The following is a 72089-nucleotide window of genomic DNA, read 5'->3' on the forward strand; positions in this document are numbered from 1 at the left end:
ATCTCGAAGTGTTGCTATCAAAGTGAGGGATCTTCGGTGACCCTGGTATCAAGGGTAACCCGAGTTTGACAGGCTTTACGGCGTATGCCATTTCAATCCACACTGGCTCTATTGAGGACCGTGTGAATGGGCCAGCGACTCGAAAAGCCGTATGGGAAAATGCGGGCTGTGCTGTATGAATGAGGCTCGTATAGTATGTTATTACTGTTCTTTTATGTTATTACAAGTTGGGTTCATATAGTATGTTAAACGTATTTCCTCAGCAGCAAATCATATATATAGTACAAAAAAAACCCTGTTCTTTTTTCTTTTTTTTTTTTTTTTTGCTAGAAACGATACTACTATATGAATGAAGAGAGGCAGAGAGAGTTGTCTAGTTAATAAAAGAAAAAATATTTTTAAATATTTTATTTTATTTTTTGATTGATTTTCTGTTGTTAATTATGTTGTTTATTGCAAGGTTACAAAATTGTCCTTCATTACCTTCTCACGTGAGAAAAAGCATGCTTATTTAACTGACAGATACTAAATTGGTTAAGAAAAAACATAATTAAAACATGAAGAGAAATAATTAGTGAGTTTCGTAGTCGTTAAACCGGCAAAATATATGAGTAAGTATGTCATTTATTCTATTTCTTGTTGATGTATCCCTAAATACAATAAGTTTTTACATGGTACATAAAAAAAAGGTCAATGCTTTAATGATCGTACAGACTACACAAATGAAATCACTAAAGTACTAACACAAATTTAGGAATATTTGACCACGTTTTAATAAACTAAACAAATAAATATATTCTGAATCAGTCTAGATTATAATAGCTCACTAATTAATAATAAAAACGCCCTTGACCAAGTCAAGGTTATATCTAACATCATATGCTCTTTCTCTCGAAGGCGTTTCGCAAAGAAGAATCTCCGGCCGAGGGATACTCAGAGTTGGCGAAGACAATTGTGAAGAAATATGCCATAGGCAATCCATTGGCTCTCACGGTTTTGGAATTACTTGCTTGTTTCAAACGAGCATCGAAGAGTGGAAAAGTCAAATGGAATTGCTTGGGTCAAGACTGCACAAATAAGTCCAAGACGTACTGAGAGTGAGCTACGACGGTCTGAGTAAGGATGAGAGGAACATATTTCTCGATATCGCGTGCTTCTTCAAAGGCGGACATAAAAATTCTGCGCAGAATACACTTGGGTAAAAATATAACGGAGTGATTATTGGGTATAAATACAACCGAGCGCGGAAAAATTTTCGCCAAGTCACATCGGCCTCTAAGCATGAAAATCTGGACGAACAACGATGATCACGTTGTTCTGATGCAACACAAGTGCCTAAACTCTGGAACTCATGATTGTGGCTCTGAACCAACTGACCTTTCGGTGATTTTACTTGTTCTTCTTATGTTATGACATGTTGGGTTCATATTATATATCATGTATGATGTATATATACTACGAGAACGGACTTGCATCCTTTGACAGATTCACGTCTCTTTATTATATTTTATTATGCCAATCCTAAAGTGGACAAAAACAAACTATGTTCTGAGCAAACCTATATATAAAAAAAAAACAGACAGATCCTCTTCTAAAAAATTGACAATATCTACAGTCTACTGATTGGATTTTTGTTTGTCCAATAGGACCTGAATATGCGAAACATCTGAAACTCCGTTGCTTAGCCACTGGGATATAATTTTACTTCAACCATAATTTTTTTTTTTTTTTTTTTTTTTTTTAACAATGACATGCACAAATGATATTCCCCGAACATACAAGTACAACATGTAATGCATTGCTGTTACACACACACACACACACACACACAAACTTAGTATATGTCCACTAGAGATATGTATACATTTATATTTTGAAAAAGAACAGTCCAAGTCCACTTCCGGTGAGAATGTTTAATTACATAGCATGGATTCCTAGAACTCTCATTAGTAATAAATGAAGTGCCAAAAATACGAAATGAGTGCGCAGATGTCTCTGGTCGACTTGACTCAGAGCGGGACCGGCCGCGTCAAGTCCATGGCCGCCACAATTCTCGCCCAACTCAACGTGCTCCACGACCAGTCTTCCTTCTTCGAGTCATGAAACCGGGCACCATTATTTTATTTTTTTATTTTTTTGGGAATAGCGTAGTTGAATTCTTTTCCATTACTGTAGATCAAGGTTAAATAAATAAAAAAATATTGACAAGGTAGTGTCTATCCGTACTAAGTTTGTTGTGTCTTAGTGTTTCTCGTGGTGACATATTCGGAGTTCGATTTTTTTTTTTTTAATGTATTACTTGGCCTTCGTGATAGTGATATGTTCTTTGTTGATTATCAAGAAGAGTTTTGAACGTTAAGTTCTAAGTAAAAGGGTAATTCACGTAAATGTTTCGCACAAGTAACCAGGAAAGGAGAAAATTTTGAATATTCACAGAAAGCAAGTCTTTTTTTCTCTCACCCGCGCAAGAGCGTGGATCTCACTAGTAGTAGCTAAGAAGAGAAAAAAAAAACATAAAATCATATCAGAGCATCCCTATATCTTTCAATAAATCGTGTACTAATGTGCTGATCATTTCAGTATTAATTCAACTATATATATATATATATATATATATATATATATATATAAAATCCTAAGCAAGCATATATCTTAATGAAAAATAAACTAATAAAGAGAAGCAAATATGTCATGGTAATCTCTGATGCGTCATCTCCTTCCGACAAACTTGAGCATCTCATCGATGAGTATCACAGGCGCAGAGACCATCAGAACTTTTATTTTATTCGTTTTCTACTTTTGTCATTTTAACAATTTTCGTCGTTTTCTCATTTCTCATCGTTTTCTCTTATTGTCGTTTTTATGAATTTCATTGTTTCTCTCTTTTGTCGTTTTTATGAATTCTGTCATTTTTTTCCCTTTCATCATTTTTCACGAATTTCATCATTGTTTTTCGTCGTTTTCCACTTTTCTCGTTTTTACAAATGTCGCCGTTTTTCGTCGTATTCTCCTTTTTGTCGTTTTTACGAATTTCGTTGTCGTTTTCCCTTTTTGTTTATTTTTTTTACGAATTCTGTTGTTTAACCATTATTGTCGTTTTTACGAATTCCGTCATTTTTTTTTATTTTTTTCGTTTTTACGAAGTTCGATATTTTTTTGTCGTTTTCTTCTTTTGTCGCGTTTTTGACGAACTTCTTTTCCAAACACCAGAGCGAGGAATAGAGCGCTTCAGTTGAAAATCACATGCTTCCCGGTCTGTGCTCTCACCTTATTCAACAAAAATTCTAATGACGCGCGAGATAGCCCCGTGTGGTCAACTCACATCGGCCTTTTTAACATTAACTCAGTCAACAGCTTTGGTCATGAGGGTCGGGGTAAGGCGAGAGAAAAAGAAAGAGAATCTTTGACTTGAATCGGTGAGACTGAATGAATTGAATTAATTTCAAATGAGAGCCAAAACTCTATTTCGATACAAAAGAGAGTCAACTCAGCTTACAGTGTCAACGACATAAACGTAGTGTCGTACAAGCTAATAGACTTGATAAAGAAAAACGACATCGATCTAGTGCTGGTAATAGCTAAGATACCGTACACGCTAAGTAACCAACCAAACTCTATCAAACTACAATACACATATACTCCAAAAGCTGTGGACGAGCTGGGGTGGATCACGGCGGGAGGGTGGGTTGGCCGATGTTTAACGGTGGACGGCTGACAGCAGGAGAGAGCTTTTTTTTTTTTTTTTTTTTAAATCGTGAAGTAGGTCTATTGCTCGCAAAGAGGAAAGAATAAGAAGACGATTTAAATTCGATATGACTTGAAAGACTTCAAATGGTTAGGTCAACATTAAACGGGGTAAATTTGATCTGCTCAAAATTTTGCATAGTTTTTGAGCAATTTGGACCGAGGAAAAATATTTGAAGCAACAAATTGCTTCAAAAAAAAAAAAAAAAATCACCTTACACCCTTTTTACTGAATCTTAGTGATGTTTGTTGCTTTTTAAAGGTCCATTTGTAGTAGTAACCGAACCCTACTATGTGAAGTTGGTGAATGATAGGTCACTACTATGTGAAGTATCTCATTCTACACAAGATTGCCGTGGCTAACTAGACACTCTAAAATAATAATAATAATAATAATAAGCATGTTGTTAACGTTGTGCTAGCTACATGCTTATGTTCCTGGCGTGGATGCTGATTCAGATGCTTCTGGTAAGATGTTGAATCCAGCTCCTATCATCGTTCAACTTGTTGACGAAGTAATTTCACTTTTAATCGAAGCTATTTAATATAAATATTGTTTTGCGTGCGTCTGGGTCAAGGCCGGCCCTGACCTAAGGCACGTAAGGCTTCTTGAGCCCCCAATTGGGTTGGGCAAAAAAAAAAAATTATTTTACAATTTTTGCCTATTTTTAAGAAAATTTACATTTTTTACCCTAAAAATTTACACTTTTGACCCATTTTCTAAAAAATTTACATTTTTTACCCTGAAAATTTAAATTTTTATTAGTATTATAGGGCCCCAAAATATTGAATCGCCTAGAACCCCCGGTGAGTTTGGGCCAGCCCTGTTCTGGGTCATACAAGATAAAAAAAGATACAGCAACGGCTTAAAGAATATCCCTTCGTCCTTCTTTTTCATCCCTTTTTTTCATGTATGTACTTCATGTTTGTAGTACTTGAATTGTGGTTGACGAAATATATTGAACTCGGTTTATGAAACAAAATTGTAAAAGTCCCGACACTTGAAATCGCGCGCCCACCTGCTCCAGGACGATCTCGTCAGCTCCGACCTGCCTTCATCTTCCTCCGAAACCGATGTTTTCCTTTCTCCACCTGGCCAGCCAACGAAAAAACTCCTCCTTTTGACATTCTCTGTGAAATTCCATCACTTCTTGGCGGTAAAGCAAGCGGACCCCACATTTTCTGACTTGCGTTTGGGCGCCTTTCCTGACAATGAACGACACCTCCGTTGCACCAGAAATATCGCTGCAGTCCACGTGAAAGGATTGCATCAAAATATAATCATCTTTGCCCGTCAACTTGTCAAAAGGCCGGTGTGACTTTGTGATGATTTCTCCCCGTTCGGTTGAGAAACGCGATTCCAACACGAGGCTGACTTGGTCCTCAATAGAATCTGTGTGGCATATAATGAGACACGATGCAAACCCAACGAAATTGGAATAATCCCACCCTGGATTCACGGTCACCGAAGATCCATCACTTTGATAGCAAAACCACTTCGACATTTCGTCCCCTGGAAACCAAATGTGAACTTCCCGAACATGGCGGGGCAACTGAGATAAATCAATGTTAGAGCATCTAAATTAATCTAGGTAATAATTACAATTTCTAGGTAATAATTTACTTACAATTAATCTAAATTAATTAAAAGCAAAAAATTTAAAAATGTCACAAACTATATATCAAAACATGTCAAAAAACAATTAAAACTTAATTTTAACCTAATATAAACTAATCACATTATTAAACATGTGAAATTATCATATTAATACTAACTAATTTACAATCAATTTAAACTTTTAACCTAAACTAATAGAATTATTATACTTAACCAAATTACTAAACATGTTAAATTAATTATCAAATTAATACTAATTAAGTTACACATTAAATTAAACTAATCCAATTAAAATTACTTAACACAATATACAATAATATAATTAGTAACACATATAAACTAAACATATATGCAATAACCAAACACATATATATATACATATATTATTACACATATATACATATATTAGTAACATATATACATATATATACTGAAACAGGAAAAAAAAACACTAACCTTGCGTCGGAGATTCAGCAGGGACGGCGGAGATGGTGAGGTCCGGTGGCTGAGGCGCTGTCGGAGATGGAGCAGGGACGGCGGAGATGGTGAGGTCCGGTGAAGGAGCTAGACGAAACAGAGAAAAATAGCAGTGAGAGAAAGAGAGAGCCAGAGATAGAGTGAGAGAGAGAGATAGAGAGATAACCTGGTGGCCGGAGCAGGGACGGTAGCAGTGGTGACTGAGGATGTCGGACCTGAGGCGAGGTCCGGTGGCCAGATGAGGCGGAGGTCCGGTGGCCGGGTACGAGGCGGAGGACCTGAGACGCGCGGTAGCTTGTGGTGGTCGGCGAAGGAAGAGGCCGAGAAGAGAGGGACGGAGGAGAGGGTGGTCGGAGTCGGCTTTAAGACCGGAGAAGGGAAGTTAGCAGAGAGGGAGAGAGATAAAAACTGGGTTTGAGCGGCTGGAGAAAAAAGGGTCGACCTGCGTTTTTAAACAAACCCTAATAATCAGGTGCGACTTAGTCGCACCTGATAACTCTTCAGGAGCGACTAGTCGCACCTGATACCTCTACCGATGCGACTAGTCGCACCGGATTATAATTAAAAAAAAAAAAAAAAATTCATTCGCCACGTTAGATTAATGAAATAAAAGAGGGGGAGATGAGGCCCGCCTAAAAATTTAAAACTATCTGATGCGACACAGTCGCACCTGAAAGTTTCAACATATTTTCAGGTGCGACTAGTCGCATCGGATTGTCAAAATCAAAAGACAATTTGAGCGAATTTTTTCGGCTTCTGATGGACTATCCGATGCGACTAGTCGTATCTAAAAGTTATTTAGATGCGACTAGTCGCATCTGATAGTCTTGCGCATCAGAAAACCAATTTTGTAGTAGTGTTAGAGCATCTAACGGAGTTAAAATAAGGGAGCCCGAGCAAAATAGCAAAGTCAAACGTTGTAATTGTCAAAATAGCCAACTTTTGGTTTATTTTTAATGTGTAGCCAATATACCACATTAACAGTAAAAAAATACAAATTTGCCCTTTATTTAAATAATATCAAATCAAAATATTTGGAAGATTCCCGCGTCCAGAAAAGAAAGAAATGAAATTGGAATCGCATGAATAAATGCCAACTAAAACAGATTCACCGTGATAAATGCATATCTAACAAATCCACCGTGATAAATGCTTATCTAACAAATCCACCGTGATAAATGCTTATCTTTCAAACACTCAACCAAATCTACACCGCACGATAAAAAATTCAAAAACAAAGTCAATTAACAGCAATTAACAGATATTAACGTTAATTAATATCATAATTGAAATCGTTCAAAAACCTACATAACAACAATTAACAGATATTAACGTTAATTAACAGGATTGAAAATCGTTCCATACATGAATCAGCTGGGAAGAACAAGTCCACATCGTACATTAGACATCAGCTGGGAAGGAGGATTTTCCTCTGCCGCCCTTTGATCCCCTTTGTCGCATTCACGAGGCACTGTCGGCAGTCATTCTTCGACAGGTCCGGCGTGCACTGCGCCAACTCGTACACCACCTCCGACCCCGGATCCAACTTCTTCCCCGCCGCGAACTTCCTGCCCTCGGAGTTCGCCGCCTTCACTGCAATCTCCGACAACAGGGCCTTCACTGCGATCTCCGACAACAGGCTATACGCCGTCAGCACGATCTGGTTGTCACCGCCGCTCGAGGCCCGCGAGAGGTTCGTCGGGGCGATCTGGTTGTCGCCGCCGCTCGAGGCCTGCGAGAGGTTCGTGGGGCGAGGCTCAGGACTGCATACACGGGGCTCTTTTCTTTTTGTAGTAATAATAATATTGGGCAATTAAACGTGAAAATTCTGTTAAACAAGCATTAAAAGTGGATCATTGGTTGACTTTTTCATTTTGATTCTTTCAGTTTATATAAAACCAACGTTAAAAAAAAATAAGGGCAATTTAGGTAGAAAAAACACATCTGATTTGCCAGCTCACCCATATTGGCTATTCTGCAAAAGTTTCTCAAAGGTTGGCTATTTTGCAATCTAAACGTTTGGACATGGCTAGTTCGTCTAATTTTTCTTAAAAAAAAGGTAGTTTAGATCAACATAGTTAAAAACCACATTCCAATTGTGTCATCTGCTATGCATAACATCAAATTAAAAATTCAGATATACTATTTACACTAAATTTAACATGGATAATATTATCAGCACTCGCTGTAATAAAGATGGGTCCCACTTTTTAAAGGATAATAGCACAAAAATAGAATTTAAAATTACACCATCTCGAATGGACAATATTTCTATAAATGATAAATGGCACAAATAATCTCTGACATTCTATGACTATGTCATTTTTGTCTTCAGTATTTTTTTTAAGGATAATTTTAGTCCCTAATTTATTGCTTTTGTAGCGTTTTGGTCTGTTTCGAATAAGCAAATTTTGATAACAAAATTTAACATCTAAACAAATATATTCACAAACATAAATAGTTTGTTTATTATAATTAACTTCGTTTCATTCACCGCATTTTAAGTTGATAAGGTAGTTGAATTTTCTAATTTAAAAAAAATTAAGGATTAAAATGTGGCAATCATAAAATTAGAGACCATTTACGCCAAAAAAAAAAAAAAAGCTTTATAAATTAATAAGATCGTATATTATACTTTTTATGCTTTGGAGCATTCTAATAAAGATTTGCAAAACAGTGTTTTCTCGGATCTGTTGAAAGTGAAGGACTTGCAGAGTGTCACCTGTTTCGAAATGAATGTCCTCCGCAGAAAGGATGTTCTTTTAGTCCTTGACAATGTTAATGACGCGACGCACCTGGACTATCTGGCCAAAGACCGTGATTGGTTCGGTCCAGGTAGTAGAGTTGTTGTGACGACCAGAGATTTGCAAGTGCTCAAGAATATCCCAGCTGACGAAATACACGAAATTGAGGAATTGAGTTCCAAGGACGCGCTTCGGCTCTTTCTCTCGAAAGCATTTAATACTGGAGGAGAATCTCCGGCCGAGGAATACGTGAAGCTGGCGATCGAAATTGTCGAGAGATATGCCAAAGGCAATCCGTTGGCTCTCACGGTTTTGGGTCGGCACTTGTGTTCAAGGAGCATCGAAGAATGGAAAAGTGAAATGGATTTACTTGAAAAATCTCCACACGAAAAAGTCCAAGCCATATTGATAGCAAGCTACGACGGGCTGGACCAGGGTAAGAAAGACATATTCCTTGATTTCGCCTGCTTCTTCAAAGGCACAAAAAGAAAATATGTGGAAAAGAAACTCAATTACCAATATGATGGGGTAGCCATTAGAATTCGTGTACTCATTGATAGGGCTCTCGTAACTATGAATGATAGCGGTGAGATCTCGATGCATGACTTGATCCAAGAAATGGGCCGAGCAATTGTTCGCCAAGAATCAAATGATCCGGGAGAGCGCAGTAGATTGTGGTCTGCATCGGATTTTCGCGATGTATTGGAAGATGATTGTGTAAGTTATGCTTATAATCAAGATGCTTTCGAGCTTATTTGTAGCAGCAATTACGTTTATTGTTGTATGACTAGTAATAATATGTGCTCATTTATTTTCCATGATTTGTGAACAGGGGACTAACAAAATTCAAGGAATTTACTTGAATGACAATGAAATATCTGATTCATTGACCACAAACCCTCTGGTCTTTAAGAAAGTGTGTAATCTATGGTATCTCGATATTTTATATATGGATCGTAGAATCAACGTCCTGTTCCCTGAAGGTCTTGATTATCTTCCCCATAAACTGAAATATTTACGCTGGCAACATTGCCCATTGAAATCCTTGCCACATAGTTTTAATCCGAAGAATCTATATCTCAGAAATTATAGTAATTATTTGTACCTTTTTTTTTTTTTTTTTTTTCCTTTTAAATTGCTTGTAATAGTGGTTTTTTAAAACCTTTGTAGAAATAACATGTCTAAATATTTTTATCGCGAAAATGGTTTTTTCAGTTTGTGAATAATCATTTTTCTTTATGCTTACACATATATTTATTTTAAAAATTGAATTCATTTAATTTGTTTTATTTTTACATTTTTTTAAATAATTGTTTACTGTTTGAAAAATACTATTTTAGTAATAAAATCAATTTTGGAGCTATTTCGTAAATAATCATTAAAAATATGTGAGGAAAAAAAAGAATGTTAAAGAGCTAATACTTCAACTACCTCACATTTGTAGCTGCCATGGATACCAGGCAGGAAGCCTGAGCTTTTTTTTTTTGGGATATCCATTTTCCTGTAAAGATGGATACGATATTCCGACATAGTGGCGTCTTGGTACCACATGTATAGCCCCTCAAAAAAAAAATGTTGCACTTTTTGCTAGTTTATTTATTTATTTATTTTTCCTTCAAATTTACAAATCAGCTCGCCTTGAATTATTTTCGCATGTTAACCCCTTTAATTTAGATTCTTGGCATCGTGCTAATTGGTGCTAAGAAGCATGTCTTCTATTTCCGATCACTTATTCGGTTCGACTAATCACGTAAAATACATTTTACTTTTCATATAGGATTTGAAACACTTGAAAGTCTTGTGTCTCGTTTATTGTTACAAGTTGACTCAACTTCCTGATCTCTCGAGTGCCTCAAAACTTGAGCGCTTGGATCTCAATGGTTGTTTGGGACTGAAGCAGCTACCGGACCTCTCTAGCGCCTCAAATCTCAAATACTTGGTTCTCAAACTTTGTAATCAATTGAATCAACTCCCAGATCTCTCTTGCTTCCCAAATCTCGAAGAGTTGACCATCAGTAAATGCCCGAACCTAAATCAAATACCGGATCTCTCTCACAACTCAAAGCTCGAGTCCTTGGATCTCAGTCATAGCTCAGGCCTCAATCAACCAGATCTCTCTCGCACCTTAAATCTCAAGTACTTGAATCTCAGCTTCATCTCGAGCATCAACGAATTTCCATTTCTTCCGAATCCAAGCAGCATAAATTACTTATGCATGTCTAGCACAGGAATAATGGAGGTTCCAGTATCCATCGAGAGTTACACTCACCTTATGATGTTGTATTTTGATGGTTGTCATGGCCTTACAACACTTCCAACTTCCATATGCAAATTAAAGTCCCTAAAGCTTCTTTCAATGAAAAACAGCTCACGGTTGGAACACTTCCCTGAAATTTTGGAGCCTATGAAGTGTTTGCAAGAGCTCTGGCTGGACGGGACTGGGATAAAAGAGTTACATCCATCGATCGAGAGGCTGACCGGGCTCCAAAGGCTAGGCCTCGAGCATTGTGGAAATCTCGAGAAACTTCCAGATACGATCTTCAAGATGTGGTGTCTCGGAAAAAAGTGAACATCAGTGGTCGTCAAAAACTCAAATACTCTCTGAAGATTCCACTCTCAATAAAGCATGTTAATGCAGGTCAACCAATATTGCAGTTAACAGACGATCGTCCTCAAATTTTCCATGTCGAACAACATATAAAAAAGCATCACGCTGCATCAGATTGTCAGTCAGTGGAGAGCGTTTCGGAGCCATTTGTTTCATTCTTCGAACGTTATGAACTCGATTCTTCCAATGTACTTGCGGAATTTCAGAGAATAGTTTTTGGTGGCAACATTCTACCATTACAACATCTTATGCATAGTAGAGATCAGTGGCTACAAGGAATAAAGGTACCTGTTTTTATGTTTTCTTGCCCGGAAATGGCGGCAAAAATACTCAAAGTTTGCTTTAACTGATATTTATATACTCATTCTTTTTTTTTTCCTGGGCAAAAATACCTCATGTTACAAATTTAGTTACGCGTAAATACTTCCATCGTTAAAATTTATGTTTGAACTTAACGGTGCAAGTAATTACGTGCTAATTCCTGGCCCCCCAAAATAAATTACACTTTCAATTTTAAACAAAGAGCTTTTCTGTCTTGTTAGACATGATAAATCACTTTTAGTTTATAGTAAGAGCTTTTCTATGTTTTTAGACATGATATAAATCAGTTTTTAGTTTTATACTAAGACCATATACAACTCACTCTATAATAGGAAACCCACTTCTAATAAAGTAAGTATAATATGATGGGTCTCGGGCAAAATATTTTCTTTCTTTCTGTCATTTGATCTTTTAAAAAGAAAATGACACAAAATTGAAATTCGATTTTTAACAACATGCGCTAAAACTTCCTGTTAACTCTATTTGAGATGCTCTAACATTTTTTTTTCTCATCTGCGGCAGTTTGACCGATTTCGCGAGGTTGACATGTGTTTTCCGGGGAGCGACACCCCGAACTCGTTTTTCCATCAAATAAAGGGACACTGTTTGGACGTGATACTGCTTCCAGGGTGGTATAACTCCGATTTCGTAGGCTTCGCCATGTGTGCTCTCATTTCGTTCGGTGACCGGGACTCCCGTTATACAGCACTCAACCTCGTGGCGTCATCGCAATTTTTTACAGGGGAATCGCCCGATATTAGTATCACAAAGGTACACCGGGGTGTTCACTTTCACTCGATCAATAATGGCGGGGATTATGTTGTGATGAAATCCTTTCACGAGGACTGCAGCGATGTTTCTGATGCAAGGATCGCCCAATTCAACATTTACGGGGGAGCTATGAACTCTTCTAACTAAAGGAGGACGTTCGAATAAAAAAAATTCGGGGTCCGTTTGATTTATCGTCGAGATGTGTGGGATTTTCTGACGTCAAATGATACGGTTCTTAAACTTGACATGTTCACCTATGTCTTTCCAGATGAAGAAAATCAAGCCCCCGTAATTATGAGAGAGATGCAGAGTAGACGGACAATGAGTACGTGGACCTCGGCTTCATCTCGAACGTCAACGAATTTCCATTGGGGATTACACTAACGTTATGGTGTTGTATTTTGATGATTGTCATGGCCTTAAAACCCTTCCAACTGCCATATGCAAATTAAAGCTTCTAAAGCTTCTTTCACTGAAGAACAGCTCACAGTTGGAATACTTCCCTGAAATTTTGGAGCCTATGGAGTGTTTACAAGAACTCTGGCTGGACGGGACTGGGATAACAGAATTACATCCATCGATTGAGAGGCTGACCAGGCTCAAAACTCTAAGCCTCGAGGATTGTAGAAAGCTCGAGAACCTTCCAGAGACGATCTTCAAAATGTGGTCTCTCGATAACGTGTGCATAAGTGGTTGTCAAAGACTCAAATCCCCTCCGAAGCTTATATTCTCAATAAAGCATGGCAATACAAGTCGACCACCAGACAATCGTCTTCATTTTGCCTATGTCGAACAACATATACAAAAGCATATCGTTGCAAGAGATTGTCAGTCAGCGGAGAGCACTTGGAAGCCAGTTATTACATTTTCCGAACGCTTTGAACTCGATTTTGCCAACGTACTTGCGGAATTTCAGAGAAGAGTTTTTGGTGGCAACGTTTTGCGGATAGCATCACAACCAAGAGGATTAAAGGTGCTTGCTTTTCTCTGTTTTTAGACATGATTAATAACTTTTCGTTTGATACTAATAGAGTCTCCAATCAAGAAACAGTGCAAACTTTTTTTTATACTAGTAATGACATTGAATTATTGAGAATTTTTTTTTTTTTTTGTTTTAATCTTTTCTGACACTGAATTGAGATTTTACAAAAAAAATATTTCAATCCTTGCAATAATATATATATATTTCAATACGGTGTCAAACTGTTGTTTTAAAATTTTGTTTCTAATTTAAAAGGAAAAATATCATATGTCTTCTCTATGTTTAAGTGAAATGCGGGGTTTATTATCAGAGTCTCTAAAAATAATTTAAGTATCCTTTAGCATCAATATTAATATCAATTATATACCCTAAAACGCATTTACCTATCAATACCCTTCTTTTTAAAAGATTTTGTTAGACTTTTCAAATAAATATTTTCGTTTGACCATTGTACACCTAATGAAATCACCTTTGTATTTTTATTTTCTAAAAAGTAAATCAAAACAATTATAAAAGAAAAAGAAAAAAGGTAATCTCTGATCATGCAACCCTAAAATGAGAATCTTAAAAACTAAATGAAATGAGTTAAATTCTTAAAAAAAAAAAAAAAAAAAAAAAAAAAAAAAAAAAAAAAAAAAAAAAAAATTGACTAGAATCTTAAATTACTTTTTTATAAAATGAAACTTTAACTAAATTTTTTTTAAAAAAATTAGAGAATTAGCTAGTTTGCTACAAATTCTTTTACATTAAAAACTACAACACAGTAAGAAATGATCTAATGGCAACGTCTATTTTATGCTATTTGTCTTCGAACAGAGGGGACCCACCTCTATTAAAGTGAGTATCAATAATAGGATGTGTTGTGCTAAAGTGAATATTTTTTAAACAAAAGGAGTTGATTTGTAAATTTTCAAAGTAAAAAAAAAAGAGAAAAACAAATTAAATTTGGTAAAAAGTGTAAAAAAAAAAAATTTTGAAGGGTGCTTAAGCCATTGGTGGGTTTCAGAGCATCTCAAATGGAAAATTCTAAAAATAGAATTGAAATTTTCTAAGAGTTAAACAAAAATTAAATTTGAGTAAAAAGTATAATAAAAAAATAAATAAAAAATTTGAAGGGTGCTTAAGCCATTAGTGAGTCTTAGAGCATCTCCAATGGAGAATTCTAAAAATAGAGTTGAGATTATCTAAGAGTGTGTTTTGTTGGGGGTAATATTAATTACATTCTCGGAAATCTTAAAATTACATTATTTGGTTGGAGATAGTTTTAAAAAATATTTCCGAGAATGTAATTACCTATCATCATAAATATATATATATATATATATATATATATATATATATATATATATATATATATATATATCGTGTGGATAAAATGGAAAGCCTTTTTTAGTTTTAGATGTTAAAGATTGTTTCCACATTCTTGTATTTTTTTTTTGTTTAAGAAGTATTTATATATAAATTATTCTATCCAAATTATTTTTATTTTAGTTTTTAATTTTTATGTTTATGTTTCTCTTTGATAAATTATTATAAAGATATATTTGTTTTGTATTTTTATCTTGTCAAATATAAGATTCCCATGAATTTATTTAAAGGAATAAGTTTTACAACCAAACACTGTAATATCGCATTCTTGAGAATGAGATTACTTTAATGAAATACTCGAAAATGTGATTACATTCTATATATTACGTCAAACCATACAAACCCTAAGAGTAAAACTCTAAAATTTTATATTTGGTGTAATTTTAACACCAAATAAATAGTGTTTTTTAAGATACACCAAATGAGTAATGTTGCACCAGATTTAGTATAACACTATTTATTTAAGTTCAAAATTACATCATGTATTTAAACATTATTTTAATCTAATTAATTCATGATCCATAATTAAAAATACATATTTTAATTAATCGAAGTTTTATTGATATTTTTTTAATTGTTTCGATCTTTACTCATAATTCAAATTATTCCTTCAATATAACTTGAATAACTTAGTATGCTTATTTTATAGTAATTTTTTTTATAATAGTTAATTCAATTAATTATATGTAAACTTCATATTTATGTTTTTTTTATGATGTACTATTTAATTTTTTTTAAAAAAATTGTATTATCTATGTAATGAAGTTTATTAAATTTTCACTTTTTATAATTGTATGTTAAATTTTTAAATAATTTATTATTAATTTATACTATATGTTATAGATCATTACTAGATAAAATATAATTACATATATATATATATATATATATATAATTAGATATATACTTAGTAACTAATATAGCTAAGAAACTTCATCTTATACGCATATTTTTAGAAGATTTTATTTGGTTTAAAATATGGTGTTTTACTATTGAAGTAAAATAAAAATTAAGTGTAAAAATTACATTATATTTTATATTAAAAAAGAAAAACACGCTAAAGTTGTGTTATCATTGGATTGGAGATGGTCTTAGTTGGCTCCATATGTAGTCTATATTGGAGTGGCTTTTAACAATATTTGCCAAAACTTCCTATTAATTCCATTTGAGCTACTAACAATGGGTCCTTTTTCTCATCTACTGCAGTTGCACCGAGTTCGCGAAGTTGACATGTGTTTTCCGGGGGACGATATCCCAAAATCGTTTTTCCATCAAAAAGAGGGAGATTTTTTGGATTTGTGGCTGCTTCCAGGGTGGTATAACCCCAGTTTCATAGGCTTCGCTGTGACTGCTCACATTTCATTTGGTGACCATGACTCTGTTTATAGACGAGTTACACTCTCGGTGCTATCGCAATTTACAATATTAGAGGGATCCAACCTTGTCACAAAGATACACAGGTTTTTAGAATTTAACTCGATCAATAATGGCGGTGATTACGTTTTGATGCAATCCTTTCACGCGGAATGCAGCGACGTTTCTGGTGCAACGCAGGTCCGTTTCAACGCCGGAGGGTTTGTTATTAACTCTTTAGGCGTGAAAGAGGACTTTCGAGTAAAAAAAATTGGGGTCCGCTTGCTTTATTGCAAAAATGCAGAGCAATTTCACTTGTTAGATGCTGAGGTTCTGACGCTTGACTTCCACGCATTCAAATTTTTAAACGACGAACTCGAATCAGACGAAATTTTGAGAGAGTTACGGAGAAGAGAGGCAGAGACACAGATTGTCAAGGAAAGAATAAAAAATTACGTCTTACTTGAGAGAGAGAGGAGTAGACCGACGATTGAATGGATGGAAACGTACATGCCAGAAAAGATATGTACATGCGAGAGTTGTCAAGAACAGGAATAGAGAGATTGGGAGTAGAGTGACGACAGAATCGATAAAGCCTACAAAGTTTATTTTGTCTATTTTTTATTTAGGAAAAATGGTATGAACTAGCCAATCTCAAACTATTGTTTTTGCAAAATAGCCATAGTTTCATTTGTTTGGTAAAATAGCCATCTCTAAAAAATTTAATCAGATCATTTAAAAAAAAAAAAAAAAACTTTTTAATCTTGTCGATCGGCCTGGAATAATCGTCAACCTCTCTCTCTCTCTCTCTGCAATTCCTTTCTCCAGACTCGACTTCCATGGCTTCCTCGATAATCAACTCGCCTGCGAACGCCGGAGCAACGGTGAAGAGCCTAGACTGTCAGCAATTCGCCGGTCTGAGGCCGTCGAACGCCGCCAAGAGCTTGAGTTTCTCTCGGAGCTCGGCCAGGCTCAGTCATGGCGTTCGGTTCTCTGTGAGAGCGAGCAGTGCTAACAACGCGCCGAATCAGAAGCTAGGGCTCACCGACGCCGAGTGCAAAGCCTGAATCGTCGATCGGCCTGAAGGTTATCTCGATCGAGTCCTTCTCGAGCTTAGGGTTTCGTCTACAGAGACTATGAACTCGGCGGAGCTGAGATCGTAGCTCGGGGAAGCGAAATGGGAGAAGTGGAGACGTACTATGTGAGTCCTGTTTCGTTTGATTCGAAACGCGTAGCTCGAAACGGCGGTGAAGACCCTGGCGGTTCCGTAGAGAGCGTTGGATCTGATGAATTTCCAGATCGTCATTAAATTTAATCCTGCCTTCATTAATTTTAATCTTGTCTTCATTAGATATAGTAAAATAGCCAAGTACTACGATTAATTTTAATCCTGCCTCGATTAATTTTAATCCAGCCGTCATAAACCTTACATTCTGTCTTTATAGTTCGTTGAGATTAAATTTAATCCAACCTAGATTAATTTGGCTAGTTTGCTTATAGTTGACAAATTATGGCTATTTTGCAAAAGCTTAAGTTCTATTTGGCTATATAGCCGCTTGACCCTTTTATTTATTACTATTTTAGTTTTATTTTGTTTATTGCTTATTGTATGTATTTATTCGTGATATTAATTATGATCTAACTCGTCTCTTTAACGAATTACTGGAAGGCATTGAATGCTCTTCGTACAGTAAAATAATATACGTTATATATTTTACATATAAAATATACAATATAATTAGTCAAATAAGCCACTTAAAGGTTAAGAATTGTTATATAGTTAATATTTTGTAAAATTTGTGTAAATAGCAACGTCAATTTATTTACAACGCTAAAAAAAAAAACCAAAAAAAATATTCTCATCTACTTTGAGTTTTTTTTTTTTTTTTTTTTTTTTTGGAGTACCGTAAATTAGGAATTTTGAATTTTCACAGAAAGCAAGTTTTGTTTTTTTTCCTCTTTCACCCGCACAAGAGCTTGGTTGATATCACTAGCTAAGAAAGGGAAAAAAAAAACATGAAATCCTATTCGTATTAATTCAACTATAAAAATTGAAACTATGAACAAAAAAAATAAATAAATAAAATCCTAAACAAGCATATATCCTGCTGAAAAATAAATGAATAAAGAGGAAGCAAATATATGATGATAATCTTGTCTTCTCCTTCTTGGGCCGCCTTCCTTCCGAAAAACATGGGTATATCATCGATGAGTATCACCTCAGAACTTTTTTTTTCGTCTTCTCCTTTTTAACGTTTTAACGAATTTCGTCGTTTTCCCCTTTCTCGTCGTTGTTTTCACGAATTTCATCCTCTCTCTTTTGTCGTTTTCATGAATTCCGTCATTTTTTCCCTTTTGTCGTTTTTCCAAATTTCGTCGTTTTTACGAATTTCGTCGTCGTTTTCCTTTTTGTCGTTTAATAATGAACTTTGTCGTTTTTACGAATTTCGTCGTTTAACCATTTATGTCGTTTTTACAAACTCCGTCGTTTTATCCTTGTCGTTTTTAACGAATTTCGTCATTTCTTGGTCGTTTTCTTCTTTTTGTCGACGAACTTCTTTGCCAAACCCGAATAAGGCACGTAGAGAACGAGGGAGTGGAATTGTGATGAGGCTCGTGTCTTTCAGAGAGGGAATTGAAAATCTCAATGACCACCTGGACCGAGACGGACAGAGTCATGGCCTTCACTTTCCTCTCAACAAAGCTATTTCCGAGTGTGGGAATCGCGTTTTCACAACCGAGCGCGGAGAAATTATGGTCAACTCAGTCATGGACTCAGTCAACAGCTTTGGAGGGTCGGTTCCAGAACTCTAATTTCAGAGAAAAAGAGAGAGAATCTGCGGCTTGAATCATCGAGATACCGAAGGAATCGAATTAATTTCAAATCAGAGCCAAAACTCTATTTAGATACAAAATAGAGTCAACTCAACATAAACGTATTGTCGTACAAGCTAATAGACTTTAGAAAAACGACATTTAGTGCTGGTAATAGCTAAGATACCGTACACGCTAAGTAACCAACCAAACTCTATCAAACTACAGATATACATACACTCCAAAAGCTGTGGACGAGCTGGGGTTGGCCGGTGTTTAATGGTGGACGGCTGACAGCGGGAGAGAGCTTTTTTTATATAAAAAATTCGTGAAGTAGGTCTAGGGGTCGTGGTCGTGGCTATGGTCAGCGAGGCTTTCAATCTAACAAGCCACAGTGTCAAGTGTGTGGAAGGATTGGTCATCTCGCTCTTCAATGCTTCTATCGATTTGATGAGTCCTTCAAAGGCCATGTGCAACTTCAATCAGCTGGACCACATGCTCACTCAACTGGTCAAGCTCAAGGAAATGTTGCAGCGGTGACTCCACAAGACGTTCAAAGTAACAACGGGCACACACAAGAGCACTCCTGGTACACACCAGACTCAGACTGGTATCCGGATTCTGGAGCAACAAATCACGTTACAGCTGACCTTCAGAACCTCGATCTCAAGTCTGAGTATCATGGCGCCGAACAGCTGCATGTTGGTGATGGTAAGGGACTTTTGATTAAACATATTGGTCATTCATCGTTCAAATCTCCTATGTCTAGTCATAAACTTCAACTCAAAACACTTCTTCATGTCCCTGATATTACCAAAAATTTGCTTAGTGTGTCTAAGTTCTGTTCAGATAATGATGTGTTGTTTGAATTTCATGCATCTCATTGTTTTGTCAAGGACCAGAGTACCAGGACTATTCTTGTGAGACCCGACTTTTGTACACGTCAGCATCTGTAAAAATTTCCTCTCATTAATAAATAAAGGAAATTTTCTTCTCTCTTTATGTGAATGAATTATAAGAATTCACAATAAGGAAATGGTGAGTTTTGATAATTCGAATATAAGGAAAAGGATTTTTGAAAGCACTTGAATGTTGGAATAAAGTTAAGTGCTTGAGAACGAAGGAAATAATATTTGAGGGTGACGAAATTTCGGAATAAAGATATTCGAGTAAACCGGATATTATTTTTTGAATAAAATTACTCGGAATGTACTCGGAGATTAAAAATCTCAAGAGTGAAAATAAATTCTGAAATCCCTTAAATATATTCAAGGTAACGAGAATTAATGAGAATTTTCTCGGTTATTTTTCGAGATTATTTTCAATTAATTAAGGACGAGACTGTGAGGTTTTTAGTCTGAAAGGACTAAAGTGCAAGAAAATGAAGGACGAGATTGAAAGAAAAGAGTAAAGAGGGGTTATTTTAAGAGAGACGTGTCACAAATCGGGTGGGCCACCTGTACACGTGTGGCTTAGTGAGGAGTCGCCACGTGGTTTATGTATTCCACTAATCCTCGTTCTTACACAGCCACCTCACGTTCTCTCTCTCTTCCCTTCTTTCTTTCTTTTCTTCTTCTTCCTCTGCTTCTCCTGACCCGCGCGAGACCCACCTGCAACACAGAGAAAAAAAAAAACTCTCGGTCATCTCCTTCAACCTCACCGAGCCCACCATCACCGCCATCTCCTTTCTCTTCTTCTTCTTCCTTTCTTCTTGTCGCGCGCCATCTCCGCCGTGAGTCCCCGTCGCCGCGCGCTTCAGGCTGAGGAGAACGAGACGTCGCCGTGACGCCGGACCAAGAGGAAAAACGTCGGGGAAGTGGGAGAGCTCACCAAGGACGCCTAATTTCACGATTTGAGATCTAGACGGACGAACGGAAACCGGACGAGGCGAAGGCGACGAAGCCGGTTTTGAAGATTCTAAGAAAGAGTTATCGAAATTAAAGCTCGATTAACTCTTCTCTCGCCGCTTCAGGACGTGCTAAAGGTCTCGGGAAGCGTGTAAAGCAAAGTGTCCTCCGGAATTCATCGAGTTCTCCGACGAACTATTCCGGGTAAGTGGGATTTAAGTTTGAGGCGCCAAAAGGGGAATGGTGCCTAGTAGAATAATTGTTTATGTTTCTTCGTTTAATCCTAAAACAAAGAGAAACCCTCAGTTAGACAAGATGGCCGAATAAGGCTTCGGCCACTAACTAATAAGATAAATAAATGGTAGGGTTAAACGATTAGCGGGTTAAGAACCTTGAAGCCTTTAAAACTATGTTAAGCTTCTGTTATAGGTTTTACCCCTTCGTCCTGATGAGAGGACAACAGGAGGAGGAAAGACGGTGTCCTTCGGATTCAATCCCGAGAGGAACTGTTCTAGGAGAAGGTCCAGCCTCACAGCTGTCGACAACTCCTTCTAAAATACTTAAAGAGCCATACAGTGAAATTAGTAATGTTAATGATGGGCTTTATCCCGATAAGATCTCCTCCTGTAATAAGATAGACAGGTAGGCTGTAGACAGCTCCTGTAAAACATAACGAACTCTTGTCGGCAATGTAGCGAGTGGCATTCCCGAAGGCCCTTTAATGGGAAGTCGATGGGTGGCTTCAGGTAAGTCGATGGGTGGCTTACCTGTCCTGAAGGAAATATGAACCCTGGATCGACCAGGGATTGGTGAGGGTTTGATTCCTTCTACCAAACGCGCGCTAAGGCCCTCCTACATGTGCTAGTGGATCCCAGACGTTAAAACTTCGGCCTCCTGAGGGCTAGGCTCAAGTTCTCAGAATGGTTTACTCATCTCTCATGAACGGTTGCGGACTGAAGTGTTGATTGGCCAGTCCACTGATGTAAGGCGCCGGTATGAGCGAGATGGATGAGTTTCTAGGAAGACGGTTGTTAGCCGGATTCCTATATGATTATGTGTTTGATTGTTTTAGAATGAGGTTCTAAAACTGAATATGTCTCTGTTGATTGAATGAGATTTTTGTTATCCTGATTGAATAATGGAACTTCTTTATTCTTCTGAATCTATTACCTGCTGTCATCTGCATTTTATCATCTGCAACCATGCATCTCATGTAGTGCTAGGTTAGATATCCTGCTTACTGAGTCGGTGTGACTCACCCCTTAAATCCCTCTCCTTGTAGATAAAGGAAAAGCTCAGGCGAAGCAGGAGTGCTAGTCAAGGTAGATCTCATGACGACCTGTGGCATAGGAAATGTCTTTTTGGGAAATGGGTATCAGGTTTTTGAAAACCGAGCTTATATGCTCGTGAAAGTTTTATATAGCTTATGGATAGCAAGCTAGGGTAGTCCGCATTTTTGTAACCCTTTTAAAAGCGAAAAATTTTACCAGTTTTTAGCGGACTAGCTCTAGAAACCTTTGTTATTCCTTATATGTAAATTAAATTTATTTCCGCTGTTGTTCAATAAACGTTTTGTAAATGACGTTTGAAAATGTTTTATATTCATTTCGTTTGAAAATATAAATGGTTATGAAAATGTTACGAGAAAGGTCGCGATCCGAGGGCGACGGGTGTCCTGCGGGTCGTGACAGAGTTTTTGGTATCAGAGCCACAGGTTTAGTCGTTTCTGTAGACTGTGAGATCTATTAGTTGACTTAGCATCTTGTTTACGGTCTGAGTGTCTACATGTGTGATTCTTTTTTATGGTTACTAGGAGTATGAGGGTATCAATTTGTCGGTGTGCTGTGTTTCCTGTTTGGATTCGTTGGAGAATATGTACGATATCTTGAGCTTTCTGGCATCGTTCAGTTTCTGACCTGGCTATTGTTATGTGATTCCTTTAGAATCTGGGAGTAATGGCAGAAGAAGAGGAAAGTCTTGACGCTCGTATCGCAAGGATAGAGCAATCGTTGGAACGACAGGCTAGAGAAGCGCAGCAAAGGAATGAGCAAACGGAGAGACAGAATCGTTTGATGGCATTGCTGCTTGAGCGAATGGATCAGCAGGTTCTACCGGATCCTCCTCTAGCTGCCGAGAACCAATCTCAAGAACCTCTTCCAGCCTTACCGGTAGTGAGAGCGGAGGAGCTGAACTACCGTATTCCTGATGTAGCCCCTGTTATAGGAGAGCCAGTGTACGAACGATTCCGGAAGCAGAAGCCACCAGTATTCGAAGGAGGTCCTGACCTTGTAACGGCTGAGAATTGGATCAAGAAGATCCAACAGATCGTCAGCTATATGCAATTGTCCGACGCGGAGCGCGTAGCTTGCGCGGTCTACCAGATGACCTCTGAGGCTCGAAGCTGGTGGGAGGTAACTGTCATGTCAGAGGATGTAACGACTATGACATGGGTACACTTCATCAACCTCTTTCATGAGAAATACCTGAGTGAGGCAAGCACATCCGGTAAGATTCGAGAGTTCATGAATCTGCGTCAAGGGAAGATGCCAGTAGCGGAATACGTTGCGAAGTTCGACGAGCTGGCAAAGTTTTCTCCGTCCGTGGTTCCGACCGATCAAGCACGGAAGACGAAGTTTATGCATGGTTTGAACGTTGGAATCGTGAAGCTGGTAGAGAGCGGAGACACTGGGCCAAGAACCTACGCTAGTGCGGTTCAAAGGGCGTTGAGGATCGACGCTTGGCATGGAGACATGGCAGTTTCTGCTCCAACTCCTCTTACTGTAGTGCCGCCACCACAAACTGGTTCGAACACAGGGAATCAGTTCAAGCGGAATCGTTTCCAGCAGCAGTCAGGACGCCGTAATCCGACGAACTATGGAAATCAGCCTCAACATAGGAATCAGTCGGGAGGCGTAAACTCATATGGAAAAGGTAAGCGCTTCCAGAAAGGTGACCAGAACGTCGATAACAAGCGCGCCAGACCTGACAATCAGAACATCCCTCCATGTGCGAAGTGTGGGAACCGACATCCAGGCGAGTGCCGAGCCAATAATGTTACTTGTTACAATTGTGGCCAAGTGGGACATTATTCCAGGACTTGTCCAAACCCGAGACAAGGAGATGTACCAGCCAAGGCCCCACCGAAAGCCAATGCTCGAGTGTTCACTATTCGTGAAGATGATGTACGTACGGGGACATCTACTGCAGTTACAGGTCAGCTTTCTGTGGGAAATCTTTCAGCTTATGTACTCATGGATTCAGGTGCTACACATTCATTTATTGCATCTAGAGTAGCTGAAAAGTTAGAAAGTGAAAAGTTGAATTTTTCCTACCCGTTCATAACTGTCAGTCCGGCAGGAGATCTGTTCGAATCTAAGTTATGGTTCAAGAACGTAGCAATTCACGTTCAAGGTAGAGAGCTGATGGCTCATCTGATTGAACTTGAAATGGTTGACTATGATGTTATACTCGGGATGGATTGGTTGAGCAAGCATCACGCAGTGATTAACTGCAATAAGAAGGAAGTTAAGTTTCAAGCTCTTGGGAGTGAATCGTTTTACTTTCATGGATCATCTCGGAAACCAGCCATTCCAACGGTGTCAACGATAAGAGCCTTGAAAATGCTACAGAGTGGATGTGCCGGATTCCTGGCAAGCGTAAGAGATGTATCGAAGGAACAGAAGGTAGAGCCGAAGGATATTCCAGTCGTAAAGGAGTTTCTAGAAGTATTTCCTGAAGATCTACCTGGATTACCACCTGATCGGGAGATCGAATTCTGCATAGAATTGATTCCTGGAACTGCACCGATATCGAAGACCCCATACCGGATGGCTCCATCAGAGTTGAAAGAGCTTAAGACACAGTTACAGGAGTTGTTGGATAAAGGTTTCATCCGTCCAAGTCATTCACCGTGGGGAGCCCCGGTGTTATTTGTGAAGAAAGCAGATGGTTCTCTAAGATTATGCATCGACTACCGAGGATTGAACCAGGTAACTATCAAGAATAGATATCCGCTTCCTCGTATCGATGATTTGTTTGATCAATTAGCAGGAGCGCAAATCTTCTCAAAGATCGATCTACGTTCCGGCTATCATCAGCTTAAGGTCCGAGGGGAAGACATTCCGAAGACAGCGTTTCGAACGCGATATGGGCATTATGAGTTCTTAGTCATGTCCTTTGGATTAACGAATGCTCCTGTAGCATTTATGGATTTAATGAACCGAATGTTTGAGGCGTTCTTGGATAAGTTCGTGATCGTTTTCATAGACGATATCCTCATATACTCGAAGACTCAGGAGGATCATGAGCAGCATTTAAGAATGGTTCTAGCAAAACTCCGAGAAAAACGGCTCTATGCCAAGTTCTCGAAGTGTGAATTTTGGCTTAACAAGGTAATCTTCTTGGGTCATGTCATTTCGAAGGAAGGAGTTATGGTCGACCCAGCGAAGATTCAAGCAGTTAAGGACTGGAATAGGCCGAAAACAGTAACAGAGATAAGAAGTTTCCTAGGTTTAGCTGGCTACTATAGGAAATTCGTGGAAGGATTTTCTAAGTTAGCCATGCCTCTGACCCAATTAACACGAAAAGGAATCAAGTTTGAATGGACTGACAAGTGTGAAAGCAGTTTTCAAGAGCTAAAGAAGCGCCTAACGATAGCTCCAATTCTTGCAATTCCACAAGGAACTGAAGATTTTGCAATTTATTGTGACGCATCGAAACAAGGCCTAGGAGCAGTGCTGATGCAACGGGGCAAGGTGATCGCCTACGCATCTCGACAGCTCAAGGACTACGAGACAAGGTATCCAACGCATGATATGGAGCTCGCAGCTGTGGTTTTTGCACTCAAACTTTGGAGGCATTATTTGTATGGAGTACACTGCGACATTTACACGGACCATAAGACTCTCAAATACCTCTTTACTCAGAAAGAGTTGAATATGAGGCAGGGACGTTGGATGGAATTGTTGAATGATTACGACTTTGAGCTTCATTATCACCCTGGAAAGGCGAATAAGGTGGCTGATGCCCTTAGTCGAAAGATCGCCGCAGTAGCTGCGAATTTAGTGGGACAGTCTCCTCAGCTCAAGTCAGAGATAGAAAAGTTGGAGATGCAGCTGATCAATGGAAGATTAGCAGCTCTTAATGTGCGACCAACCCTTCTTGAGCAGATAAAGGAGGGACAATACGCGGATGATTTCTTGCTTGGGAAGATGTTTGACGCCCAAGGGAATCAAGAAGGTGAATTCAAGCTCGACGATCGGGAAATGTTGAGATGTAACGGTAAGGTCTGTGTGCCCGCCGATGATGATCTCCGACGCCAATTGCTGCAAGAAGCTCATGGGACTCCATATTCGATCCATCCAGGTGCGACAAAAATGTATCAAGATCTCAAGAAGATCTATTGGTGGCCGGGTATGAAGAGAGATGTGGTGACGTTCGTCCAAAAGTGTCTTACATGTCAGCAGGTTAAGGCTGAGCATCAGAAACCCGCAGGGATGTTGCAACCCTTGGAAGTTCCACAGTGGAAGTGGGATCAAATCACGATGGATTTCGTGTCGGGTTTACCCAGGACTACGACAGGGTATGACGCAGTCTGGGTGATTGTAGACAGGTTGACGAAGTCGGCCCACTTTCTTCCCATAAGGACCACTTATTCAATTGATAGATTAGCTGAGCTATTTATCAAGGAGATAGTGCGCCTGCATGGAGTTCCTTTGTCGATCGTTTCAGATCGAGATACTCGATTCACTTCGAGATTTTGGCAACGTCTCCACGATGGCATGGGATCAAGATTGAAGTTCAGTACAGCCTTCCACCCTCAGACTGATGGGCAGAGTGAGCACACCATTCAGATTCTGGAAGATATGCTCCGAGCCAGCGTGTTAGATTTTCAGGGCTCGTGGAGCCGTTACCTTCCTTTGATAGAATTTGCGTATAACAATAGTTATCAAGCGACTATTGGAATGGCGCCATATGAAGCACTCTATGGAAGGAAATGTCGATCCCCTGTCCACTGGGACGAAGTCGGAGAGAACAAGCTCGTAGGGCCAGAGATGCTAGAGCAAACTACGGAAGCAATCAAGAAGATCCGAGCGAGGATGAAGGCTTCTCAGAATCGTCAGAAGAGCTATGCAGATAAACGGAGACGACCTCTTGAGTTTCAGGTCGGAGACAAAGTGTTTCTGAAAGTTTCACCAATGCGCGGGGTAATGAGATTCGGCAAGAAGGGTAAGCTGAGCCCCAGGTATACAGGACCTTTTGAGATCCTGGAGCGCGTTGGAGTGGTAGCTTATCGTTTAGCTCTGCCACCATCAATGTCTCATCTGCATAATGTCTTCCATGTTTCCATGTTAAGGAAATATGTGGAGGACTCTTCTCACGTTCTTCCGGTCCATGAAATCGAGATCTCAGAAAATGTACAATATGAGGAGCCAGCAGTTGCAATTCTCGACAGGAAAGAGAAGGTTTTGAGGAACAAAGTAATCCCCTTGGTGAAAGTGCAATGGAAAAGGCACAATGTCGAAGAAGCGACATGGGAACTCGAAGAAGAAATGAAGAGAAAGTACCCATCGCTTTTCTAAGTTTCGAGGACGAAACTTCTTTAAGGGGTTAGGGGTTGTGAGACCCGACTTTTGTACACGTCAGCATCTGTAAAAATTTCCTCTCATTAATAAATAAAGGAAATTTTCTTCTCTCTTTATGTGAATGAATTATAAGAATTCACAATAAGGAAATGGTGAGTTTTGATAATTCGAATATAAGGAAAAGGATTTTTGAAAGCACTTGAATGTTGGAATAAAGTTAAGTGCTTGAGAACGAAGGAAATAATATTTGAGGGTGACGAAATTTCGGAATAAAGATATTCGAGTAAACCGGATATTATTTTTTGAATAAAATTACTCGGAATGTACTCGGAGATTAAAAATCTCAAGAGTGAAAATAAATTCTGAAATCCCTTAAATATATTCAAGGTAACGAGAATTAATGAGAATTTTCTCGGTTATTTTTCGAGATTATTTTCAATTAATTAAGGACGAGACTGTGAGGTTTTTAGTCTGAAAGGACTAAAGTGCAAGAAAATGAAGGACGAGATTGAAAGAAAAGAGTAAAGAGGGGTTATTTTAAGAGAGACGTGTCACAAATCGGGTGGGCCACCTGTACACGTGTGGCTTAGTGAGGAGTCGCCACGTGGTTTATGTATTCCACTAATCCTCGTTCTTACACAGCCACCTCACGTTCTCTCTCTCTTCCCTTCTTTCTTTCTTTTCTTCTTCTTCCTCTGCTTCTCCTGACCCGCGCGAGACCCACCTGTAACACAGAGAAAAAAAAAACTCTCGGTCATCTCCTTCAACCTCACCGAGCCCACCATCACCGCCATCTCCTTTCTCTTCTTCTTCTTCCTTTCTTCTTGTCGCGCGCCATCTCCGCCGTGAGTCCCCGTCGCCGCGCGCTACAGGCTGAGGAGAACGAGACGTCGCCGTGACGCCGGACCAAGAGGAAAGACGTCGGGGAAGTGGGAGAGCTCACCAAGGACGCCTAATTTCACGATTTGAGATCTAGACGGACGAAAGGAAACCGGACGAGGCGAAGGCGACGAAGCCGGTTTTGAAGATTCTAAGAAAGAGTTATCGAAATTAAAGCTCGATTAACTCTTCTCTCGCCGCTTCAGGACGTGCTAAAGGTCTCGGGAAGCGTGTAATGCAAAGTGTTGATTGGCCAGTCCACTGTAAAACATAACGAACTCTTGTCGGCAATGTAGCGAGTGGCATTCCCGAAGGCCCTTTAATGGGAAGTCGATGGGTGGCTTCAGGTAAGTCGATGGGTGGCTTACCTGTCCTGAAGGAAATATGAACCCTGGATCGACCAGGGATTGGTGAGGGTTTGATTCCCTCTACCAAACGCGCGCTAAGGCCCTCCTACATGTGCTAGTGGATCCCAGACGTTAAAACTTCGGCCTCCTGAGGGCTAGGCTCAAGTTCTCAGAATGGTTTACTCATCTCTCATGAACGGTTGCGGACTGAAGTGTTGATTGGCCAGTCCACTGATGTAAGGCGCCGGTATGAGCGAGATGGATGAGTTTCTAGGAAGACGGTTGTTAGCCGGATTCCTATATGATTATGTGTTTGATTGTTTTAGAATGAGGTTCTAAAACTGAATATGTCTCTGTTGATTGAATGAGATTTTTGTTATCCTGATTGAATAATGGAACTTCTTTATTCTTCTGAATCTATTACCTGCTGTCATTTGCATTTTATCATCTGCAACCATGCATCTCATGTAGTGCTAGGTTAGATATCCTGCTTACTGAGTCGGTGTGACTCACCCCTTAAATCCCTCTCCTTGTAGATAAAGGAAAAGCTCAGGCGAAGCAGGAGTGCTAGTCAAGGTAGATCTTATGACGACCTGTGGCATAGGAAATGTCTTTTTGGGAAATGGGTATCAGGTTTTTGAAAACCGAGCTTATATGCTCGTGAAAGTTTTATATAGCTTATGGATAGCAAGCTAGGGTAGTCCGCATTTTTGTAACCCTTTTAAAAGCGAAAAATTTTACCAATTTTTAGCGGACTAGCTCTAGAAACCTTTGTTATTCCTTATATGTAAATTAAATTTATTTCCGCTGTTGTTCAATAAACGTTTTGTAAATGACGTTTGAAAATGTTTTATATTCATTTCGTTTGAAAATATAAATGGTTATGAAAATGTTACGAGAAAGGTCGCGATCCGAGGGCGACGGGTGTCCTGCGGGTCGTGACAATTTTTTTTGGAGGGACGGCTTAGGGATGGACTCTATGTGTTTGACAATTCTCAAGTTGCTCTCAGTTCAGCGTCTAAGTCCAGTCCTAGTATATCCAGGTCAACACATCGTTCAACTGAGTCTGTCTCAAACTGTAAAGCATATATTTCTGCTAGTGTTCCTCATTCTCGTGTTTTTCAACTTTGGCATCATAGGCTAGGCCATCCATCTAGCAAAGTTGTTCAAAATGTCATGTCAAATTGTAACATTTCGTTTACTATCAATAAAGACTCAGTTGATATCTGTTCAGCCTGTTGTTATGGTAAAATTCACAAGTTTCCATACTTTACCTCTGAAACTAAATATTCAACACCTTTTGAGCTTGTTGTCACTGATTTATGGGGACCATCTCCTATATTGTCTAGACATGGATTCAAATATTATATAACCTTTGTTGATGCCTATACCAGATACACGTGGATTTATATGCTTAAAGCCAAATCTGAAGCATTCTCTGTGTTTCAGAAATTCAAAGCCTTAGTTGAACTTCAGTTCTCTCACAAAATAAGTGTGTTCAATCAGATTGGGGGGGGTGAGTTTCGACCATTCACAAAGTTTTTAGAAAGTTTAGGTATCATACACAGAAAACCATGTCCTCATGCTCATCAACAAAATGGCTTAGTGGAAAGAAAACACAGACAAATTGTTGAAAATGGTCTAGCTCTTCTTGCTCAAGCCCAAATGCCTTTTAAGTTTTGGGATGAGGCGTTTCAAACTGCTGTGTATCTGTACAATAGACTCCCAACTCCTGTCCTTCATGGCAATACCCCCTATTTTTCCTTATTTGCTCAACCACCAAAATATGATCATCTCCGGGTTTTTGGCTGTGCTTGTTATCCCAATACTAGACCCTACAATACTCACAAACTGGCTTTTCGTTCAACTCTCTGTGTCTACCTTGGAGTCAGTCCAGATCACAAGGGATATCGGTGCTTAGATAGAAATGGTCGTCTCTATACCTCTCGTGATGTTATTTTTTATGAGACAATTTTTCCATATACCAAACTTTTTCCTACAAATTCTGTGCCTCCTCCGGTGATCTCATCATCTTCCATTCCCTCTATAAATATTCCCATAGTGTCATCTCTTTCACCACCTGGTCTGCCTTGTGTTTTTGACCAATATGTGCAGTCATCTGTTCCTACTAGTACTGTCACTAACCCTGCAGGTTGTGGTGCTGACACTCCTCCAGTTTTATCACCTCCGGATGTTACTTCTAGTCTTGAGTCTTCTCTTCCTGACCTACCAGTTCAGTCTGGAGTTGAGCAGCCGTCTGAGATTCCATCACAGCTGAATACTCATCCCATGGTTACTAGAGCTAAAAGTGGCGTGTTCAAGCCGAAGGTGTTTAGTGCTGCTCTAGAACCGGACTCAGTGACTATGGATGTTCAAGTTCCTGAATGGCTAGAGGCAATGCAAAAAGAGTATTTGGCTCTTATGTGTAATGACACCTGGTATCTCACTGACTTACCTGCTGATCGAAAGGTGATTGGGTGTAAATGGATTTTCAAGTTAAAACAAAACGCAGATGGAACGTGATAGGTGCGTGTCGTACGTAGAAAACTCCTATTATCCCAACTAAATCCGAGCTTGTTCTTGGGTAGTTTTGAGGTTTTTCGTGTGTTTTGAAGGTTTTCAGGTAAAAAAGGGGTTTCTATGATACTCTGGGCAAATCCGTACAAATCGAGGCATTCGGGATAAAAAACGAGGCAAGAATGAAGGAAGAGTCAAGAAGACTCCAGACCTCGCGCCGCGACCTCCCTAGCGCGCGCCGCGAGGTTTGAAAAAGCTTCCCGAGTCATCTCCGAGCAGCTGGCGCGTTCCGCGAGGGTATGGGATTGTTTACCTCGCGCCGCGACCCCCATACCGCGCGCCGCGAGGTCGAAGAATTTCAGCGTCGAAAATCCCCGAGCGTCAAGCGCGGAACGCGACCTCCCGAGAAATACTACCTCCCGCCGCGACCCATGTACCGCGCGCCGCGAGGTGCGCGAATCCAAAAAAAGGAAACGCATTTTTTGGAGCGATCTGGGCCGTCGGATCAAGTTTTGTTACCCAGTCTTCTCCGAAAATTAGAGGAAACACCCTAATTTCGACCTAAGCCTATAAATACACTTCTCAAACTTTTGTTTAAGATTTTTTTTTGCCACTTTTTAATTGTTTTTCTTAGTGCTTGGGAGAGATAGAAGAGAAGAGGAGACCCGTTCTTCATCAATTTGGCGCCAATCACAGTTTTATTCTTTTCTTTTCTCTTGAACTCCCTTATTTTACTTTTCAATTTAGTATTTCAAGTATGTTTCCTTGTTCTTCCTTTTCTTTTATTTTATTTTTGTTTCCTCGCTACGCCATGAACTAATTCCATTAAGGACTATGGCGTAGCGGGTTTAGGATTCGGTTATGGATATTATTTAATATATTGAAATTCAATTCTCATTCTCTACTACTTTGCTTAATTCAAATCCATTTGTTAATGCGTGTTCAAGCTTAGCTACCTTGATCATGATTTTATACTTCAACTTGATGCTTGAGAAAGATTAGGTTGTTAGCGATTTGGTTTGAATTACTATGTTGCATGCCTAGGCTAGAGATAGTTAGGTTGCCTTAGAATCGTGTGAATGCTCTTGTTATGAATGCATGTTTTTGTTAGGGATTGAGATCGAGAGAAGATTTTCCTAATTTTGATATAGGTTGTTAGATGCTCGAGAGAGATTTAGCAATATCATTCCGTGAGTATGATTAGCAAATAGTAGTGAGTGATTATTGATTGTGCGTGAAAGTCATGTATCCAAACTGTTGAATAAACCCGTGAAGCCTTGGTCCTTAGCCTTTCATTCTGCTTACAACTTCTGCTTAAGTATTTTGTTATTTAATTGCTTTAAAACTTGTCATTAATTTGTGACATCTTTCCATCTTTCCTTTACGTTCAATTCGTGCTAGTGATTTGTTTGTTAATTAAGCTTGTTCCTCGTGGGATCGACACTCGTACTTAAATTCACTATATTACTTGGGCGACACGTGCACTTGCGCGCGTAAAAATCGCAACAAGTTTGTGGCGCCGTTGCCGGGGAACAAGTTTTTAATTGCAATTCAATCGACTAGATTTCAATTTGAACATTCTTTTATTTTTTTTTGTGTCTCACCTGTTTTTGCGTTATCTTTCTCTTTTGAAGGTTGATGCGAAAAGACGGTGATTCGAGTCTCCTTCCGATAGATTCCGAAATCGAGAAAACGTGCAAGAGAAATCGAAAGGAAAAGAAGAAAGACATAGACGAGGAAGACATTGAGGAAGAGATCATGGCCAACGAAGAGAGACCACTCATCGACTATGTGTTACCCACCACTCAAGGGTACCGCCCGGCCATTGTCAACCCGGCCATCAGAGGGAACCAAAGTTTCGAGATCAAGACGGGGACGATCAATATGATCCAGCAGAATCAATTCTCCGGAGCCCCGAATGAAGATCCGAACGAGCACATCTCCAACTTCAACGAGTTGTGCGGGACATTCCAGATCCACAACATCAACGCGGACGCCATCCGACTCCAACTGTTCCCATTCTCTCTCCGTGATCGGGCAAAAGCATGGCTTAACTCGCTGCCTCCCGACTCCATCACCACATGGGAGGGGCTGTGCAACACCTTCCTCGCCAAGTTCTTCCCGTTCGAGAAGACGGCCCGCCTAAGAAACGCCATCCACAGGTTCGCGCAAATGGACGGCGAGTCCCTCCACGAAGCATGGGCACGCTTCAAGGAGATGCTCCGGAAATGTCCAAACCACGGGGTCTCGTTGCCGGTCCAACTTCAAACGTTCTACTACGGACCCCTCACCTCGACAAAGACCTTAGTCAACACCGCCGCGGGAGGCATGGTGCTAACTAAGACGCCATCGTAATTCCAAGCTCTCCTTGAGGAGTTAGCGCGCTCCAACGATCAATGCCCGATAGAGAGAAGAATCATGAAGGCCGGCCCCGCCACTGCTCAAGCCGCGATGACCTCGATTGATCCGGAGACAATGCAGTAGATGACATTAGAGATGGCAAACCTCCGAAAGGAGATGCGGGAGATGAAAGAGATGAAAGCTGCGGTGAATTCCACGCAAACGACTTGGGAGCCGTGCTTCTGGTGTCAAGGGAGTCATTTCACCGACGATTGCCCGCACGCGAATGATGGCCATGCGGAGAATGCGAACTATGTGGGGAATTACAACCGGCCCACATTCCAAAACTCTAACAACTACAACACCGGAGCGAGGAACAACCGGGGATGCCGCACCAAGATCAATAACAGGTGGGAGGCCAGAATCGTCCACAACAAGTTCAGCCCGCACCAAAGCCAAACATAGAGGAGCTCTTGGCCTCCTTCATCACCGAGTCTCGAACAAGAATGACGAATCAAGAGGCACAAATCCGGAACCTCGAGACGACGGTGGGGCAGCTAGCTCGGGACTTCCATGCACGACCTCAGGGCGCTCTACCAAGCAACACCGAGGTCAACCCGAGAGATCAATGCAACTCCATCACACTGAGAAGCGGGCTCGAGCTCAAAAGCGCCGACAAAGGGAAAGAGAAAGAGAAAGAAGAGGACAAGCCATCTTCCTCAACGGTCGGAACTCTAACGATCACGCCTCCCCCTCCCGAGGCCACAATCAAGACGGTGCCGGTGCCATTCCCGCAGAGACTGAAGAATGCGAAGCTCGACAAGCAATATAGCAAGTTCATGGAGCTCTTCAAGCAACTTCGCATCAACATCGCCTTCGCCGATGTCATTGAGCAGATGCCCGCCTACGCGAAATTCCTAAAGGACATCGTCACGCACAAGCGCAAGATCGAAGATTGTAGCACCATTACACTCTCGGAGGAGTGTAGTGCTATAATTCAACGAAAGCTCCCACCGAAGCTCAAAGATCCGGGAAGCTTCACCGTTCCATGTGCAATTGGTGAGTTCTCCTTCGACAAGGCACTCTGCGACTTGGGGGCAAGCATCAATCTCATGCCCTACTCCATTTTTCGACGGCTAGGAATCGGCGAAGTGAAGCCCACGCGGGTGACACTTCAAATGGCGGACAGGTCGATCAAGCATCCCCGAGGCATCATCGAGGACATACTCGTGAAGGTCGACAAGTTCATCTTCCCCGCCGACTTCGTGGTACTTGACATGGAGGAAGACCGCGACATTCCCATCATCCTGGGAAGACCGATCCTAGCCACCGGAGGAGCCCTAATCGACGTGCGGAAAGGCGAGCTGAAACTGAGGGTAAATGACGAAGAGGTCACTTTCAACGTCTTCAAAGCCATGAAATACCCAAAAGCAAGTGATGACATATTCCGGGTAGACGTGTGCGAGGCAGCCATCCACGACCACTCTTTTCGCTCGGAGGAGCCCCTCGAGGTATGTCTCTTAAACAACTCTGATTTCACTAATGCGTTTGTCACATGCGCAGCCCTAGAATATGCAAATCACATGAATGGCTTTGAGGCAAACACGAGAAGATATTTTGAGGAGCTCGGAGAAAGCAATAGACGAGCCAAACCATCGGTGGAGGAGCCACCGGAGATCGAGCTCAAGGAATTGCCCGGTCATCTCCGCTACGCATTCCTAGGTGAAAAGAAGACACTGCCGGTAATCATCTCCGCACAACTCAACGCCGAGGAAGAAGAAAAGTTGTTGTGAGTGTTGCGAAGTCATATGCCCGCAATAGGATGGACTCTTTCCGACATCAAGGGAATAAATCCATCCTACTGCGAGCATCGCATCCTCATGGAAGACAACTCTCGGCCGTCCGTGGAGCACCAACGGCGACTAAATCCAGCCATGAAGGAGGTGGTGCGCAAAGAAATATTAAAGTGGCTTGACGCGGGGGTGATCTACCCAATCTCCGATAGCGCATGGGTGAGCCCGGTTCAATGTGTCCCGAAGAAAGGAGGCATCACGGTGATCAAGAACGACAACAACGAGCTTATCTCAACGCGCACCGTCACAGGGTACCGGATTTGCATGGACTACCGCAAGCTCAACAATGCGACCCGAAAGGATCATTTTCCCCTCCCATTCATCGACCAAATGCTCGATCGGCTCGCCGGCCACGAGTATTACTGCTTCCTTGACGGATACTCGGGGTACAACCAAATAGCCATCGCCCCCGAAGACCAAGAGAAGACCACGTTTACATGTCCGTACGGCACCTTCGTGTTCCGGCGAATGCCCTTCAGCTTGTGCAACGCCCCGGCCACTTTTCAACGATGCATGATGGCAATCTTCTCAGACATGATCGAGAAAACCATTGAGGTATTTATGGATGACTTTTCTGTTTTTGGTTCCACTTACGATGCTTGTCTCGAGAATTTGTCTAAGGCATTAGGGCGGTGCGTGGAGACGAATCTGGTGCTTAATTGGGAGAAGTGCCATTTCATGGTCAAAGAAGGGATCGTTCTGGGACATCGAGTGTCACCGCAAGGGCTAGAGGTGGATCGGGCAAAGATAGCAACGATTGAGAAATTGCCACCCCCGGTCTCGGTCAAGGGCGTGAGAAGCTTCCTCGGGCACGCAGGCTTCTATCGGCGATTCATCAAGGACTTCTCAAAGATCACGAAGCCCCTCTGTGGCCTGCTCGAAAAGGACACAAAGTTCGTCTTCACCGACGAATGCATGAAAGCGTTCACCATCCTCAAAGAGAAGCTAAGCACGGCTCCCGTAATCACCGCTCCCGATTGGGCTCTACCATTCGAGATCATGACGGACGCGAGTGATTACGCCGTGGGTGCGGTCCTTGGACAACGTCGAGACAAGTCATTCCACACGATATATTATGCGAGCCGCACTCTCAACGACGCCCAAGTCAACTACACCACCACCGAAAAGGAGCTCCTAGCCGTGGTTTTCGCCTTTGACAAATTCCGGCCCTATGTCATTGGCAACAAAACCATCGTCTACACCGACCACGCTGCCATCCGGTATTTGATGAACAAGAAGGACGTGAAACCTCGACTTATCCGGTGGGTGCTCCTCCTCCAAGAGTTTGATGTGGAAATCAGAGACAAGAAGGGATCGGAGAACCTCGTCGCCGACCATCTCTCGCGCTTAGAAGATCTCTCTCATGTCCCTGACCATCGCATACACATCAACGACGATTTCAGGGACGAGAAAGTGCTAGCCTCGGAGGGAATCTCACCGCCATGGTATGCCGACTTTGTCAACTACTTGGTGTGCAACAAAATCCCTCCGGATTTCAATCATCAACACCGAAAGAGGTTCCTCTCCGACGTGCGCCACTACTATTGGGAAGAGCCTATCTTGTATCGCCATTGTGCAGATTCGGTGATTCGTCGATGTGTGCCTGACGATGAAATACTCCCTGTGCTCTATCATTGCCATACTTTGGAGTGCGGAGGACATTACGGGCCCGATCGCACGGCAGCCAAGGTACTCCAATGTGGTTTCTTTTGGCCTAATCTAATCCGCGATAGCCGGAAATTTGTCAAATCATGCGACAGGTGCCAAAGAACGGGAAATATCTCAAAGCGAGATGAAATGCCATTGAAGAATGTCATGGAGATAGAGCCTTTTGATGTATGGGGAATCGACTTCATGGGACCCTTCCCATCCTCGTACGGCAACAAATACATTCTTCTTGCGGTTGACTACGTGACACGGTGGGTCGAAGCAAAGGCATGTCCGACAAACGATGGCAAAGTGGTGCTCAACTTCCTCAAGCACAACATCTTCACGCGCCATGGCACTCCCCGAGAAATCATAAGTGATGGAGGATCGCATTTCTGCAATCGCCAATTCACCGCGCTCCTCGCAAAGTATAGCGTCACGCACCGGAAAACTCTCGCTTACTACCCGCAAGCCAATGGACAAGCCGAGGTCTCGAACCATGAAATCAAGAAAATTCTGGAAAAGACGGTGGGAAGCTCTCTCAAAGATTGGGCCCAAAAGCTCGACGATGCATTATGGGCGTACCGTACGGCTTTCAAATCGCCGCTTGGAATGTCCCCGTATCGGCTTGTCTACGGCAAAGCTTGTCATCTCCCGGTGGAACTCGAGCACAAAGCACTATGGGCGATGAAGATTCTGAATTTTGACCACAAGGCTGCGGGAAAGCAAAGTCTCTTTCAACTCAACGAGCTCGATGAACTTCGACGAGATGCGTACCAGAATGCAATGATATACAAAGAGAAGACAAAGGTGTGGCATGACAAGCATATTAAGCTCAAAGAGATCCAACCGGGACAACAAGTTTTACTATACAACTCCCGGTTGAGACTCTTCCCCGGAAAACTCAAGTCGCGATGGTCCGGGCCGTTTAAAGTCACACAAGCCTTCCCGTCGGGAACGTTCGAGATTGAGAGCGCTAGCAGAGAAAGATTCAAGGTGAATGGACATCGAGTCAAACCGTAATTCGAAGCGGTTTTCGAGAGCGAGAAAGTGGTGGCCTACCTCGACCTCGTCTAGCAACAAAGAGTGGTAACCCGTCAAGCTATTGACGTTAACTAAAGCGCTTCGCGGGAGGCAACCCGTGCTTTCTTTCGTTGCATTTTTTTATTTTAGTTGGTATATATATCTTGATTTCTATTCATCACGTTTGTGTTCTTTTAATTAAAAAAAAAAAGAGAAAAACGAAAAAAAAGAGGTTAAAATTGGCATCTCCGAGCAACAGGCGCGGAACGCGCGCTGGTCGGATCTGATACCTCGCGCTGCGACCCATTGACCGCGCGGCGCGAGGTAGCGAAATTTTTTAAGGATTCACTCCCGAGCAACATGCGCGTTCCGCGTGGTTTTAAAATCTGCTACCTCGCGGCGCGACCCTGTTACCTCGCGCCGCGAGGTCCCGTTAAGTTTGAATTAAAACGGCAATTTCCACATTTTTTTCAATTTAAACTCTTTCTTCTCCAAACCTCTCCGACTTTCTCACGAACCAAACCCTAAATTTCGATAATTTTGACAACAACACTCTCTAAATCACACACTCACTTCATTGTTCATCACATTGGTTGGATTTCATCTTCGAATTTCGTGCTTACCTTTGTGTGTTCTTCAATACCTCTTCAAGTAAACAAGGTAAAATTCTTCTAACTCGTTTTTGTTGATGAATGGATGTTAGATTCGTGTTTAAGCACTAATGGGAGTGTGTTGATGCTTTGGGTCAAGTCAATTTGTGGGCATTTGTTCAATGACTTTGTTAGTTTAGCTCGCCCACCATGTGTTCGATGAAATGTTTAAACGAAATTGTGGTTGATATTTTGATTAATCGGGGCTTGAATTCATGCCTAATAATGAGGAAAAAGGGTTAAGACTCAAGTTTGGGGGAACGGGTCATTATAAACGCACTCCATGATCGACTGTGGGTTGACTAACTTTGGTTACTTTGTCTTGTAGATGCATCGAACCGCCTCATCGTCGCGACCCAAGCGTGCCCGACACTCGCTCCCGGCATTGCCACGCCCCTCCACGCTTGTCGACGGCGCCGGTGAAATATGGGACAAGATTTGTCAAGTGAATTTGCTACCCGAGAGGGCGCTCCGACCCGACCACCGGTGCGGAAACATGGAGCACCAAATTGCGAGCCGCCATTGGAAGAAACTCGCCGACATCGAGATGAGAGCGGCACCAAAACTCGTTCGGGAGTTCTACTCGAACCTCTCCGTCACCGTCGACAACTTCGTTCGTGTGAGGAACGTGGTTGTCAACATCTCGTCGGTCGCGATCAATGCCTACCTCGAGATTCCGGAACCGGACCATGACGAATACGCGTCACTCCTCTTCCACCCGCAATGGGAGGAGTGGATTCGCTTGCTAGCACATCCCGGAGCCCAATACCAAACGAAGCGGGTGCGTGGTCAAGTCGTCCCCAACTTTCTTGCCATCTCCGACCTCAACCGGTTTGCCAAGGTGTGACAACACTTCATCTGCTCGACGCTCCTCCCGTGCAAGAGAGAGCATGTCGTGGACCTCCCTCGCCTCGCCCTCCTCGCGTGCATTGTAACCGGTAAAACGATCAACATCGGGAAGGTGATCAAGGAGCGACTCGTTTTCTGCGCGAACCGCGACACCGAAGTGACGCTCGGGCACGGTGGCATCATAACCGGCATGTGCTTAGAAGCCGGGCTGAGAATCGTTCACAATGAAGCCCGGCTTGGTCTTGGGGACCCCATTGATGCCGAGAGAATAATGAAGCTCCGGCAATGGAAGCATGGGTACGCACATCCGGATGGGGCGGGATTCATCAATGTCCCGGAGCAACACCGCGGCGACCCTAACGCCCCCATCCTCAGACCACCTGATGAACCGGAGCACGCCCCAACCCGCCATGAGCAAGAGCACAATTATGATGAGGTGATGATCATGATGAACCGACTCGACTCCCGTCTGAGCGACACCCACACCGCACTAGGGGGTTTCCTCAACGACTTCGGTGAGCGACAACGGGAGCGAGACGGGTTTCAACAGAATGTCTACAACATGTGGACGGCGCATCAACAGACCATCTACCCGGACGCCCCGAGCTACCCGGCATATCCTCCACACCTCATGACGCCGTACCCCGCTTTCCCTTCGTGGGATTCGGGCAGCTACAACCCTCCCCAACCCGAGGATGAGGGTGACCACGACGAGGACAAGTAGGGGAGCTCGGCCACCCCCGCAAGGTAAGTCCCCTTTTCATCGTTTTTACTGTGTGGTTACATTGAGGTCAATGTAAGTTTTAAGTTTGGGGGGGATAACTGTTTGTCTTGCGGGGGGATTTTTGTACATTAGTAGTTGTTTTTCTAGGTTGTTTTTGTTTTGTTTTAGGAAAATTGGTAGAAATTGGTGTTTTGTGTGCTTTAACTGACTCAATAAATGTTTGCCGATGATATGGATAGTCTTAAGCCGTAGACATGTGAAAAAAAAATCCGTGAATTACCGAGTGAAAAATAATCTTGTTGAGTTTTGTGTTATCGCTTAAAGCCCGAATAATTTTTGTCACGATGCTTAGAAGACCTTGAGTAGTAGTCTAACTCGTTTTTGAAAAGTGACCACGGAACACACTAAGAACCTTTTCGGATCCCTAGTCGAAGCGAAATTGAGCGCACATTGATCTAGTAAGAATGATATAGGCATTAGGAATAACCCGTTGAGCCAAAAAGCCAACCCGAGCATATTATCAATTAGAACCCACTCACAAAAAGCCGAACGTTTGACCTTTCTCGATACTTAGTCAGAAAAAGCCGAGCCATTGATTTGAAAAATCCCACAAAGAACCTCATTGACTTTAGCGACTCTTGAGTGACATGGTTGAGTGAATTTTTTTTCTATTTTATGACATGTTTCCGACTAGTCTCTAAATATTACATTGTCTACTAGAATACCACGCCGGTGTTTAGTTATATTGTTATGTGAAAAAAAAAAGAAGAAAAGAAAAAAGTATTTATTTATGTCGTATAGTTTTATTTTGGCGTGGTGTTCTATGTTGTTGTTTTAAGAGACTTGTCGTTTGTTGTTGTTAAGTCGAAGTTTGGGGGAAACATGGGAAATAAAAGACTAAGGAAAACGTTCTTGTTAGGCAAAATTTGATGCCAAGGACGGGGAGGTGTGTGAACGAGCTTTGTATGAGAGTTGTGATTTTGGTGAGAGGTTTGAGTCGCTAAGGTCGATGTTTTAGCCACTAAAAAAAATTCCATTCCATACCTTTGACCCTAGCCTAAAACAATACAAGCCTTTAAGACCTATTGACGAGCTAGGAATGACGTGTGTGCATTAGTGGAGATCAAGGGTAAAGAGAAGGCTTATGGTGTGTCGAATCGAATAAATTATCATCCATAGAATCGATTTTTGTGGTCGCAAATTAGGATTGGGAAAGGCTACGAATCTTGGGAATCAAAAGCCAATCGAGACAAAGAACATTGCAAACGGCTTGAGCTAACACGAACTTGTATGGATTCTTTTACATTTGGTAGTTGACTTAGAGTTTAAAACCATGGATTTCCGTGTCAATGTAAGTCTGAAGGGTTGAAATTGAGGCAAATATGAGTCAGTTAGTTCACGTAAAGCATTGAGATTTACCAGTTTAGTGTAGGTAACTTCTTTGGTGTGTTTTTGTTTTGTGTCTATTATTTTGTCGCTTGAGGACAAGCAACGGTTTAAGTTTGGGGGTATTTGATAGGTGCGTGTCGTACGTAGAAAACTCCTATTATCCCAACTAAATCCGAGCTTGTTCTTGGGTAGTTTTGAGGTTTTTCGTGTGTTTTGAAGGTTTTCAGGTCAAAAAGGGGTTTCTATGATACTCTGGGCAAATCCGTACAAATCGAGGCATTCGGGATCAAAAACGAGGCAAGAATGAAGGAGGAGTCCAGAAGACTCCAGACCTCGCGCCGCGACCTCCCTAGCGCGCGCCGCGAGGTTTGAAAAAGCTTCCCGAGTCATCTCCGAGCAGCTGGCGCGTTCCGCGAGGGTGTGGGATTGTTTACCTCGCGCCGCGACCCCCATACCGCGTGCCGCGAGGTCGAAGAATTTCAGCGTCGAACTAATTTCAAGTATGTTTCCTTGTTCTTCCTTTTCTTTTATTTTATTTTTGTTTCCTCGCTACGCCATGAACTAATTCCATTAAGGACTATGGCGTAGCGGGTTTAGGATTCGGTTATGGATATTATTTAATATATTGAAATTCAATTCTCATTCTCTACTACTTTGCTTAATTCAAATCCATTTGTTAATGCGTGTTCAAGCTTAGCTACCTTGATCATGATTTTATACTTCAACTTGATGCTTGAGAAAGATTAGGTTGTTAGCGATTTGGTTTGAATTACTATGTTGCATGCCTAGGCTAGAGATAGTTAGGTTGCCTTAGAATCGTGTGAATGCTCTTGTTATGAATGCATGTTTTTGTTAGGGATTGAGATCGAGAGAAGATTTTCCTAATTTTGATATAGGTTGTTAGATGCTCGAGAGAGATTTAGCAATATCATTCCGTGAGTATGATTAGCAAATAGTAGTGAGTGATTATTGATTGTGCGTGAAAGTCATGTATCCAAACTGTTGAATAAACCCGTGAAGCCTTGGTCCTTAGCCTTTCATTCTGCTTACAACTTCTGCTTAAGTATTTTGTTATTTAATTGCTTTAAAACTTGTCATTAATTTGTGACATCTTTCCATCTTTCCTTTACGTTCAATTCGTGCTAGTGATTTGTTTGTTAATTAAGCTTGTTCCTCGTGGGATCGACACGCGTACTTAAATTCACTATATTACTTGGGCGACACGTGCACTTGCGCGCGTAAAAATCGCAACAGAACGCTGAATAGGCACAAAGCTCGGTTAGTGGCTCAAGGTTATAGTCAGACAGCTGGGTTTGATTATAATGAGACTTTTTCACCAGTAGCCAAACCAGTCACAATCCGGGTTATCCTGTCAGTGGCCTTGTCTAACTCGTGGCAAGTTCGTCAGCTGGATGTTGATAATGCGTTTTTAAATGGTGATTTGGAAGAGGAGGTGTATATGATTCAGCCTCAAGGGTTTGTGGACCCAAATTATCCCTCAAAGATGTGTCGCTTGAAGAAAGCGCTGTATGGACTTAAACAGGCTCCGAGGGCCTGGTTTGGCAAGTTAAGTGCAGCTCTCAGCTCGTTGGGATTTGAGGCGTCTAAGACTGATCACTCTCTCTTTATTAGAGCATCTGCTGAGTGTCAGGTGTATGTTGTTGTCCATGTTGATGACATTTTAGTCACTGGGAGTGATTCAAAGGCAGTGGAATCAGTGATCAAACAACTGAGTACCATGTTCTCTATGAAAGATCTGGGGTTGTTGAATTTTTTCTTGGGAATTGAGGTTCTCAGCACTGCTAAAGGCATGCTTCTGAGTCAGTCTAAGTACATCAAAGAGCTGCTTGGAAAGGCCAAAATGCAATTTGCTAGGCCCAGTAACACTCCAATGACGAGTGGTCTTCGCTTGACTGATGATGGAAGTGATTAAGTTGAAGATGTGCAGTTGTATAGAAGCATTGTGGGTGGCTTGCAGTATGTGACTGTTACACGGCCTGAATTGGCTTTCTCAGTCAATAAAGTTTGCCAATTTATGCACAATCCACTTCAGTTTCATTGGGTTGCGGTCAAGAGAATCCTAAGGTACTTGGCGGGTACTCTTGATTTTGGTCTGCATCTTTCAGCTGGGTCAAACTTCAATGTTACAGCATTCAGTGATGCTGATTGGGGAGCCAGTCAGGACGATAGACGATCCACTTCTGGTCACTGTGTGTTTCTTGGTGGTAATTTGGTGGCATGGAGCTCCAAGAAACAGCATACCATTTCTTGGTCTTCGTCTGAGGCAGAGTTTAGGAGTATTGCTTCTGTGGTGTCCGAGGTCACGTGGCTAGGCTACTTACTAAAGGAACTTCGTATTCCTCAGTCTCGTGTTTCGGATATCTGGTGTGACAATCAAAGTGCAGTTACACTCTCGGCCAATCCAGTTCTTCACGCCCGGACCAAACATGTGGAGATGGACTTGTATTTCGTTCGTGAGAAGGTTGCTCAAGGGTTAGTTCAGGTGAAGCATGTTCCTGCTTGTGATCAAATAGCCGACGTGCTCACCAAGGCGATCTCCAGTTCGGCGTTTCCAGTTCTTCGTTCCAAACTAAAAGTCATGTCTCACTCTGACTTTAGTTTGAGAGGGGCTATTGAGGCCACTAGCTGATGTGGCACTTTAGATGTTACTTTACTCTTTCTTAGTGTCCTGCGTGGCACTCTCTTTTCCCTCTCTAGTATATAAACATCCTAAACTCTGTTTTCATTCATTACGTTGAGATCTATCCAAACACTATTTCATTGCTCATCTCTCAACTCTATCATTGTCGCTTTTAAAAGCTATCCGCTTTTAAAGGTCCATTTGTAGTAGTAATGGAACGGGAATTTGCATTATATGACTAGCCGAAGAAAGGTGTTCTTGTTGCCTCTGACCTTAGTGTGAAGTATCTCATTCTACGCAAGATCGGTGTGGCTAACTAGACACTCTAAAATAAAAATAAAAATAAAAATAAAAACAAAAAGAAACTAGACTCGTTTCATGTTTCCGACATCACTCGCAACCTAGCATGCATGATATGTCAAGTTGGTATTTTTGTACCTTTTGACATTGACGAGTTTATTTGGATCATGTTTAGATCTGTGTTGTGAAGTTATCCCATAGACCTTTCTTCGTTGAAATGTGTAATCCTTGCTCTCTTAGAAGGATACTGTTCCAAGCATGCTTATGTTCCTTGCGTGGATGCTTCTGGTAAGATGTTGAATCCAGCTCCTATTATTGTTCGACTTATCAAAGAAGTAATTTAAATTTAAATCGAAGTTATTTAATATAAATGGGTCGTAGAAGATAAAAAGATACAGCAACCGCTTACAGAATATACATTCGTCCTTAGTCTTTTTTTTCCGTTTTTTTTTTTTTTTTTTTTTTTTATGAATTGTAGTCGACGAAATATATTGAACTCAGTTTATGAACCCAACTTGTAAAAAGTCCCAACACTTGAAATTGGGTGACACGTGAAATTCCACCTCGGCTATTGAGACAGAGGATCCAATGTGAATCGCTCACCTGCTCCAGGACGATCTCCTCAGCTCAAACCTGCCTTCATCTTCACCTGTCTTTTCTTTTCCTTTCTCTTGTTTGTTTCTCGACCTGACCAGGCTTGGGAAACAATGGGAAACCTCCTCCTTTTGACATTCTCTTTGAAATTTCTCCACATCTTGGCGGTAAAGCAAGTGGACCCCACATTTTCTGACTTGCATTTGGGCGCCGTTCCTGACAATGAACGACACCTCCGTTGCACCAGAAATATCGCTGCAGTCCACGTGAAAGGATTGCATCAAGATATGATCATTTTTGCCCGTCAACTTGTCAAAAGGCCGGTGTGACTTTGTGATGATTTCACCACGTTCGGTTGAGAAACGCGATTCCCACACGAGGCTAGCTCCGTCGTCAATGGAATCTGTGTGGCATATAATGGCACACGCTGCAAAGCCTATGAAATTTCGTCCTGGATTCACGGTCATCGAAGATCCGTCACTTTGATCGCAAAACCACTTTGGCATTTCGTCCCCCGGAAAACAAATGTCAACTTCCCGAACATGGGGGGAAAACTAAGATCATAAATCAATGTTAGAGCATCTAATGGAGTTTAAAAAAGGTGGTTTAGATTACACTGTTAAAAACCACATTCCAATAGTGTCATTGGCTACGGATAAAATCCAGATATATATTCTATTTACACTAAATTTAGCATGGACAATATTATCAGCAATCATAAAATGTCACAATCATAAAATTAGGGATAATTTACGTCAAAAAAACTTTCTATGGAAAAGGGATTTAAAAGATCTTATTTAGTATAAAAATAGCATTAGTTCTTCCATGGGTAGTCGCTTTTTTTAAAAGTGATTTATCATGTATAGAAACAAAGAGGAGTAAGTACCTTTATGAGATCAGGGAGTTGATTCAGGTTGCAGCAACCACTGAGATTTAAGGACTTGAGATTTGAGTTGTGAGAGAGATCCGAGATTTGAGTCAAACTCTTACAATCAGTGAGATCTAAGTCCTCGAGATTTCGGTTGCTAGAGAGATCTGGGAGTTTATACAAGTTGCAGCAACCAGTGAGATTCAAGCTCATGAGATTCGAGGCCTGAGAGAGATCTGGGAGTCGTTTCAGGCTCTGGCAACTATTAAGATTCAAGACTTTCAACTCTGGCAGATCCTATATGAAAAGTAAAATGCTTACGTGATTATAAGTCGGGCGCAATGAGAGAGATTTACTAGTTTTAAGGGTAATTTGTAAAAATGCACATAATTTTGAAATAATACCTTGTATTTGTTGTTCCAAATTTTTTTAAGTTTTTCACCATGGATGGCTAGCTTGCGAAGATTCTTTGGATTATAACTCAGTGGCAAGGATTTCAAGGGGCAATGATTCCAGCGGAAATATCTCAGAGTCGCCGGAAGATAGTCAAGACCTTCAGGGAACATTAGTTTCCTTTCACCCAATGGATCAATTGAGAGAAACCACAGTTTACACATTTTTTTAAGGTCCAGAGAGCATATGGTCAATGAGTCTGTTCTTTCAAATCTTGGCATACACTTCAAGAGAACTCCTTGAATTTCTTTTGTTCCCTGACATAGTCCATACAAAGAACAAAATTATCAATTAATAATTCTCAACACTAAAATTTTTTATGCATGAAAGATCTTGAGCATGACTTACCCGATTCTGTTCCAAGACATTGCGAATATCTGTAGTAGACCACTATCTACTGCGCTCTCCCAGATCATTTGATTGTTGAATAACGATTCCTTTGCCCATTTTTTGGATCAAATCATGCTTCCGGATCTCACTGTCACTGCATTCGCTTTTAGTTACGAGAGCCGTATCAATGAGAACACTGATTCCACTAACCACTCCGTCGTGTTTATACCCAAGTATAGTCTGCACATAATTCTCATCTCCATCTTTGAAAAAGCACGCGATATCAAGAAATATGTCCATTTGTACCTTACTCAGTCCCTCGTAGCTCACTTGCAATACGTCCAAGTGACTCCGTTTGACTTTTCCAAACAAGCATCGGCCCACAACCGTGAGAGCCAATGGATTGCATTTGGCATATTTCTCGACAATTGTCTTCGCCAACTCCGAGTATCCCTCGGCTGGAGATTCCTCTTTGCGAAATGCCTTCGAGCGAAAGAGCAGATGAGAGTCGCCGAAACTCAGTTCCTCAATTTCGTGTATTTTCTCACCTGCTTATCTCAGCTCGTCACGACAATTCTACTACGCGGACTTAACGAGTCACGATCTATGGCCAGTGACTTAACGAGTCACGTCCGCGGCTCTGAGTCTTTCCTTTTCTGAAGCGGTGACAGTGCGTAAGTCCTTTTGATTCAACAGTTTGGAGAAAACTCTATTTTGTAAATCCGAGGGTTGGTGCTTCTTCACTTCTTCCCTGACAGTCTTCAAGGAAAAAGGAACGAGAAAATTGAGAAGAGAGTCTGTCACACAAGACACGGACGACTCTCGTCTTTCCTATGCCTGGCATTCCCCAAACGCCGATGATTCGATTGTCCGCTTTTTCCGAGCCGATGCATAACAAAGACTAGAGCTTTTGCACATTTTTTTCAGCTCCAAATAGATCTTTTGTGCAATCAACAGAAGGTATAAGCTCGTTTAGTTTGTCTGTGACGGTTTTAACAATATCTTTTACCAAGTGGGATTCGGACCTGACATATGCGTAAATAACCCATAACGACAGTTAATTAAATTACCCAATTAAAAAGAAGCAACTATTAGTTTGAAATAACTGGCTCCATATAGTTTTTTTTTTCCCTTTGATAATCACAGATTATAGTGAAAAAAAAATCATTTAAAAACTCGACTTCAAGATTATTTCAAGTACTTTTCAACAAAAAAAAAAAAAAATTAAATTAAATTGCAACTATAGGTCGTCAAGGTAAAAACAATTACTAACAAATTACCTCACCGCTGTATCCCAGCCGGATATATTCGCAGTGGTAGACAGTGATTCTCTCCACTTCCTCAACCTTGCCGGGTAATTTCTGAAGCGCCAAAGCTTCCCTGTTGGTAAAAATGCATCTTCAAAGCTTCCCGTTTGGTGTCGTATGTTTGTGGGGTCCACTTTGTAGAACACCGGGAAAACAAGCAGCTTATCTTCCCGTGTGACCTCTACCCTCGTCGCCGGGATGGAATGAGGGCAAAATTCGACCCTCGTCGCCGAGACGGAACGAGGGTAGAGGTCGACCCTTGTCGTCGAGACGGAACGAGGGTAGAGGTCGACCCTTGTCGTCGAGACGGAATGAGGATAGGGGTCGACCCTTGTTGCCTAGATGGAATGAGGGTGGAAGTCGACCCTTGTCGCTGAGGCGGGGTGAGGGTAGAGGTCGACCCTCGTCACCGAGATGGAATGAAGGTGGAAGTTGACACTTGTCGCTGAGGCGGGATGGGGGTAGACGTCGACCCTCGTCGCCGAGATGGGATGAGGGTGGAAGTCGATCCTTTTCGCTGAGTAGGGGTGAGGGTAGAGGTCGACCCTTGTCGTCGGGACGGAATGAATGTAGAATTCTACCATTGTCGCCGAGAACGGATCGGCATGTGGGTAGGAGTCGACCCATGTCGCCGAGCTGGGAAGGGGTTGAAGTCAACCCCCGTCATTGAGATGGAACGAGGGTAGAAGTCTACCCTTGTCGCCGAGACGGATAGGTCATCGGGGTAGGGGTCGAGCTGGGTTGGGATATAGAGGGCTACCCCTGAGCCACCTGGGGTGGGCGTTGTCTTTGTGGGGTTGGAAGCGAGACTGGTTTGTCTTAGGTCTGGGCTCTTCGACTTGTTCCTTGGGTCGGGCTCGCCGTGCTTCTTTGTTTTTGGGTTGGGCCTCGATGTTTCTTGAATCGGGAAAAACCCCTCATAACAATCATCTTTGCCCATCCGCTTGTCAAAAGGCCAGTGTGACTTTGTGATCATTTTTCCCGTTCGGTTGAGAAACGCGATTCCAACACGAGGCTAGCTCCGTCGTCAATGGAATCTGTGTGGCATATAATGGCACACGCTGCAAAGCCTACGAAATTGGAGTTATACCACCCTGGATTCACGGTCACCGAAGATCTCTCACTTTTATAGCAAAACCACTTTGACATTTCGTCACCCTGAAACCAAATGTTTGAAATCGCATTCCAATATAGTGCCATTTGCTATGCATAACATCAAATTAAAAATTCAGATATACGTGTTTGGCACAGTTTTTAAGCCTATTTTTGCTGTTAGCAAAAATCAAACTGCAATCTTACTGTTTGGTAGAACAGTTTTTAGAAAAAATTTCAAAAACGATTTTAAAAATTGTACATGAGTCACAAAAGCTACGAATCTTAGCTTTTAGAAAAAACGTTTTTGTATTTGATATAAAATTACTTTAATATCCTCACGTGATTATCCATAGCACTGTTAAATATTTATTTTATGTCTATTTTAGTCTTTTTACTATAATATATTTATTTTACCAAACGCAAAATCAGCTTTTGTTACCAGCAACAACGGTTTTATAAACAGCTTACCAAACACCTGTCAGTTTTTAAAAAAAACAGTTTTTCCCAAAAACTGAATCTAAAAGCGTTTTTTTTTAAACAAATCTATACCAAACGATGCCCACTATGTACACTAAATTTAGCATGGACCGCTGTATCAAGATGGGTCCCACTTTTTTAAGGAATAATAGCAAAAAAATATAATTTAAAATTACACCATCTCGAATGGACAATATTTCAATAAATGATAAATGGCACAGATAATCTCTGACATTTTATGACTATGTCATTTTTGTCTTTGTTATAAAACTAAAGGAATAACTTAGAATCTAAAAACTCTTTAAACACTAATGAGATGAAAATTTAGAGGAGAAGATTATGGAGAGTAAATGAGAGAATGAAATTATGTGGGAACTTAGGGATGATTTTCCCTTCATGCTACTCATGTATTTATAGTGAAAATTTGTGTACATTAGTCAATAAATTAGTTGTAGGGTAATTAATTATTTACCCATATTTTTGACTTATGAGCATAACAACTATTTATAACACTCCCCCTTTGGGATGCTCATGGATACATTTACGTGTTCATGCTGCCTCGTTAAAAACCTTACTAGGAAAAACCCAGTGGGATAAAAACCTCAGTAAGGAAAAAAGAGTACAGCTATGCAAAGCTCCCCCTGATGCAGACGTTGGTGCGGTCTTTCTACAAATCTTGCAATTTACGCATTCCAATGTCATGAACATGTTTTCTGAAAGTTGAAGTGGGGAGCGCCTTTGTGAGGAGATCAGATGAGTTATCACAAGAACAAATATACTGGATGTTGATAACATTGTTCTTCTCTAGCTCTTGAGTGAACGAAAAGAACTTCGGAGGGATGTGTTTTGTTCTGTCGCTCTTGATGAATCCTTCCTTCATTTGAGCAACACATGCGTCATTATCTTCATAAAGTGTGACGGGGTCTTCGTTTGTTGGAAGACCACTGGTGGCTCTGATATGTTGCGTCATTGATCTCAGCCATACACATTCACGACTTGCTTCATGTAGTGCTATAATTTCCGCATGATTTGATGATGTTGCAACGAGCGTTTGCTTTTGAGAACGCCAAGAAATTGCAGTCCCTCCATACGTAAACACATATCCAGTCTGAGATCTCCCTTTATGTGGATCTGATAAGTAACCTGCATCTGCATAACCAATCAAAACTGGTTTTGTCTTGTTAGGATAAAATAATCCTAAATCAATCGTTCCTTGAAGATAACGAAGCACATGTTTGACCCCATTCCAGTGTCTCTTTGTAGGAGCTGAGCTGAATCTTGCTAGTAGATTAACTGCAAAAGCTATATCTGGTCGGGTGCAATTAGCAAGGTACATAAGGGCTCCAATTGCACTGAAATATGGTACTTCAGGACCAAGAATCTGTTCAGATTCCTCACATGGACGAAATGGGTCTTTTACCACATCTAGGGATCTGACAACCATTGGAGTACTTAAAGGATTTGACTTATCCATATGGAAGCGTTTTATCACTTTTTTCGTGTAATTTGACTGATACACAAATATTCCATTTTTCACGTGCTCAATCTGTAAGCCAAGACAATATTTTGTCTTCCCAAGATCTTTCATTTCAAATTCTTGCTTTAAGTAAGAGATTACTTCTTTGATCTCTTCATCAGTCCCAATGATGTTTAAATCATCGACATAAACAGTGATGATTAGACATCCGGATGTTGTTTTCTTAATGAATACACATGGACAAAGAGAGTTATTGACATAACCTTTTTGTATTAAATATTCACTTAAGCGATTAAACCACATTCGTCCGGATTGCTTTAACCCATATAAAGATCTTTGTAATTTGATGGAATATTTTTCTCTAGGCTTTGAACTAGATGCTTCAGGCATCTTGAATCCTTCAGGGATCTTCATATATATTTGAGTATCTAGCGATCCGTATAAATAAGCGGTGACAACATCCATGAGATGCATATTTAGTTTCGCATGCACTGCTAGGCTGATCAAGTATATGAATGTAATTCCATCCATTACAGGGGAATATGTTTCTTCAAAATCAATTCCGGGCCTTTGAGAAAAACCTTGGGCAACAAGTCGAGCTTTGTATCTCACAATCTCGTTTTTCTCATTTCTCTTTCATACAAATACCCATTTGTATCCAACAGGTCTCACATCTACAGGTGTGAGTACTATAGGTCCAAAGACCTTGCGCTTGTTAAGCGAGTCAAGTTCGGCTTGAATTGCATTTTTCCATTCCCCCCAATCGTGTCTATTTTTACATTCAGTAACAGACCTTGGTTCATGGTCTCCATCATTTTCATCCATGACATCGCATGCCAGACTATATGAGAATGCATCATTGATTTCATCATTTCGGTTCCATTGTATACCTGTATTGGCATAATTAATTGAAATTTCTCGATTTTCCTCGTTTTGTATTTCTGGAATACATTCCTCCATTTTGGGGTCATTTTGTATCTCTGCTCCTTTTCTTTTCCGAGGATTTTTATCTTTGGAACCGAATGGTCTTCCACGCTTCAGGCGTGTTGTGACTTCATGAGTGACTTTATTTTCAATTTGTCCTTTTGGGACATCAATTTGCGCAGGAGCATTTGCAGCAAGAATGTATGATTTAGTCACTCTTTTAGTGTCTGTAAACGCATCAGGAAGTTGATTTGCAATACCTTGCAAATGTACAATCCTTTCCACTTCTCCTTCACAATCTTTTGTGTAAGGATCAAGATGCAATAATGTTGGTACAGACCAAGTAATTTCCCTTTTCAGCTAGTTTCTTTCTCCCCCTAATACTGGTAAATTTTCTTCATCAAAATGGCAATCAGCAAACCGTGCTGTAAAAACATCACCAGTTTGAGGTTCTAGATACCTAACAATAGATGGACTTTCATAACCTACATAAATTCCAAGCCTCCTTTGAGGTCCCATCTTTGTTCTTTGAGGTGGTGCTATAGGCACATAAACAGCACATCCAAAAATTCTCAGATGAGATATATTTGGTACTTGGCCAAATGCAAGTTGCATAGGGGAGTATTTATGATATGCACTCGGTCGGATGCGAATTAATGCAGCAGCATGTAATACTGCATGACCCCATATTGAAGTAGGGAGCTTTGTTCTCATTATCAATGGTCTAGCAATAAGCTGGAGGCGCTTGATTAGCGATTCAGCTAGACCATTTTGTGTATGTACATGAGCAACAGGATGCTCAACATCAATCCCAACTGACATACAATAATCATTGAATGTTTGGGACGTAAATTCACCAGCATTATCGAGCCTGATTTTCTTAATTGTATGATCAGGAAATTGAGCTCGTAATTTAATTATTTGAGCAAGTAATTTTGCAAATGCCATATTGCGAGTTGATAACAGACAAACATGTGACCATTTGCTAGAAGCATCTATCAATACCATGAAGTATCGAAATGGACCAGATGGTGGGTGAATAGGCCCACATATGTCACCTTGAATACGTTCAAGGAACGTAGGTGATTCTGTTTCAACCTTTCCCGGTGAAGGCCTTATGATAAGCTTTCCAAGAGAACAAGCTTTACATGGGAAAGTATTACCTTGAGGGATCTTCTGGCCCTTCAATGGATGCCCATGTGTATTTTCAATAATTCTTCGCATCATAATAGAACCAGGATGACCTAAACGATTATGCCATATCGTTAAAATTGAAGACTCAATGACTACCGAATTTGATTATATGGTATTTATATATGTGTAGTGCAATCCAGTAGGGAGCATAGGTAGTTTTTCTAAAATTTTCTTCTCTCCGAATTTGGATGTCGTAAGACACATATATTTCATGGTGCCTTCAGTTATAGACTGAGTATTAAATCCATGAGAATATATGTCATTAAAACTCAACAAGTTTCGTTTGGATCTCGGTGAAAATAAAGCATTATTTATATTGAATTACGTTCCATTTGGCAGTGTAAAATTTGTCTTACCAATACCTTCAATCAGATCTACAGGACCTGATATTGTATTCACAAAATTTTTCGTTGGCTTTATTATTGAGAAAAACTTTTTATCATTCAAAATAGTATGTGTTGTTCCACTATCCGGTATGCAGATTTCTCCAGTACCAACCATTTGGTTCGCCACACAATTTGCTTTTTCCATATGATAACTTCATATTAAAACAAAAATAAAGTTAATGAGAAAAACGTACTTATATTATATAATGCATAGTCTTGAAAAATATTACACATATTATACATATTTATATTTAAGTAACTAGGCAAAATATTGGACTTTGCTTCATTCCCAAGTATGGGAAAATTAAACATACATGCATCATTAATCTAGAAGTCTTCTGTGAAAGCAGCAGAATCAACAACAGTGTGCGCAAGATCACCATCGAAGTCGGAAGCATTAAGATGAGTGGAGTCATCTAAAGGTTCTTGGTCAATAAAGTTGACCTCTCTTTCTTTCCCCTTCAAGGATGCTTGTGCCCTTTTGAGCCACATCTATGACAAACATCATCACTACCCTTGGAAGTACTTGAGTATTTTCCCTTTTTGTGGGGATAATCATGATTCTTTTCATCTTGCTGCTTCTTAAGATAATCTTTTGTGGTATTGTAAGAATGGTTATGATTATAACCACTTCGACCACGTCCGTATCCACGTCCACGACCATGACCACGACCACGACCACGACCATGACCATGACCTCGACCTCGTCCTCGACCCGAAATATAGTTTCGTTGTTCAGGTTCTTCGGAGTTGACAACGTTTACTTCAGGTAACGCTTTTGAACCTGTCGGACGGGATTGGTGATTCTTTATCAGCAATTCATTATTCTTCTCTGCGATTAGAAGACAAGTGATTAGTTCAGAATATTTCGTAAATCCTCGAACACGATGTTGTTGTTGCAAGGTTACGTTCGATGCATGGAAAGTGGTGAATGTCTTTTCCAGCATGTCATGATCTGTCACTTGGTCTCCACAAAATCTCCGATGAGATACTATTCGGAATATCGCAGAGTTATATTCGCTGACTTTTTTGAAATCTTGGAATCGTAAAGCGTTCCATTGATCACGATATACTGGAAGCATGATCTCCCTTTGGTGAAAATATCTATCCCTCAACTCCTTCCAGAGTAAACTAGGATCTCTGGTGGTGAGGTATTCACTTTTAAGTCCCTCGTCAAGATGTCGACGAAGGAAAATTAAAGATTTTTCCTTGTCTATATTTGACGAGGTGTTTTCCTCAGAAATTGTTTCCAGTAAACCCAAAGATTCCAGATGCATTTCTACATCCACCTTCCAAGGCATGTAGTTTTGGCCTGCGATGTCTAGAGGACTGAAATCGAGCTTGACGAGATTTGCCATGATGATAACTATTATGAAATACAAAATTTTTTTGATTAATAATTAAATACATATAAGTCTACAAGAAATGTAAGGATTAAAAATAAATACATGAATCCAAACATTACTACAACGAAATAAAATTCATTCGGTGGAATTTCTATGGTAAAAATATAAGCATTAAACATAACAATAAATATGGCAATAAAGACTAGTAGTAAACGAGACATTTTGAGCTTGTACCGAAAAATAGTAGGAGAAGAGAAAAATATGTAAGAGGTAGAAAATTTGAGATTTTTGTGTGGTTAAGAATGAGTTGAATAGATATGTATTTATAAGGTAAAATATAGCCGTTTATAGCCGTTATATTACCGTTGGGTATATATTAATTTTGTGGTAAAAATTATTGTATTTAAGCATAACAATGTGTAATAAACAATATGTATATGTACGAGTATTGAAATGATATAGCCAATCAAAGTAAAATATTAAGTAGAGCAGTTAAAATAAATTTGCAATTAATAGCATTTTTCTATAAGGTGGCAGAGCCTCCTGTATATAGAAAATTGATATTAATTACAAGTAAGATGTAGTTCACATCACTTTACTATAAGGAGGCAGAGCCTTCCATGTGTATAGTACTATGATGTTATACATTAACGAAGTTAAAATATTGTAAATCACATCATATTACCATAAGGTGGCAAAGCCTCCTGTGTATAGTAATCTGGTGTTATACAATAAATAATAGTTATACGAGATTTAGTGTTTAGAGTATTATACCTCCGAATTGATCTTGACGAGAGTGATCGTGCTGATAACGTGTTATAAAACTAAATGAATAACTTGAATCTAAAAACTCTTTAAACACTAATGAGATGAAAATATAGAGGAGAAGATTATGAAGAGTAAATGAGAGAATGAAATTATGTGGGAACTTAGGGATGATTTTCCCTTCATGCTACTCATGTATTTATAGTGAAAATTTGTATACATTAGTCAATAAATTAGTTGTAGGGTAATTAATTATTTACCCATATTTTTGACTTATGAGCATAACAACTATTTATAACAGTCTTTAGTATTTTTGTAAGGATAATTTTAGTCCCTAATTTATTGCTTTTGTAGCGTTTTGGGTCTGTTTCGAATAAGCAAATTTTTATAACAAAATTTACATCTAAACAAACATATTCACAAACATAAATAGTTGTTTATTATAATTAACTTCGTTTCATTCTCCACATTTTAAGTTGATAAGGTAGTTGAATTTTCTAACTTAAAATAAAAAAATAAAAAAGTAAGGATTAATGTGGCAATCATAAAATTAGAGACCATTTACGCCAAAAAAAGCTTTATAAATAAATAAGATCGTTATTATAGTTTTTATGCTTTGGTGCATTCTAATTTCTATTCTAAGAGTGGGCACAGTACATAGTACATTTAGCACAATTTTTGGCACTCTATTGGAGATGCTCATAGCACAAAAATGATCGTACTGTCGAAACTTCATTGTATGTTTCAGTATTAAAAAATACCATTAGTTCTTCCTTGGGGTATTCTCTTTGTAAAAATAATTAGCAAAATAGCCAAATCAAACGTTATGATTTGTTATATAGCCAAGGTTTTGTAAATACTAAGTAAATAGTGACTCGGATGACGTGGCCCAATTATAAATTTTTTCATCTCTGAAAATTGTCCCTATTTGAGTTTTGAATTTCGAATTTTTTTGAAATTCAAATTTTTTTGAAATTCGAATTTTATAACTTACCCGAGTTTTGAATTCAAATTCCTGATTTCATGTGTGAACAGGATCAAGTCTACTTAATGATTCCTCTTATTTAGGAACTGTTTTGTACGTGGCATTGGAAATTTATTTGTTTCCTATTATATATTATTCTTATATTTACTGCTTGATTTATCTTGTCTCGTTTTTCATATTTACTTTTTTTTTTTCAACGCACATGTAATTTCAAACGTTGTGATATCTCTCTTCCACACCATGTCTGGATTTTCTCTTATTGAATCAGGTGGTGTAATTTCTAAATTTTTGAAATCCAAGTTTACTAATGTATTTACGTATATTTACTTTGCTGTTATATTGCAGTTAAGCTTTTTGAACACCAATGGCTGGAGAACCACAATCCTTTGTCAGGTGGTGTAAATACAGAATATAATCAAAATGATTTACAAACTGTTATTTATGATGATCTTGATTTGAAAAACTTCTCCATGAATTTTGATGTTAATGTCAACAACGTATTTACGCGAAAGGATGTTCTTGTGTCGGCTATGAGCATGATTGCACTTCGGGGTAACTTTGAATTCAGGGTTCAGAGATCTAGCAAAACTCGATATAGTATTGTTTGTTTGAATGTTGGATGTTGTTGGATGATAAGAGCATCTGTATGTTCTACATCAAATATGTGGGTAATTAGAACGTTTGTAAAAGAACATAATTGTTATGGATCATCCATTGTTCATAAACATAAGCAGGCGTCATCGTCGTTGATAAGCAAGTGTATTAAAGATGATTTCAGGGGCTCAATGGCTGATAAAATATCACATGTGGGTGTTGTTGAAATTATGAAGACTCGGTATAAAGTTCATACTAGTTATTTCAAGGTATGGAAGGGACGTGCAGAGCGCTAAAAGAGTTGCGTGGTGACTAGGAAAAATCATACAGTCATTAACCTATTATTGGTGATTTGATTGCTGAAAAAAAATCCACGTAATTTCAATTTTTACATAATCACCCCCTGTTTTGGAGATATTTTTTGGAAATATTTATTTCATATTGTAATATTCAATCATTATTTACACTGATTTACATTTGTCACAATTAATATCATACTGGACTGCTTTACTGTTTTTTTATAGTTACAGAAGTTCATACTCTATTACTGAAGTAAATCCGGATAAGTCATTCAAATATTTTTTCTTGGCTCTTGGGGAGTCGGTCCATGGATTCCAGTATTGGATGCCTGTTATTTCGGTGGATGACAATTTTTGAAAAGGAAATCACATGGTACGTTACTTTATGTGACTGCTCAGGATGGGGACAATCATTTGTTCTCATTAGCTTTCAGTATTGTTGATTCTGAAAATGACAAATGTTGGAATTGGTTCATGGTGCAAGTGAGACATGTTTATGGTGTTAAAGAAGACTTGGTATTTGTTTCTGATAGAAATTTATCAATCCCTAAGGCTGTTCATGATGTATTTCCTGAGGCCAAATTTGCTATATGCATGCAACACTTATGGGCGAACGTGAAAACAAAATTTGGAAAGTCTTTCGTTCAGCCTCTGTTTTATCGGTGTGCCAAGGCTTACACGCCAAAAGAGTTTGATTTCTTTTTTAACATTATCTCATGCTCAAATAAGAAAATCAAAAATTATTTGCTACGAGCCAATCTAGAATTGTGGTCACGAAGTCATTTTCCTGGAAAGAGGTTTAATATGATGACAACCAATATTTCGGAGTGCTTAAACGCAGTTTTGAGAGAAGCAAGAGGTTGGCCTGTGGTAATGTTGGTTTTGTGTTATCGTAGTCTAATTCAAGACTGGTTCAATAAGAAGAGGCTACTTATTCCAAAAATGCAATGAGGCCTTACAAATACTGGCCTGAAGATGCTATTTAAGTCCCAAGAAGCTGCCCGGACTATGAACGTAAGTTTATAAAGAGTTTTTTTGTAAATACATGTAAATAAATATCTTATTTACTTATGTACAGCTGTTTACAGGTACATGCTATTAATGAGTGTCAATTTGAAGTTGTCAACGGTGCTAGACGTTTGATTGCTGACACCAACACTAGATATTGCAGTTGCAGTTTTTGGTAACTAGAAGATTTTCCTTGTGCTCATGATGTAGCTGCTTTATATCGTAGGAATTTGAGGCCCATTGACTATGTACCTGCATATTATACTCAACAAAATTATTATGCAACGTATGCCATAGATGTTGTTCATGTTTGCCATGATGGAATTCACTGGTTCATAAACGTTTAGCTGGGAGACCTAGAGAGAAAAGGTTCTGGTCCAAGTCGGAAAGAGTTCAGCCATATCGACAAAGATGTAGCAAATGTGGACAACTAGGACACAATAAAAGAGGATGCGTGTAGTTATGTTATTTTTTATGAAGTGACTCCTACTGGTGAATTTTTGTTTTTATTTCAAATAAAAGTGTTGAACTCTTATGTTTTGAATTTTTGTTATTTAATTTACTAATTTTAACTTAATTAACAGTGATGTAAATATTAACTTAATTAACTTGATTTCTATAGGGATCTGTAAACCTATGTAAATATGAACCAACCGGCGACCGTTAGTATGTCTATGTTTTTACATTTATTTACCGTTGAGTTGCTAGTTTATTTACCCAGATTTACACTTCGTCAAGTTTCAATTTAAACTACTAGCATCCTAAACATTTGGCAGTAGTACATAAGTTGATGCTCTTAGTAATGAAATAGTCTACTGACATATATGTTTCTTTGGATTTACAAAGAATCCACAGTACCAAAAGAGTTAGCAAACATAAATCTTCAAAATGCATACCAATAAGTAATAGAATTAAATTTGAAAACAGGATGTTCAACTAAAAAGCAAGTTTAGAAATAAAGGGTTTAGACATCGTCGATGTTGAGTGAAAAACTAGGTTGGCTGCTTGGATTTTCTTCAACCTGTTTGGTTACTTTCTTCTTCGTTACATATGGGGAATGTAGCATTGCAGGTTTTTTAATAACTCGTTTCGGTCTCTCATTGATGGCAAGCTTCACTGCAACTGGTTCGCCGTTCTTCTTGAGACGTTTGTTCACCCTCGTTGCTTCTTTTTCGGGTGGAGCTGCTTCGTCACCAACCTAGGGGACCTGTGTCGCAGTAACGATGTCAACGTTATCCAGCATATAACGCCAATCATCTTGTAATCTCTTCAATGACTCCTGGAAATATTTTTATTAATTTTATTTACAACAAGCTTTAAGTAGTAAATAAAAATTTGTTTAATATACTGGGCTGTAATTCACAATTTTTCCGGGTCCCAACAGAGGCGAAATGTCATGCTCCGCAATGACCTGGAAAATGAGTGCCATTCACACACTATTTTCCGTATTGTTAACAGGATTCAGATGTGGCGGAGCTCTATAGAGACGGACGACGGAGCTCGATTGGCGGCGAAGTTCGTCCAGAGATGCTAGAGGACTCGAATGTCGGATGTGGTGGATGCGCCGATGGCAAAATGCACGGCGCTGCCATTCTGGAGATGTCATTTCTTCTCGATCGCAACCATAGTTTAGGGTTCGTACTTTTTTAGAGATTGAACAAGAGATAGATTGATTCTAGGGAATTAGGATTGTTATGTTTGGCGTGTTTGTTTTTGGGGTAGTATCGGAATTTTGAAATATTATTCTAATAAATTAGCTATTTTCCTAATTATGTTAATAATTGAGCTATATATAATATAAAAAGAAAGTTGGTTATTTTGGCTAAATATTAAGCCTGTCCTTATTTATTTTTAATATTGTTTTGCATGCACCTGGGTCATTGTCTCATAGAAGTTAAAAAGATACACCAACCAGTAAAAGAATATACCTTTGTGCTTCTTCTTTCTTTCATTTCAATTTTTTTAAGATAAATTAAATTGTTGCCACCTCAACTATGACGTTGGTAATGTTTCACCCCTTGAATTCTAAAATCGTGCATGACAGACCATGAAATCTTACATTGCAACAAATTTACCCCTTCTTTTAAGCATTGAGCTATAATATAAAAAGGAAGTGGGTTATTTTAGCTAAATATTAAGCCCGTCCTTATTTATTCTAAATATTGTTTTGCGTGCGTCTGGGTCATAGTCTTATAGAAGATAAAAAGATACACCAACCAGTAAAAGAATATACATTTGTGCTTTTTCTTTCTTTCATTTCAATTTTTTTAGGATAAATTACATTGTTGCCCTCTCAACTATGACGTTGGTAACGTTTCAACCCCCTGAATTCTAAAATCGTGCATGACAAATCATGAAATCCTACATTGCAACAAATTTACCCATTCTGTTAAGTATTTAACAGATTTTAAACGTTCAATGCTTATGTGGGATAATATTTAGGGATAAAAGTGTAAAATCATTTTGAAGTCGTTATTTCAAATTGGAATAATCACACCAATGTTAACAATAACTTTATGTCAACTAAAAAAAAAACATAAACCCAGCTCGTGCTCGATCTGTGGCTTTTCTGGCGGAACTAGTGATTCCATATCGGTGATGTTTTCCGGGCTGAGTCTGGTGCTTGGAATCGGACTGCCTTACATTGTTGCTTGGAATCAGTTATAGCTCTCTTTGCTTTCTTCCTCTCAAATTAATCCATATATTAAAACCATTGCTAATACACCCACAAAATAAACCTGTCAAACAACCCATCGAACCAAGTGCAACAAAATTATTATAACATCCTTAAGCCTTCTCTAATCTTTGGTTTCTAATTCCCGTAAAGACATTGAAATCTTAAACAATTTTTTTTCTTTCCTTGAAAACACATTTATGGAGTCACAACAGTTTTGGCCATATTACACTTTACCTCCATTTCGCCAACAAATTAGCCAAACGGGGCCATGAAATCTCATTCTTTACCAACAAAATACAGTCCAAGATCCCCAACACTTCAACAAACTCCCAACCTCGTCACTGTCGTCTCTCTCTCTCTCTCATCATGTTTTGTTAAAAAAAAAACAGTCGAGGGCCTCGAGAGGTGAAGCGCGGTGAAATGGTCTATCTCCATCAACCTAGTCCTAGGCTGATCTTCGCTAGCCTGAAGAACGGAGGGATTAATCTCCGTGGCTGCGACAATTTGCTGAACGATCTACAAATTACCATGCTCGTGAGTCGCGACCTTCGCACCTTTGATCGAACCACAAACTGTGAATCGATCTTGCTGGCTTGTCTTATTAAAAAAAATCGTAAGGGTTTTTAGGGTCAAGAAGAAGAAAAATGGGAGAGAGAGGAAGATAAATAAAATTTTATTCTTATTTTACTTTATAAGGGTATTTTGGTACTGTCACAAAAATAAGTGGTCACATGACCAAAACATGACAAATAACTGGACGTCCGTCAATAAAATTTAACAGAAAGGGGTAAATTTGTTGTAATGTAGGATTTCATGGTCTGTCACGCACGATTTTAGAATTCAGGGGGTGAAACGTTACCAACGTCATAGTTGAAGGAGCAATAATGTAATTGATCATATTTATGTATGTATATTCGTGTTATATGAATTGTGGTTGATGAAATATATATTGAACATATAGTATATGAACGGTGAACCCAACATGTAAAGTCCCACCATTTGAGATCGGGGCCGAGATGTTTTCGTGTGGCCGAGTGGTCTTTGTGGCTGTGACGTTCAGATGGCTGAGAGCTCGGTCATGGTCTTCGTCTTCAAGGAGCCGACTATGTTCGCCATCACCGAGCTGGGCAAAGTTCATATTTTTTCCTTCCTCTTTGTTCATATTTCTGACCGTGCGAGTGGTAGAGAAAAGAGGTTTCAAGTTAGAGTTTTGTTTCTTTTTGTTGTTTGTTTTCGTGTCTGAGAGTGCTCAAGTCAGAGAACGTGGGGAAGTGAGAAGGCAATTGATTCAGGGTTGGCCAAATTATAGCCCATACCATGGCGCTTATAGTTGACGAAATAAAATATATTGAACATAGTATATGAACCCAAAAATAGTCCCACATTTGAGATTGGGTGACTTCATTTACCCCAACTTGGTTCTCACTTTTGGTTGCAAAGCCGTAGATTAGACACAAGACATTCCACCCGGTCCGAGATGATCTCCTCAGCTCTTGCTTCTATCTTTTGTTTTCTGTTCTGTTGTTGAGTTTCTCCATTTGACCAGCCTTGAGCAACGGCCAAATGGGAAATCTTCTCATTTATACATTCTCTTTGAAAATCTTCCACATCTTGGCGGTAAAGCAAGCGGACCCCACATTTTCTGACTTGCATTTGGGTATCCGTCTTGACACCAAGACGGTCTTTAAATCCCGCGACTCTGAACAACACCTCCGTAGCACCAGAAATATCGCTGCAGTCCACGTGAAAGGATTGCATCACAACATGATCATGTTTTCCCATCCGCTTGTGTAAAGGCCGGTGCGAATTCGTGATGATTTCACCCTGTTTGGTGGAGAAACGCGATTCCCACACGAGGCTAGCTCCGTCGTCAATGGAATCTGTGTGGCATATAATGGCACACGCTGCAAAGCCAACAAAATTGGAACTATCCCACCCTGGATTGATCACGGTCACCGAAGATCCATCACTTTGATAGCAAAACCACTCACACATTTCGTCCCCCGGAAACCAAATGTCAACTTCCCGAACATGGGGGGGCAACTGAGATAAATCAATGTTAGAGCATCTAACGGAGTTAAAAAAAAAGGTTGTTAAGATCAACATTGTTGAAAACCACATTCCAATAGTGTCATCTGCTATGCATAACACCAAATTAAAAATTCAGATATACTATTTACACTAAATTTAGCATGGACAATATTATCATCACTCGCTGTATTAAAGATGGGTCCCACTTTTTAAAGGAATAATAGCACAAAAATAGAATTTAAAATTACACCATCTCGAATGGACAATATTTCTATAAATGATAAATGGCACAAATAATCTCTGACATTCTATGATCATGTCATTTTTGTCTTCAGTATTTTTTTAAGGATAATTTTTTGTAGCGTTTTGGTCTGTTTCGAATAAGCAAATTTTTATAACGAAATTTAATATCTAAACAAAGATAAATAGTTTGTTTAATATAATTAACTTCGTGTCATTCACCGCATTTTAAGTTCATAAGGTAGTTGAGTTTTCTAATTTAAAAAAAAAATTAAGGATTAAAATGTGGCAATCATAAAATTAGAGACCATTTACGCCTATAAAAAGCTTTATAAATAAATAAGATCGTATATTATAGTTTTTATTCTTTGGTGCATTCTAATTTTTATTCTAAGAGTGGGCACAATACATAGTACATTTAGCACAATTTTTGGCACTCTATTGGAGATGGTCATGGCACAAAAAAGATCGTACTGTCAAAATTTCATTGTATGTTTCAGTATAAAAAAATAGCATTAGTTCTTCCTTGGGGTATTCGCTTTGTAAAATTAATTTATCCATGTCTAAAAAAAAGAGAAGTAAGTACCTTTGGTTCTGATGATACCAGTATATTGTTCCCAGCCAAAACTCTGCTCTGAAATTCAGCAACTACGTTGATGCGATCGAGTTGAAGTTGTTCTGCGAATGTGATCCATGGCTTCCAAGCCCTCTCCAATGACGCACAACTTTTTGCATTGAAATACTTTTGTAAATGTTGTTCAACACAAGTTATTTTAAGTTCTTCGCACTGAACATTTAGATCCAAAAGCCTCTCCAGTGACATACAACCACTTGCATCGAGACACTTTCTTGAGAATGGAAGCTTCAAAGAGAATTTGAGGTTCGGACATCCATTTATATTCACCAAATCGAGAGACTGCATACTGAAGATCGTGTCTGGAAGTTTCTCGAGACTTTGACAATTCTGTAAGCTAAGAGTATGAAGACCGGTCAGATTCTCAATAGATGGGTGCAATTCTTTTACCCCCATCCCATCCAGCAAGAGTTCTTCTAAACACTCCATAGGCTCCAAAATTTCGGGGAAGTGTTCCAACTTTGTGTTCTCTTTAATAGAAAGAATTTTAAGAGACTTGAGCTTGCATATTGTACTGGGAAGGGTTTTTATGCCGTAGCAACAATCTAATTGCAGCCTTGTAACGCGAGTGAGACACTCGATGGATACTGGAAACTCTTCTATCTTTGTCCTAGAAATGTCTAGATACATTATATTGCTTGGATTGGGAAGCAATGGAAATTTGTCGATGCTCGAGCAGGAGCTGAGATCCAAGTGCTTGAGATTTGAGGCACGAGAGAGATCGATGAGTTGATTCAGGTTCTTGCAACTCTGGAGAATCAAGGACTCGAGATTTGAGAAGCAAGAGAGATCTGGGAGTTGATCCAAGCTCTGTATACCAGCGAGATTTAAATGTATGAGATTTGAGAAGCAAGAGAGATCTGGGAGTTGATCCAAGCTCTGTATACCAGCGAGATTTAAATGTGTGAGATTTGAGTTGCGAGAGAGATCTGGGAGTTGATTCAGGTTGCAGCAACCACTGAGATTCAAGGACTTGAGATTTGAGTTGCGAGAGAGATGCGGGAGTTGATTCAGGTTGCAGCAACCACTGAGATTTAAGGACTTGAGATTTGAGTTGCGAGAGGGATCCGAGATTTTAGTCAAACTTCTACAATCAGTGAGATCTAAGTCCTCGAGATTTAGGTTGCTAGAGAAATCTGGGAGTCGATACAGGTTGTAGCAACCAGTGAGATTCAAGCTCATGAGATTTGAGGCACGCGAGAGATCTGGGAGTTGTTTCAGGCTCCGACAACGATTAAGATTCAAGACTTTCAACTCTTGCAGATCCTATATGAAAAGTAAAATACTTGCATGATTAGTCAGGTAGTAAATGATAAGCAATCAAATGAGAGTGTTAGATGGGGTCCCATGAGCTGTAATGAGAGAGTTTTGCTAGTTTTAAGGCTAATCTGTAAATAATGCACATAATTTTGAAAATAAAAAAATTAATCATTTGACATATTAAGATACGTATACAAAGAAATTTCTCATAAAGAACAGGCTTCTTTAACACCTGTGGCCATTAAATTTTTGAGATTGTTGAACTTAGGCTCTTAAACATTTTTTTGTTTCCTTTTATAAACCGTTATTCATAATTTATTGAAAAATTGCGTAGAACACTTTTCAAGCATAAGTGTTTTGAATGTGTTTCTTAATTGAATAATTAGTATAAGTGTTGGACTTATGGATGCATAAAATTAAGAGTTCAGTGAGGTAGATGGTGGTGATAAAATAGAATAATATGTTATAGTTGCAATTACTTGAAAAGAGCTAAAAACAATACCTTGTATCCGCTGTTCCAAATTTGTTCAAGTTTTTCACCATGGATGGCTAGCTCGCGAAGATTCTTCGGATTAAAACTCTGTGGCAAGGATTTCAAGGGGCAATGATTCCACCGGAAATATCTCAGAGTAGCCGGAAGATAATCAAGATCTTTAGGGAACATTAGTTTCCTTTCACCCAAAGGATCAATTGAGAGAAACCATAGATTAACCATTTTTCTAAAGACCACAGAGCATATATTCAATGAGTCTGTTATTTCAAATGTTGACATACACTTCAAGAGAACTCCTTGAATTTTTTCTGTTCCCTGTCATAGTCCATACAAAAAAAAAATGATAAATTACTTATTCCTGACACTAAAATTTATGATGCATGAAAAAAATGATTTAAAGGATCTTCATATTCAGAAGCATGACTTACTCGATTGTCTTCCAAGACATTGCAAATATCTGATGTGGACCACAATCTACTGCGCTCTCCTGGATCATTTGATTGTTGAATAACAATTTCTTTGCCCATATTCTGGATCAAATCATGCATCCGGATTTCACTGCATTCGCTTATAGTTATGAGAGCCTTATCAATGAGAACACTGATTCCAATAACCACTCCGTCATGTTTATAAACGAGTATATTCTGCACAGAATTTTTATCTCCGCCTTTGAAGAAGCACGCGATATCGAGAAATATGCCCCTCTCAATCTCACTCAGTCCGTCGTAGCTCACTCGCAATACGGTTTGGACTTTTTTGTCCATTCTTGACCTTAGTAACTCTATTTGACTCTTCCACTCTTCAATGCTCCTTTCACGCAAGTGCCGACCCAAAACCGTGAGAGCCAACGGATTGCCTTTGGCGTACTCCTCGACAATTGTCTTTGCCAACTCCGGGTATCCCTCGGCCGGAGATTCCTCTGTGCGAAACGCCTTTGAGAGAAAGAGCAGATAAGCGTCGCCGAAACTCAGTTCCTCAATTTTGTGTATTTTCTCGGCTCCAATATTCTTCAGCACCTGCGAATCCCTGCTCGTCACGACAATTCTACTACGCGGACTTAACGAGTTATGATCTATAGCCAGTTTTTCCAATTGGTTTGCATCATCGACATTATCAAGGACTAACAGCACATCCGCGGCTCTGAGTCTTTTCTTTTCTGAAGTGGTGACACGGCGTAAGTCCTTTTGATTCAACAGTTTGGAGAAAACTCTCTTTTGTAAGTCCAAGGGTTGGTGCTTCTCAACTTCCTCCCTGACATTTTCGAGGAAATAGGAACCGGAAAATCGAGAACAGACTTTTTTAAACAAGACTCGAGCAAGTCTTGTCTTTCCTATGCCTCCCATTCCCCAAATGCCGACGACTTGAGTGCCCGTTTTTCTCGAGCCGATACCTAACAATGACTCGATCTCCTTCATATTACTTTCCATTCCAATATCTTTTGTATAATCACAAGAAGGTAAAAGTTCTTGTAGTCTCTCTAAGACTTCTTTAACAATATCATTTACCAAGTCGCAATCAGACCTGAAATATGTGAAATAAACCACAGATGTAGTTAATAAATGTCCTAGAAAAGTACTGGGGGCATTTATCTACCCAATTAAAACGTGAGGCTATTATGTTGAACAAAATTGAAAATGGTATGATATTATTTTGGACAATTAAAAAGTGATACTAATTTTGCCAAAAAAAAAAAAAGAGACAATGTTAGTACACACTACGCTATATATAGGGTATTTTTCTGTAACTTAATCTGTAGGATAATAACTAACTGATACACTGGGAAACAATTAGAACAGAGAAGCCAAAATCCCAATAGTTACAAATACAGATCAATCTAAGTTTGACCAAAATACCTCTTCAGCTTCTATACTACTCGATCTTTTCCACATCTACCTAATTAGTCTATCCTTCACTTCAAAAGAAATACGATGTTTTTTCCGATGGAGATTCCAATGACTACTAACAGTTTCCGATGTAAATCAAAGAATTCTACTGTATAATCAAGAAAAAAAATATCCAGGGACCTAGCTTTCAGGTAAAAACAATTACTAACAATTTACCTCGCCGCTGTATTCCAACCGGATAAATTCGCAGTAATTTCTAGAGATTTTCTCCACTTAACCAACTTTGCTGGATCGTTTCCGAAGCGTCGTTTATGTCGTAAAAATGCACCTCCGAAGCTTCGCCGTTGGTGCCGTATGTCTGCGGGCTCCACATCGTAGAACACTGGATAAACAACTTGTCCTCGTTCTTCCCTGCAACGCACGATATGGTTGAGCTCATCCAGACACCATCGAGATTGGGCATAGTTCTTTGAGAAGACGATTATCGAGATCGCCGATGCCTTGATTGCTTCTAGAAGCACAGGCGAGATCTCGTCTCCTTTCTTGAGGTCATCCGAGTCTATGAAGGTCTTTATTCCTTTCTCGCGCAAAGCGTTGCAAAGAAAGCTGGTAAAGCCTGTGCGTGTGTCTGTGCCTCGAAAACTGATGAATATGTCGTATCTTTCGACAGAGGTACTTGAAGAAGCCATACGTGATCGTCGAAAAATATCCACTGGTACAAAGGGTTTTTTTTTTTTTTTAATCTGAAATGGCTATACGATCATCAAATGTAGAGGGGGGAGGGAAAAAGATAAGACCGACTTTGTGTGAGGCTAGTTTTTTCCTAGACCCACAAAGCATAAAAATATTGGGGCCGTTTGGTTTAGTTTTTTAAACTCGTTTTCTGTTTTTAAATTCTGTTTTCTGATTCTAATTTTTAAATTTAAAAAACAGATTTAGAATTATGTTTCAGAATATTTTAGGGCATGTTTGGTAAGCAACTCAAAAACTGTTTTTTAGTTTTTGAGTTGAAAAAATTGAAAACAAAAATTGAAAACATGTTTGGTAAAGTGTTTTCGGAAAAAAATTTCAAAAAATTTTGAAGTTGTTTTGGAAAAAAGTAAAGAAAACTGAAAACAAATAAAATGTGTTTTTGAAAAAAAATTTCTTCTCTTCTCTCCTCTTTCTCCTCATCTTCTCTTTTCATTCTTTCAAAAACAAAAATAAAAACTATACCAAACACTTTTTTCAGTTTTTTCACTTTCTCAAAAACAAAAATGAAAACTGTACCAAACAACTTTTTGAAAACAACTACAAAACAGTTTTTCAATACAACTACAAAAATTAGAAAACAGAAAACAAAAAACTTTTTGAGTTAACTACCAAACACAACCTTAAATGTTGTTTGGTTATGTTTTCCATTCAATTGTATAGAGATAAAACAGAAAACAACTTTTCATTGTTTTCTGTTTTCTAAACAAATTTCAAAGAAAATAGAAACATGATTCTAAATCTGTTTTCTGAATTTATAACCAAACAGTTTTTCTAAAACTGTTTTCTAGAATTTAGAATCAGAAAACAGAAAACAAAAACAGAAAAGTTAACCAAACAGGGGCAACTTTTTCAATACACAAAAGCAAGATTTTCGGTGTTTTTACATAAAAATAAATAAATAAAAAATAAAAAAATAGTACAAAATAAATAAATAAAAAATTCAAAGAAAAAGAAGAAGGTTAGAGAAGAAATGGAGAAGAAGAAGACGCAGAGGGGTCGGGGAAGAAGAGAGAAGAAAGAGGGAGAGAGAAGACTCAAATAAATAGGTAGGGTTAAACCTGGCCTAACGGTAGCGGGACGGGACGGGACGGAATCCCCATTACCGTTAGTGCAAATAGTGAGACGCGGTGGTCCCGTTAGTTCCGACCGATTTTTTTTAGTTAAATCTGACAATTGGATCTTTGATCCAACGACCCAAAAAAATAGCCGTTTTTTTACCGTTGAAATAGATCCGTTTGGAGCATTTCGGACGAATTTTTTTTTTAACCCACTTATTTCTAAAAGCTATAAATACCCCTCCCTCCCGTCTAATTTCATTCATTTTCTTCACAACTTTCTCTCAAACTCTTTCAATCTCAATCTCAAACTCTCAAGCTCTCAATATCAACTTTTCATGGTATCTTCATCCCACAACCGAGGAGGTCGAAGGGGAAGAGTTTCCCGAGGTCAACATATGCACCGATTTGAAGAAAATTGGTTGTACATGTCTCAAAACCCCCGACCAAAACACCGAATACAGTTTCGATCTAAATTATGTTGCTCATACTTTCGCCCATTCTGAATTCACCGAGATTCCAAACACCCAAGTGCCATACTACCCTCAAATGGATCACAAACAAGCCTATCAAGCTCAAATTCCGCCATCCGAAGTGGCTTATGAAGCATTTCAAGAATACGAGCAACATATGCGTGAATCCCAAAATCCAAATGAAGAAGAAGATGACGATGAAACCCAAAATCCAAATGAAGAAGAGGATGAGGAAGAAGAAGAAAACCTACCACCACCACCACCTAAACGTCGAAGTCAAAGTCAAAGAGATCCTGCCGTTAGAGTGTCACGACCTCGACAACGTGAGCAACAAGAGGAGACACAACAATGACGACAACGACGAGCACGACAACAACAACAACAACAACAACAACAACAACCTTAACAACAACAACCACCACCTCAACAATCACAACAACCAGCACGACGTCGAAGAAGGTCCGTTGTGTGGACGTGGTTTGAAGAGGTGATTGCGAACGGCGAAAAAGCCAAAAAATATCACAATTATGGCAAAATCTTCAGCGCTCACAACACAAGAGTCGGGACGTCGCTGTTGTGGAGTCATCACAAGCACTGCCGCGGGACACAATCTGAAGCCTCGTCAAGCATTGTAAGTCATATCGATCTTGTAGTCTTTAGACGTGATTTAGTAGAATACTTTGTTTCCACCAATCAATCTTTTAGTCATATCGAATCTCAAGGCTTTGTTAGATTCATAAGTTCTATAATTCCAAACGTTCAAATCATGTCTAGGAAAGCCTTGAAATCCGATATCCTAAAATAGTTTTTAGGAGAAAAGGAACAAATGAAAGCCACAATATCATCTGGTATGTATAGTGTAGCCTTAACCTCGGATATATAGACTGATCAATCAAAGATGGATTTCATGAGTGTTGTAGTGCATAATATAGACGACGATTGGAACCTCAACAAACGTATCATAGCCTTTAAGAGGATAGAAGGTTCTCATACTAGTCAAAACATCTTAGATATCATACTTAGTGTTATAGCTGAGTGGGGTTTCACTACTACAAATACAGTTTTTCGGTGCGGATGACTTTTGGGTGCGACTGTTCGCACCTAAAAGTCGCACCAAAATTACTTTCAGGTGCGACTTTTCGCACCCAATTGTCACTGAAGTAACCTCAAAATTTCGCTGATTTTTTTTTAATTTGGGTGCGAAAAGTCGCACCCAAAAGCTCATCATACCTTTGGGTGCGACAAAGTCGCACCCAAAAGTCCAAAACATTTCTAAAAATTTAGCGGGATTGATAAAGTCCCAAACATTCCAAAACATTTCAAAACATTTCTAAAAATTTCGCTGATTAGAAGAAGAAGGGAAAGGAAAGAGAAGAAGAGAAAAGAAAAGAAGAAGCGGCCGAGAGAGAGAGAGAGAGAGAGAGAACGAGAGATTGAGGGGGAGCGAGAGAGTGAGAGAGGGTGACTGAGAAGGAGAGCGACCGAGTGAGAGGACGCGCGGCCGACAGCAGCCATCGAGACCGAGCACCACCTCGCGCGCGCGACCGAGAAGAAGCGAGCGCCGCCGCGAGCACGCCGAGGACGCCGGCCGAGAAGGGATCATCGAGGAAGGAGGGAGAGAGCGCCGAGGAGACGTGATTTCACAATCAAGGTGAGATAGGATTTCTCCCCCAAATTGGAATTCGATTTCTAGGGTTTAGAATTTGGATTTCCGAATTTGATAGTTCTTGGGTTTGATTTCGATGAGGATATCACTGGTTGCTTGATTTATGCTCGTGCTTGATGAGATTTATGCGCGCTTCGGCTAAGAAGGACGAGGACTGCCATGAGCGTGAAGACACCGGACCGAGGAGGGACGTCGGAAACAGAGGAAAAGGGCACCGGAGATGAGAGATTTCGCAGCATTAAGGTGAGAAACAATTTCCCCCCAGATTTGATTTTGAAATTAGGCTTTTGATGTTAGTGAAGTGTTTCTGGCTAGTATTGTGCTCGGTTTGTATTGCTTGTGTTCGGATTTGTGAATTTGAGTTGATTTTGAATTGTTTTAAGTTTATGAACTTGTCTGGACAGCCTGATAAAATGGACGTGGTCAGTCCGATCTGTCTGAGATCATTTTTGTTAATATTTTTCCTGGATT

General features: G+C 39.8%; 3 protein-coding genes across 3 annotated transcripts; 2 read left to right on the forward strand and 1 right to left on the reverse strand.

Moving 5' to 3' along the window:
* The first annotated feature begins 8001 nt into the window (after positions 1–8001).
* LOC149394371 (disease resistance-like protein DSC1) lies at positions 8002–13280 on the forward strand. The gene is made up of 8 exons (XM_089618323.1): positions 8002–8026; positions 8504–9300; positions 9416–9684; positions 10116–10125; positions 10361–11135; positions 11222–11475; positions 12035–12272; positions 12610–13280. Exons 1-8 carry the CDS (start codon positions 8002–8004, stop codon positions 13278–13280), a joined length of 3039 nt encoding a protein of 1012 aa, XP_089474449.1.
* A 5313-nt stretch (positions 13281–18593) lies between these two features.
* On the forward strand, positions 18594–20211 carry LOC149394372 (uncharacterized). The gene is made up of 3 exons (XM_089618324.1): positions 18594–18781; positions 19138–19511; positions 20135–20211. Exons 1-3 carry the CDS (start codon positions 18594–18596, stop codon positions 20209–20211), a joined length of 639 nt encoding a protein of 212 aa, XP_089474450.1.
* A 42282-nt stretch (positions 20212–62493) lies between these two features.
* On the reverse strand, positions 62494–68491 carry LOC149394373 (putative disease resistance protein At4g11170). Its single transcript, XM_089616711.1, has 5 exons — positions 67888–68491; positions 66256–67348; positions 65837–66142; positions 64027–65340; positions 62494–63212 (listed from the first exon to the last, which is right to left on the reverse strand). The coding sequence occupies exons 1-5, from the start codon at positions 68358–68360 to the stop codon at positions 62592–62594; spliced, it is 3807 nt and encodes a 1268-aa protein (XP_089472837.1). The 5' UTR covers positions 68361–68491; the 3' UTR covers positions 62494–62591.
* Between the last annotated feature and the right edge of the window lie 3598 nt (positions 68492–72089).

This window comes from Urtica dioica, chromosome 6, assembly GCF_054948205.1.
Source record: "Urtica dioica subsp. dioica isolate 48M chromosome 6, U.dioica_male_clone48M_v1_H2, whole genome shotgun sequence".
NCBI lineage: Eukaryota > Viridiplantae > Streptophyta > Magnoliopsida > Rosales > Urticaceae > Urtica > Urtica dioica.

Excerpts from the sequence above, each read along its gene's own strand:
- LOC149394371 (XM_089618323.1), top strand. The coding sequence starts at position 8,002 with ATGGATAATATTATCAGCACTCGCT. Across the intron at positions 9,301-9,415 it reads ATGTATTGGAAGATGATTGT|GGGACTAACAAAATTCAAGG; the intron begins GTAAGTTATGCT and ends ATTTGTGAACAG. Across the intron at positions 12,273-12,609 it reads AGGGGAATCGCCCGATATTA|TACGTGGACCTCGGCTTCAT; the intron begins GTATCACAAAGG and ends ACGGACAATGAG.
- LOC149394372 (XM_089618324.1), top strand. The coding sequence starts at position 18,594 with ATGAGGCTCGTGTCTTTCAGAGAGGGAATTGAAAATCTCAATGACCAC. Across the intron at positions 18,782-19,137 it reads TCAGTCAACAGCTTTGGAGG|GTCTAGGGGTCGTGGTCGTG; the intron begins GTCGGTTCCAGA and ends TTCGTGAAGTAG. Across the intron at positions 19,512-20,134 it reads ACAGCTGCATGTTGGTGATG|GACGAGACTGTGAGGTTTTT; the intron begins GTAAGGGACTTT and ends CAATTAATTAAG.
- LOC149394373 (XM_089616711.1), bottom strand. The coding sequence starts at position 68,360 with ATGGCTTCTTCAAGTACCTCTGTCGAAAGATACGACATATTCATCAGT. Across the intron at positions 67,349-67,887 it reads GGTTGGAATACAGCGGCGAG|GTCTGATTGCGACTTGGTAA; the intron begins GTAAATTGTTAG and ends CACATATTTCAG. Across the intron at positions 63,213-64,026 it reads TGGTATCATCAGAACCAAAG|TTGCCCCCCCATGTTCGGGA; the intron begins GTACTTACTTCT and ends GATTTATCTCAG.